General features: G+C 31.5%; 3 protein-coding genes across 3 annotated transcripts; 1 reads left to right on the top strand and 2 right to left on the bottom strand.

The window, feature by feature from the left end:
• Window positions 1-43,193: 43,193 nt before the first annotated feature.
• LOC147807212 (uncharacterized) lies at window positions 43,194-43,925 on the bottom strand. The gene has a single exon (XM_087168829.1). It carries the CDS (start codon window positions 43,923-43,925, stop codon window positions 43,194-43,196), a length of 732 nt encoding a protein of 243 aa, XP_087024955.1.
• Window positions 43,926-47,563: 3,638 nt separating this feature from the next.
• On the bottom strand, window positions 47,564-48,295 carry LOC147807211 (uncharacterized). Its single transcript, XM_087168828.1, has one exon. The coding sequence runs from the start codon at window positions 48,293-48,295 to the stop codon at window positions 47,564-47,566; it is 732 nt and encodes a 243-aa protein (XP_087024954.1).
• Window positions 48,296-60,303: 12,008 nt separating this feature from the next.
• Window positions 60,304-71,418, top strand: LOC107445426 (uncharacterized). Its single transcript, XM_016059812.4, has 4 exons — window positions 60,304-60,331; window positions 63,147-63,237; window positions 68,523-68,653; window positions 71,027-71,418. Exons 1-4 carry the CDS (start codon window positions 60,304-60,306, stop codon window positions 71,278-71,280), a joined length of 504 nt encoding a protein of 167 aa, XP_015915298.1. The 3' UTR covers window positions 71,281-71,418.
• The last annotated feature ends 671 nt before the right edge of the window (window positions 71,419-72,089 follow it).

The following is a 72,089-nucleotide window of genomic DNA, read 5'->3' as shown; positions in this document are numbered from 1 at the left end:
TAAAAAATACAAGGGTAGAGGGGATTTTTTTTCAGCAAATGGGCCCGAGCTCAACCTGAACTCCTTTAGTCTCTTATAGACAGATTATAAGTTTCACAAGTAAACTCCACTCCGGTTGTGAGTTACAATAATTACGAGAGCTTTAGTTTCTTTTATTTCAATTCTCTCCAGAGGCTAGTTTGTCTTATAATATGAATCTCATTTTTTTTCTTTGTTTTGTATCTTACTATTTGTTTTGTAATTCTAATTAGCTTCGTATCTTAAATAATGAGGATATTTAACAGAATGTTTCAGATTCTAAATCTAGTTAACGCATTAACTGAAAAAAAATCTTCAGAAAGCATTTGTTATATTAAGTTCTTACTAAATCACGAGCTATGCATTAAATAGCTTTTACATATTTATCAAACAGCAAAAAAATAATAAGTGATTTTTCCCCGATTTTTCAATCAAACTTTTAATTACTTATGGTATCATTAAAATTAATTTTTTTGCATTATTTATAAAGAAGTTTTTCATTCAAGAGAGTAAAAGTGGTTAAAATTTGCATAAATATGAGTAAGCATGCTTTATTAAATACTTAAATAGCAACTTAAAACAACACTTTTTCTTAAAATACACTATTAATTTTGAGCTTATAATTTCTCCCCTCGTTTAAAATTTTGATTATATATTTCAGAAAACTTGCTTTTCAGCACCCGAAAGCTTTGAAATAATTTGATATTTTATATTTGGTGTATTTTTTCTTTGAAAGAAAATTAAAAATGTGTGACCTTTTAGGGACAAATTTTATACAAATATAACAGAAGGAGGTACAAAAAAACTTTTATACATGTTTATTTTATCGCGTTGTAAATTTATTTTAGCATTTTTATAACATTTAACATTTTTCATAAAATTTTTAATCTTTCTTTTTATATTTAACATTTATATTATTAGACACTCTTATTTTTCTCAATAAAGATGTTCAACTTTGAGTTACGAGTTGTTTAGCGGCTCAAAAACTTTTGGATTTAAGAGGATTACAAAAATGTGTAAAAAAGTACACAAAAGTACAATGGAATAAGAGCATTTATTATTCGATAAAGAGATCGAAAATTATCAACTGTTAAACTTGAAGTAAAAAATATCACGCGAACTGCTCTACTGTGCGTAGAAATGCAACTACAGAATTGAAATTTAAAATGCTGAAAGGACTATTTTCATTTTTGAATTCAGCATGTTTCTTTTTTCAAGATTTTAGTTTGTACGCTACTGCAATTTTAAATGCTTTTTATCTCTTTTTTTTTCTTTAAATAATTAAATAACTTATATAATATGACTACTTATCAATTGCTGTAGAAAAATTTATCTCCCTCGAGATTTTCACTTTATAAGCTCGTGCCTAATTTGATGCCAAAAGAAACAAATATCGAATTAATGCAATAAAAAATAAGAGAGTAAGAGAATTGAGATTGCTATATATACATCTTAGCATTTTTTATAGAAAGTTTTTAAAGTAAAAAGACTTAAGAGAAATTGAAACTGTTTGTAATTTGAACTGTCTTATGATATAAGGTTATCGTTATACATTGATAGCAAGTTTATAACGGTTTCATACTGGAGTAAGATGCCAATAGGGGATATGACCATCATAGTTCTCAGACGTCGTGACATGCTTTGCACAATAATATCCAGCAGCTGTTTTGGCAATTTGTCCCATTCCTCTATGTGAGCACGGATTAGTGTGTCCTTGTTTATTTCAAAGCATTCTCAATCAACACTTCTCCCAAAAGCATCCCACACACATTGATTGAGATTAAGATCTGGTGAGCTTGCTGGCCATGCGAGGAGTTGAATATCCTCGCTTTGTACAAAATCCTCCACTGCGACTGTTCGATGACAAGTTGCGTTGTCGTCCATAAAAACAAATTTATAATCGACAGCCCCACGAAACAAGCGAACTTGAGGCAACACAATATCATTAGCATTGCAATCAGGCTAACTGTTCGAGGTTTTCCTCTCCATGTAACGCAAATGAGGGTTAGTTTCCTCAAAAAGTCCTCCACGACGGCAAATTTCTCCAAATACTTGATCTAGGAGTTCCCTTGTCTTCTAGATTGGGTTCAAAATAACAAGACTACTGAGTTGAACTTTAGTAGTCGGAAACGAATTTGCTCGAATTGGATTTGCACAAGGTAAAAATATAAATTCAGTTAACGAAGAAATTTTAAATTATAGCGCACAATTCAACGATTTTATATAAAATTTGTTTACATTAGTTGGATATCCATTGTTTTTATTAAATTTTAGAATCAAATGAATAGAATTAAAAGAATTTGGAGTAATGTTTATTTATCAAAATAACAAATAAACGATATCTTTCAAAATTTAATTAAAATTGTTTATAAGCATGAAATTCTTTTATACTCTTTTGCAAATTAAATAAAAATATCAATTGGCAAATTATTTTTATACACTTTAAAATTTTGTATATTTAATATAAAATTTCATACATTTTTCAATATACAATAAATTTTAAATTAAAAATTTAAATTTTGTTCCTACAATACTTAATTAAATTTAAAGTTACTTTAAATTTTCGATTTCCCCTAAATGTCTTTTAGAGCTGTTATATATTTTTTGTTTCATTCTGGAACGCGTTTTTTTTTTAAAACTCGCTGCCTATGAAAATCCGAACTTTAACTTTTTTATTCGTTAATTCTGCTTAAAGTACTTGTACGTTTACTATTAGCTTTTAAAAAGTAACATTCCCAGATGGAAAAAAATTACCTAACTTGATAAAATTACCATACAATAAATGATTGTTGTGATGATATTTTCGGCAAAAAAACTATAATTCTGGTTAATAAAACCAAAATATACGGTATTTTATCCATTCATTTGGTAATGTTCTTTTTAATAGGGTAACGATTGACTGGAAATTCTTTTCTTCAAAATTATAGACCTTATTTTTCCACATATTGTAAAAAATACAAATAAAGAAGTTAATTTAACCAAACAACTGGTTTTTATGCCATATTATTAAACTGCTGTTTGTAGAAAATGCAACACCATGAAAGAATCATCAGAATCAAATGAAATTTAATGCAGAAACGACTTGTACTGATACAAATAAATGATGAAATTTTCAAAACAAAAGAAGCAAATTAAGCGTCCGAAATCAGTATTTGGTGCAGCCACCACGCGCTGCAATAAGTGCTGCTATACGACGTGGCATGGAGTCAAACAGATGTTGAATATCTGCTTGAGGAAGAGAATTCCATATCGCTTGTATGCGCAACCAAAGTTCGTCTTTGGAAACTGCAGGACGCGGATCACGAGTGAGACGCCGACCAACCATATCCCACACGTGCTCAATGGGCGACATATCCGGCGAATAAGCAGGCCAAGGAAGAAGTTGCATGCGTTGTGCTGAACAGAAGTCTCTAACAGTCCGCGCAACATGTGGGCGTGCATTATCCTGCTGAAAGATAGCTCCAGGGATGCCTTGAAGGAAAGGAACGACTTCGGGCTGTAGCACTTCACGGACGTATCTGTTGCTATTGAGATTACCCTCAATTCGTATCAAATTGGATCGTCCATGATACGAAATCGCACCCCAGACCATAACTCCGGGTGTTCGACCACTATGTCGTTCAATAATACACTCAGGAAGGCAGCGTTGACCGGCATAACGTCTAACACGAACACGGCCATCATGGGTCCACAAATTGAAGCGTGATTCATCTGAAAAGACAACTTGGTGCCAATCAGCTCGCCAGTCTCTGTGCTCAAGAGCCCACTGCCGACGCAGCCGTCGATGATCCGCCGTGAGGGGAATCCTGTATAATGGCACCCTTGCACGCAATCCACGGCGCAGCAGACGACGACGAATTGACGAAGCCGACAATTGTACACCTGTAGCAGTAGACCAATGTGCTGCCAGCTGCCTGGAGGAAGCTGTGCGATCATTCACCGCCATGCGGAGCAGGTGTCGATCATCGCGCTCTGACGTCACCTTCTGTCGTCCAGTGCCTGTTTTTCGAGTTGTTCGGTGCTCGTCGGTCCACTGCTTCCAAACTCGCATCACTGTGGAACTGTTCCGCTGCATACGAGCTGCTATTGCGCGATAGGAAAATCCTCCTTCTCGAAGGCCGATTATCCTCCCTCGTTCAAACTCCGTAAGTTGCTTGAATTTCTTATTCTTCCGTCGTGGAGGCATACTCAGGTCTCACTAAACGTTTGCCACTAACAAATAATCATAGACTATTTTCAACGTCCCGCTACAGCACTTTATTTATACGCTTTCAGCATCAATTCAGAGGGCGCTGCGCGCGCCACGCACGCGCGATGGCTCTGAAACTTTATTAATTTGCATAATATCCTATAATTGACATTTGCTGCGAATTTCATTTGATTCTGATGATTCCTTCATGGTGTTGCATTTTCTACAAACAGCAGTTTAGATATCAAGACAAAATTACCAAATATTCCTACAATCACTGAACTTTATGACATATTGCAAAACCATATTTTATTGTTAATTTTACCAAATTCATTACCAAAGAGCTTCTGTAAAAATTACAATCTTTTTGGGGTTCCCAAAGAGGTAAAAACACGGTAAATTTTACCATATTCTGGTAGTTTCGACTACTAGTATTAGACTCTAGTATTTTTCTCAGTTCATGTATCGGAGTTTTCAGATATTCTTGTAAATGATCTAAAGAAGCTTTTTACCAAAAACTATTTTAGGTATTGATGTTTCAAAAGAAAGGCTCTTTTTTTGTTATAATTGCTGAACTAAAAATAACGCAAAATTTTAGTTTTCTGCCGTTACAAGTTATAATGAAACTACTGAGCAAGACTAGAGTGGGACTTCATAAAATCTAATAAAATCAAATATTCAAATCATTAATATGTAAAAGAAATGACGAAATAAGTTACAAAAGTTTTTTTTTTTAAATCATAATAAATTGACCAAGTATAATTTTTATTTAAGAAACATAAGTATTTAAATATTTCTAAACATATAATTCAATTTACTGAAGGCAAAAAAATCATCCCATTTAACTTTATTTAAGTACCAAAAATGACAAAAATATACAAGAAAAATTTCTATTTTTGCAAAATTGTGTGGGGTATACCTTATAAAAAGTTTTGATTTAAATTTGTGAAGTATTTTTGAAGATATTAGAATTTTTCTAAGAAAACGAAACTGTCAATAACCTCTAATTTATATTCTTCAATTTCTAAGGGGGTGTTATTGAAGTTTGTTTTAGTACGGGGTGAAATATTTCGTTTTGTCCTCGTTTACTCTCAGGCCCATCCTGAGAGCTGCTTTCTCTAAAGAAATAAAAGCCTGTCTTAGTGCTATAGGTTTTCTAGTAATAATGTGTATGTCATCATCAAAAGCCAACAATTGTACAGGTTTATTAAAAATATTTCCCCTGGTGTTAATGTTGGAATCTCTTATTATTTTTTCTAATGCTAAATTGAAGAGTAGGCATGCCAATGCATCCCCTGTCGCACACCATTATTTATTACCATTGGGCTTGACAGATTATTCCGTATTTTGACCCTAATTTTAGCTTCATTTAGTGTCAGGCGAATCAACCTAAATAACTTTTTAGGCAGTTTAAACTCGTTCGAGGCTGCAATGAGGACTTTTCGAATGATGCTATCGTTGGCAGCTATAAAATCAATGAAAAGATGGTGTGCATCTATTCCAAATTCTTTAGTTTTCTCCTTTCTTCTTTAGTTTTTAGTTAAATATTTGCTCAGTTTCGGATCTTGCATTCCTAAATTCACCTTGATAGTCTCCAACCAGTTTCTCCACAAATGGATAGAGTCTGTTGTATATAATACTCGTATAGTTTATAGCTGGTACAAAGCAAGCTAATATCTCTATAGTGAGAACATTCAAGTGGATCCCCTTTCTTGTGTATTACACAAGTTGCACTCATTTTCCATTCCTCAGGAATTATTTCCTGATCCTAAATTGAATTTATTAGGTTATGGATGTACTTAATAATTTCAATTCCACCATTTTTCAGCAATTTGGATGGAATATCATCAGGATCAGGTGCTTTACTGTCTTTAAGTTTGTCAATACCTTCAGCTACTTCTTCCAATGATGGTGTAATATACATAATAATTACTTCTAGCAATTTTCTACTTCTACATATACTAATTACTTCTTCTATATAAAATTATTACTTCTAGTAAGCATTACCGATATCATAAGGAATCTAAGCTTCCAATAAATCTTAGTTAGTTTAATAATAAAAAAATGCTAACCAACAGCTTTCATAAAAATCAATGTATTATTTCAGAGTTTATAGAACATACTATGAAATAAATTGTCATAGATTAATTATTTTCCAAGGTTAGAATTTTTCCTTTACTTCATGCAATTTTCTGTTTCTATATATAATAATGAAATGTTTACATCGATTTTAAGTCAACATTTGGTGTCTAGACAGCTTCTGTTACTAATCATAATATTTTTATTAAAATATTTCTGTAAACGAAGTTGTTTTTTTTCAGTTTTATAGGTTTGCATTTAATGTAATAAATCATGGTTATGAAATTATCTAACGTCCAAAAAATTAAACAGAAAGTACTAATAATTGTTGTTTTTATAATCTTTCCTTATTTTTTTTTGTTTCCTCCATGAAATCTTAATAATATGTACTCTAAGCTAATGAATCTTTTTTTCCCCTTTATTCTTTGAGTAAATAATAATTATGATAAAAAATGTACATACATTTAATCTTCTCTTTTTTAACCATTATGTTCAACAAACTTACTTTATTAAATAAAGACATTTATAAAGTATTTTGCAAAAGAAACGAAATGTTTAACGATGATTAACTTATTGATTGAATTGTGCTGCACAAATTAGGCAGTTCATTTTACAGCATATAATGACTGAAAAGGGTTTGAGTTAATAAAGAAGGGTTAATTAATGAGACTAAATAATGATGAAAAGGCAAGATTAACTATTTTAAAAATATAAATGGTTTTAGATTTTAATTAAGAGCAAAATTACAAAACATATAATTGGTATAAAATTTCTATAGTACCCTGTAAAAAAGATTGTCTCAAAATTGATTAAAAATGTGTGAAAATTGTTCCAAAACAAATAATAGTCTAATTAAAAAACTCTAAGTATTCAAAATTGAAACAGCATATACTCATTTTTGAGCAAAAGGCAGTCTCAAAGAAAAGGTGAAGGGAGAAATACGTGAGAGCGAAGTTCGTCGACAATCTACAGGTTTCGAACCTAAGACCTCTGGGTTAGTAGAAGGATCTTCAAACTATAAAAGTTGCACACCTGAGTCCTGGAAGTGTTAAGAAGTTTTATATAGTGCCCGCCACATTGGCACAGTAAGCCATACTAACTTCCGATTTTAGTGGCACATAGTGTTGCAATTTGCAAATAAATAAGATATTATTTTTAGACCTACTGGAACAAGAAAGCGGGGAAGGCCGTGGTTGATATGGGCTGACTTTCTTGCAATTAATGAAAAGAACTGGAGAGCAAGGATAAGTTGGAAGTCGCTATGGAGAAATTTTTAGAGGAAGTCATTGGCCCACATTGGGCTGCCTATCCAACTATGATGATGATGATGATGAGGGTTGCAATTTGGAAAATATGGTCCTAATAGCTTAGTCAGGAGGGACTCTATTTGATAAACAAAAGAGTTTCAGTGTTTTAGACTCATTCTTTATATCAATTTAAAGAAAAAAAGGAGAATAGGCATTTTAGGATTTAACATTATCCGAAATTTATTACATTAAGAAACAAAACACATGTTGCGTTGCATTTGAGATAAATAAATAGTTTTTTTCATCATTTTGATAGATAATTAACAGCCTTTAATTTTAAAATAATATAAATTTCTTAAAAAATTTGTTTTACGGCCATAGTTTAAGTTTTAACATAACATCAAGAATATACAAAAGAACAATATATAAACTAATATAACGAGCCGACCGGCCTGTGTAGGGGGCAGGGAACTGTCATTACACCAGAAAGGTTCTGGGTTCGAATCCCGGGCAAGGCATGGATGTTCCTTCCTTCTCTGTACTATCTGTCCTCACTGAGGGAGCTACGTTGGCCCACCTAATATGGTGCCCCTGAAAGACAGGCCAACAAAATCGCCCTGTATATGCCTGAATTGACGGATGTTAACACAGGTGGGCATTGGAAAAAAAATATTTAACATAATGAGTATCAATGAACTTCTGCGTTTGATTATATTCATAACTCCTTTCGCTTTCGTTGCATTCAATATCTACAGTGTGCTAAAAAAAGGGACCACCTTGAATAATTTTTGATCTAATGATTGGATCTTCACATTCTTGGAGTCAATCTTAATAGTTCGAGGGGGTGACTTCAAATATGAGAAATAATTGGCTGAACAGTTCCTGAAAAATCGACTTTTAGAAAAGTTGTATATTTAAAAAATGGTTTCTCAGGAGCTACTCAACCAATTTCGTTCAAGTTTTGTATTTTGCCATGTAAAATTACATACTTTAAAATGACGGTAAAAATGGTATACCTTACAATTTAGAATTTTTTCGACTATTATTAAATAAAATAATAAAATATAACAGATATATACACAAAAATGCATTTTTCGCATGGAATTATCTTTGAATAAACGAGTTTTATAATTGTATTCAAAAATTTTCGATTCGTTAAAAAAATTCTCGAGATCTAGCGAAATACGCACGAAGTAAAATTAACGTTAGGGTTTCAAAATTGGGATGCTCTTCTGACAGAACTATTGGAACCATATATTCCAGTTTACGTCCACCCTCCATATTTTAGGGGAATTGTATTTTTGTATTTCGTATTATTTTCGTATTTCGTATTTTGTATTTCGTACATATTTTGTATTTCGTCGAAATACAGTCATGTTTATTCAGAGAAAGTAAGTTTTTGTGTCTGATTTCGTGACTTAAAATATCGTTTGCATTAATAATTTAACATATTTGAGATCACTCTTTCGAAGTCTTAGAATGTGAAGGCCATAGAAAAGGCACACAGGTTCATTTTTTTTGACACACTGTACAGCAGTATACACTCTCCCAGTCTTTCTGACAATCAATTAAAATCAATCATTATATTGGAATTAGTACAATGGATTGATTTAACAGGTATGTTACTAAGTTTATTTGAATTAGTATTCCAAAAAATAATCTTTGTTAATTAATTATTGTCTAATAGCATAGTTTATTTCGTGATGAAACATGTTATGTTAGGTGGAGATTTAATTATTTAACTATATGATGGACAATTTATACAATCTATACTATTTAATTATATAATGGACTATCTATATTTTATGACTTTGAAATGGAAGCTGTTAGCAATATATCGCAACCCGAATACTAGAAATGGCAACCCTTTTTCGATAGGTTTGCCAGTTAACTAATGGTTTATTCTTTTTAGGGTTCCAATGCTCCACTCGTTTTATTGCCATTTCAAAATAATCTTCGATTTGCTGCCTTGATCACAAACTATAGAATTACATTGTGTAATTATATTTGCTGTTTAATTTTTTAACTTGTTTCAAATGGAAATCAAATAAACAGAATTTTAAAATATTTCAGTTTAATATTAAGTAAAGCACCCTAAACTGAGGTATAGTAAAATTTATTAATGTATAGTTAGCCTTTAAGGTGTAGTAAGGCTCTCTAAACTCAATTTCTTGTTTGTAATTAAAAACTAACACAATAAACTTGCTTTTTTTATCATTTATAGTTAGTCCAAAAGAATTAAAAATACATTAATAATTGCCTTTATTTTTTTGGCAATAAATATAATCGTCTTTGAAATTAGTAAATGGGGCTTTTAACTTCCCAAATTACAAACATTTAATACTAAATGCATAAAATGTATTAAAAAAATTATATAGTGCACTAAAAAAAACGAACCACCCTGGATAGATTTTGATTAAATGATCGGATCTTCGTGTTCTAGGACTCAATCTAGGACTGATTCCTTTGGAACTATTGAATATACTTGAACTACTGGACATACTATAAAATGATGTAAAATTTGTATACCTTACAATTAAAATTTTTTCTATTATTATCAAATAAAGTAATAAAAAATAATAAATATTTACTAAAATTAATTTCTTGCATGGAATTATCTTTGGATAAACGAATTTCATAATTGTATGCAAAAAAAATTTTCTCGCGATATGGCAAGATACGCAAAAAATAAAATTAATATTCCAAACTTTGGATTGCTTTCCTGACCAAACTATGGGGGAGATGCTTCCAAAATAGTGACTATTCCCTATGTTTTAAGGATCAGAAATCGGAATCCGTTGAAAAAAAGATATGTTTGTTCAAAGAAAATACGTTTTTGTGCCTGAATTCGTAATTTAAAATATCGTCTGCGGTAATTGATATTTTTATTTTTAAGACCAATTCCTTTTTTGAAATTAACAAACGAACTCATTTGTAACAATTAAACAAGCATCAACCTGTGGGACGGATCTGAAATCGCGCAAATTCATTTCTCGAGACAAGTAGATGATCTCAGTTAATCGATGGAATAATTTAATAATCTTATTTACATTCATAAAACGCAAATTTTTGTAAATGCTTTGCAGTAGTTTTAGTAATATTATAAGTTATTGTAATATTGTTGTTATTCCTTAAATTTGTCATTAGTTTGCCACGTGTGAAAGTTGGGGAAAGAAAAATCAAGTAATTTTTAAATTTTTTATAAATTGCAAGATTTATTTTAAAAGTAAAAAAAATTTTTCCAGAATAATTACAAATATATGTTTTCCTAAAATCTGTATTTACCGAGATTATTGACAAATGTGAGCGCAAAAATTTTCTTCGCAATTTGATGTGAGTCATGTGTGGTACAGACGTAAGGAATTCGCCATTCATAAATTCCAGTTGTACACCGTAAAAATTCCGGATCAAATTGCAGTATAAATTACCAGCATTTTAAATGCATAATCCATAAAATCCTTTTTACTGTGAAATCTATTTTTACCGTAAAATATCACAACGTAATTGTTACATTAATATTTATTCCGAATAAATTACGGTATTTCAGATTTCTTGTTCCGTAACATGCTCTTGTAAAAACGGTAAAAAGTACTGGCACTCAGTGTGCATGCATTTTTTACTGTAATTTGATCCGGAATTTTTTGCAGTTTACCATCTGTTTTATGGGCATTTAAGTCATATCTGGACATATGACTGCATTATTTAATATTTTCCTGGACTCATTATTTATTTATTTTTTTGTTGGTATTTGTAGAAATTAAACTTAACAATTACTATCTCCATAGACTGTTAGAAAATTCCCGGGAAAAATGGCTAAATAACGATTAATTTAATTGTAATTTTACCATATTCAAACAAAGCAGGCAAATAACCATTAATAAGAAGATAATCGAATTGTTAACTGCGAGAAAATCTGTTAATGCTTATGCTGCTTTTCCCTGAAACGGTTAAACAGTCAGAATTTTATAACTCCAACCAAAGCCTTCTCTTTTTGGTCACGAACTTTCATGCTTTCCTGACACATGCTTTCATGACGCCACAACTTTTACTCGCCCACCTCATTTACTCTCCAGTCCTTAAGAGGGATCCCGCACCCCTACTTGAAATAATCATATCTCGTTACCATAGTCACCGCTACAGCTCCAGACGAATGTCTGGCAGAGAACCTATCTTAGACAAACAGAAGGAGGCTTTGCTCCAATCCAACTAAGCTCACCTAATGTTGTTGACGTATGCCTGTTTAGGCAGAGGGGATGCGATTGTTCTTGTTTTCCAGTGGCTCCATCTATGGCCAGGAATTCAACTTCTGTAACAACATACCGCTCGCCTAATGAAGCCACTTAGTTCCTTGCAACTGCGTACTTATTATGGCCGAAAGGGTTAATCTGTCAGTCTCATGACCGGCAGAACTGGGATTCAATTTGCCAGAGTTTGCACTACAATATTTTCCAAGAGTTTCCAGCCGCCTGCACTCTCCAATTCCCATAACCTAACGAAAAGCGTAGTTCCTATGTCCTGTTAAGTTTCTGTTTAAAGGTTCTGAAACCATGCTAGTTGTAAATAGCTAAAAAATGGTATAGTTTTGTATTTATGCTCTTATAACCTCACTAGTTGTAAACGGTTTCAAAACCCCAAATTTAAAAAAATATTCTTGACAGTAAATTTACGGTTAATCAAATGAACAGACTGCTGCCGGTTATTTTTACCGTAATTTCAGAATAACAATTCTAGCAGTGCAATGTTTCAAAGGTTTAGGTTAACTATTTTTATCATTGTTAAATAATTGTTATTGAATTTATTGCGAATTTTCTTCCTCTCACAATTAGTGTATAATGTTTTATTCTGGAAAAATGTAACACTGTTTCGTTACACTGAATATTTTAATTTCATTTTGAATTTGCTCATCAGCTAAAAAAATGTTTCGGTATTTTTCACAACAGTATATAGTATTGTCGGAAATCTTTTTTTCTGACTGAATGTCGAGTACATTTTGTGTCACACTTTTTAGTCGAAAGATATGTCCCCCTACTTCACCTTTTTCACATGAAAAAAAAATTTCTGGTAAAATTACTGTTTTGTATGGTAATGATATTTCTGGTAAAAAAAACCGAGTTCTGTTTAATAGAAACAAAATATATAGTAATTAAATTATTCATTTGGTAATTTGTCCGTTTATGTGGTAACGGTTTACCGGAAATTACGGTTCTCAAAATTATAGTTTTTATTACTACACATTTAGTATAAAATATATAACTGAAAAGTAAATTTAACTGAACAAATGCTTTTTTTTGTCATGATCTAAAGCATCATGATAAAATTACCAAATTTCTTCACATATTCTAAAACTATATTTTATTGTTAATTTTACCAAAATCATTCCCAAAGCGTTTCGGTAAAAACTAACGAGATTTTTGGTTTTCCCATAGAGCCAGAAACACGACTAATTTTTCCATATTCTGGTAGTTTTGACCATATATTCTTCCCATTTAGTTTTTACTCAGAGAAACCATACAGTTGTATTTAGCCTTCAAAGAAGTTAAATTACTCATTAATTACTTTTTCCTAGTCATATTTACTAAGTAACTATTCTTAAAAACTTTATCGTATAGTAATTTATTGTTAGAAAATATGCCTTTATATTTTGGACTAAGAAGAAGAATTTGTTCATAGTTGGTTTTACTTTAACCTTAATGCTATCTTTATTTTCTACTGCTTGGCGACACAGTAGCGGCAGTGAAATTAATTTTTGTGCATGAATTGTGAACCTTAAATACTGTTAAAATTAGATTTCTCATTTGGTCATTTTCAAAATGCCGTGCAAATAACGTATGCTTTACACAACATTTTTAATTTTCAGTATAATTAACATTACTATGATTTACCATGATCTTACCCAAATTTTATAATTTGGGATAAAAAATATTTTTAATTTTCATAAACATTATTATTTTTCTTTTTTTTCCATTAACTATTTTAAAACTGAAACAGATTTTTACTTAGTTTTTATTATTTTAAAACTCATGTATTATAACTCAAAAAATATTTTTAAATTTCACAAAGAAAAATGCAAGTAGTATGCCAGAACTATATTATATTTCAAATCTTATAAAGTTATAGTTTGCTGTATTTGGTACATAAAAAAACGAAAAAAAAAAGCATGAAAAAATGTACATAGAAAGAAAAGACATTTAGTGTACATAGGAAAAAAACGTATCACTCTAATTTTAAAAACGGGGAAAAACCGAATTTAAGTATCTTTTGACATTCTAATTAAAATAAAAATTTAATCGCAAAAATTCTTTCGCTTACTTATTTTCTTTAAAAATGTAATAATTAAAAATAATTAATAGGTATATAATTATTTTAAATACTAGTTAAGTTGTGGGTTGCATATTCAATAGTATTAATTCCTTGCAATACTTTTGAGTTTACTCACTTCTCAAATTTTAACGAGTATAATTATTTTTATTTATAATACAGAAAAAACAAGTATTTATGCTAAAAAGAAAGTAAATAGTGAAAAGTAAATGATCTGAGCATTATTAAACATCAATATTTTCCAACCTCATTAGTTCTCTTCTGAAATATTCATTAATATTGTTTACAATCTTGCTGTGAGAGGAACTGACAAACAAATGCAGATACTATTGATAAGAATAGAGGCGACTATGAATAATTTAATCAGATAGCATGTGAAAAACCTTTAAATTTATATTATGGAACAACTTTAAAAATGCATGCCAGTGAAAATAAAAAGAAAAATTAGTTTGGCACACTTAATGCCATGCTTTATTTCCGGATGTTTTTGTTGAAAGCCTTAAATGTAATTTATCTTTTCATTTGTCCAATTCACAATTCTATCGTTTTATTCATTAAAAATTTAGCAACACTTCTTTATAAATTTGGAAACTAAGGATATTTTATTTACCGGTTATTCTTACCTAAAATGTAAAAATTATATTTAATATATTAATATATAAATATTTTCGTTTTTTTCTGCCACAAATTTCACTCGGAGCAGACGATGAAATAATTACGATGAGTATGAATTCTGAATAATTATGATTTCCATGGTATCCTCTACACATACTGCACAAATATCACGTGCAGTTTTGGCGACCTTAGAACTTTGATTAAAAGTAAAAAGATGAAGGTGTTGAAAACGCACATATATCTCGATTTTAGATTCCATTTTAATGATGTAAAAATTGTCATTAACTAACTCGAACAACAAAACAAATCGTGAATCCCAGTGGAGCAAAACATTCTTTTTCAAATGATCCAAAATATCATGCAAATTTTTTTTTAAAAAACTAGCGGATAGTTCGACTTAGTTCCTGAAAGAACTTAGTTTCCAATTCAATATATTTTTATTCTACTTTATAACCGTCGTTGAACACCCGATCAAATTTTAGGTTTACCACTATTAATGTTCAGCTATGTAGCCTTGTAATTTCGAACGCATTCCAGAACACAAGAAAACTTTTGGATCAAGTATTGGGAGAAAGTTGCCTTTGTGGAAGACTTTTTAATGGAACTAACCAGCATTTACGTTACAGGGAGAGGAAGCCACGAGAAACTCCCGCGGTTAGCCTGACAGCAAAGGGACTCTAACCCATGATCCGTCTAGCACTGAGGATATTTCAAGTTAGTACTGCGGTCGGTGCAATTCGTATTGACTAGTCATCACCGGGATTCGAACCCGATTTACCTCATTGGAAGACGAACGCTCTATCCCGATATATTAAAATTACTTAGAAATTTGCTTTAAGTTTTTCTTTTATTTCTATTTATTATAACAGAAGATATGAAATAATATTCGTAAGTATTTGCTATTCACTTCCATTCCAAAACCAAAAAAGAGAGTTTTTTTTTCCCAAATAAGTAGTAGACAGAAAAAATATCGCAACAAAAGAATGCATTTTTTATCATATTTCTCCGATTGACTTCACCTCATGCAACCTTATCACAATGGCAGAACTTTTTCGCAATAAAAAAAACGTTATGGTGCCAGCGTCGAGAAAAACTTTTTGTGTTAGGATCGATTTGTCTCTAACCCTAAAATAGACCTTTTTTTACCTGAGCAGGAGAGAAATTGTTTATATTGATGTCAAAATCAATGTTAATGGTAGAGAAAAAAGTTTCTTTTAGAAAAGTTGAAACAAATTGTCGTGCTAAACATGAAAAAAAAGGAGTTAATTGTTTTCCGTGTCTGCCTTTTAAGTAAGTATTTACATACAATTATTTTACAAAAGATATGTTACTCTTTTAAATATTTAACAAAACATATTTTATTCTATAAGTGTATAGGATGAAATGCGTTCTATTTTGATAATGTATTCAACAAGATCCTTTTTATTTTATTTTTGTATTTGTTGAAACAGAATTTAATTTTAAAATATTAAGTTTATTAGCTTAATGCATATTTAAAAGAAAAAAAAAATCAGGTGAAATTACCGTACTGAATGGTAATGGCAGTTTTGGTAAAATAAACCATAATTCTGGTTAATAGCCAATATATGCAGTCAAAGTATGTGGCATTTCATCTTTCATTTAGTAACTTTTCCGTTTATATGGTAACGGTTTACGGAAAATTCAGATATACTAAATTATAATTCCTATTACCACACATTTAGTAAAATAAATGCAAAATTGAAAGTAAATTTAACCGGATAAATGATTTCCTTAAGGTATCATGATAAAATTACCATATTTAACCAAATTTTATCACACATTATAAAACTTTATTTTATTGTTAATTTTAATAATTGTTAGTAATTGTTAATTCATTACTAAAGAGTTTCTAAAATAATCACTGAGCTTTTTGGTGTTCCCATAGAACCAGAAATATGGTACATTTTACCATCTCCTGATATTTTTCATCATACTTTATTTTCCTCGTGTATGTTTTACCATTTGGTGATGTTTGTAGAACAGTTAATAAAATTTCCGGTACTTACTTTACTCATCATAAGACTTCCATGATTGTTCTATAATTGTTTTTAAGTTTTATTGAAGGAAAGTATGATTTTTGTTTCACTAAGCGGAGGTGCTTATTTTAATAAACTAAATATTTCGAAACTAACTTTTATACGCCATAACTGAATAAATTATCATTGCTTTCTTAATGTTTTATGTTTTTGTTTTTTTCATACTTCACGGAAAGTGGCAGAAGATAGTCATAAAATAATTGCATTTGTGAAATATAGCTTTCATGAAATATTACGTCTAAGCATTAGTGACGTCTAAGCTAAATACATTGAATAAAATCTTACAAAAAATATTCTTGTACTAAGATTTATTTTCAGAATTTTATCATGTGTTATTATTTTAAAAAATCCAAGAGCTATACTTTATCTATTTAGCTAAAAATTCGATACTTTACAAATGATTTTAATTTCTGAATAAAGTAGTTTTTTTAAATTAACGTCTGAGAGGTAATTATTTAAATACTATTTCTATTTAATGTTTATGAATAGTTCCTTTAATTACGTTATGGGGCAGACTAAGTTACTATTTAATTACACAAAAAGAAAAAAAGAAATTCGAGTTCGTTATAGAGAAAAATTAAGACTTAACAAAAATTAAACTTATTTTAATTTAATATTTTTTTAAAAAACTTTCTTAATCATATATAAATGTGTATAAAACATTAAAAGCATTTGTGTAAATAAAAAAAGCCGCTGCAATTAATAAAACTACAAAAGGGCATAAAATAAATCGCGGAATGCCATATCTATCATTAATATTTTAATGTATACCACTGCACCACTGATGTTTAACTTTCCCTTTTCATTAAAAATGTCTTAACATAGTCTTTTCAAACTTGATAACTTTTGTTCATTTTTTATACAAAAGTTGTGATTTTTCTAAGAGGATAAATATAGTGATTTCATTAAGAGATTTTCAATGCTAAAGTTTAATTTGACAGCAAAAATTGCTCTCATTGGAACTCATCTTTTTATAGGGTATATGTCACAGTTGACTAAGTATTGGTAAGACAAAAAACGACCAGTTTAAATTACTTGGCCAGTTTTAATTAAAAAAAGCAGACTTTTATTTAAAAAAAGGGGGTTTCTGCCAATTTGCATTATTTCTTATTTTTCATGTATTTCTTATAAAAGCTTTCGATAAAATACATCGGTGTGCAAAACTTAAGCAAAAAGTGCGTTTTTTGTCATAACTCTACAAGAAATCATCCGATTGACATGAAATTTGAATATGATGTACATTATTTTGTACTTAAACGATGGTAAAAGAATAATGCCGCAGAAATGAATATAAAGTTTAAAGTAGGGTATGGAACAAAAAAAGGCTTTATTTGACATATAGTGGCGTTACACATGATTGCCTGAAGAAGCGTAAGTACAACTGGCAGATGTTCCCTAGTATGGGATATGCCCACCCTTTACTGTAATTGTTGCTTGGCATCGTCTCTCCATGCTAAGCACCAGATCATCCTGGAACTCTTGGGGTAAACGTCTCCATTCCTCCTTTAACGCATCATTCAACTGATGGGTGTTACCAGGAGGATACTGTCGTGTCGCAAGACGTCTCCCTCATGCATCCCACACATGCTCTATGGGATTTGATTTAGATCCGGAGAGTAAGCTGGCCAATCCATTCGTGTAATATCTTCACTTTCCAGTAGCTCTTGAACATTAGCAGTACAGTGTGGCCGGGCATAGTCATCCATAAAAATGAAGTCTGGTCCAATGGCCCCTCGGAACAGACGCACATGGGGTAGGATTACCTCATTGCAGTAGCGGTCTCCAGTTACAGAACCTCGATCGAAGATCTGAAGCTCAGTTCACCCGTTCAACATAATGCCACCTCAGACGACAACTGCAGGACCACTGTAACAATCTCTTTCCGCGATGTTATTGGGATGAAATCCAGCTCCAACCTCTCTCCAGATCAACTGACGTTGAGAATCGCTTGTAGCACTAAAACGACTCTCATCTGTGAAGAGGACGCGACTCCATTGATGAGGTGTCCAGGTTTTGTCTTCTCTGCACCACTCTAAACGGTGCCGCCGATGGCTAACTTTTAAAGGTATGCAGTGTTCAAGACGTCTAGCAAATAAGCCACCTTTGTGGAGGCGTCTGGCCACTGTAAATCTTGATACTTGTCGTCCTGTGACTGTGCACAATTGCTGAGATATGGCGCTCGCTGACTGAAAACGGTTTCTTTTCGCCTGGAGGACAATAAAGGTCATCTCTTGGTGTTGTTTTCCTTGGACGGCCACCACCAACCTTCCGAACAGCTGTACCAGTAGTTTTAAAGGCATTCCAAGCACGAGAAACAACACTTTTGTTGATCCCGAACTCTTCGGCGACACTGGTCACACTACGCCCCTCCTCAAGCTTCCCAATCCTTCTTCCTCGAGTAAAGTCGTCTAAATGATTTCTTGAAGACATGTTTCACAAAACAAATCATTTGCACTTGCAGCGAATGTCTTTAACTACGGTGCTCTTCATTCTTTTATCACAGCTTTGACCTGCGCGCGCCGACCCACAAGGCTTACGTACATTTACATCACCTACGACGTTTTATTTCTAAAATTTGCATACAAATAATCTTTCGACTGAATTACGTGCATATTATACTGCAATTTCATGGCTATCTTATAGTTTGTTGGGGAGCAGTGGCTGAAAAACCACTTGTTGCTTAAGTTTTGCGCACCAGTGTAATTACATAATATAATCAACTATATAAACTTCGATAAAATATTAATGGGTGAGTAAAAGAATCTCATTTAATATTCAAAATTTTACAAACCACATGAAATTAATTAAAAGCAACTTTATGTAATGATTTTGTTCGCATTAAGTACTGGTAAACGCAATTTAAATATTTACTTTGATTACGTAACTTTTCAGCTACATCAAAAATTTTAAGTACTTTAAGCATTCCCGGAATTAAACATTTTTAACATAACTATTCTCATTGCCTTAGTACAATTAGCACTTTTACAATCTGCACAATTAGTACTTTTACAATTAGTGCAATTAGTACTCAAAATTTGGTATCTAGAACCAAGCAGAAATTTTTGTTTTACTTCGAATAAAAAAGTAATAAACAATTGAATTAAAAAAGGAAAGAATTGAAAGGGAAAAAAGGGTTTAAAATCTTTTTATTTACTTTTTTTATTTATTCAAATTTTTTTTCCTACAGTAAACTAAACATTTTGGTGAGTGGCGTTCCCCCTAACTACAGTCCTTCTCCCATTACATTACATTTATTGAAAATACATAAAATGCAATTAATGTTTCTTTTAAAAATATTATTCTGAAAACTATCCGAATTTTTTTGCTACAGCAAAGCTGAGAACTATGGAGAACAGGTTTCTGAAATCTTTTATAATTTGAAAATTCTGGACTTTTTCTATATTCGGATTTGGATTTTTTCCTAAAAATCTTGGTGCTGTGAGTAATGAATACATGGAAAAATTTTCTCCAAAACATTTTAATTTTAGAAAATCGTTATAAAAAATTGAAGACTACTACTAAAATTAAAAGAAGGATGTTTCTCAAGCAAAATACTGTAGAAAATTATTACATATAATTCAATTTGATTTGATTTAATATATGGACTTAAATAAAGTTAATATTTTAATAATTAAGTGGTATGAAATTTGCAATTTAGTATTAAAACAATTTTTCCTAATTTCTTTATACATTTAAAATTAGAGAAAAATGTTACAGAATAAGAAGCTATACAAAATCCAGTTAACATATAAAAAGTGAAAATTTGTCGAGCAGTATTGAAAAATTCGATTTTTAAAAAAACTTAATTCTTTTGTCACAGACAAACTCGTATAATTCTTTTTTGTAAATGGGATATAAAACAAAAGATCAATGGAAATTTTTGCTTTTATACCACAAGAAGAAGGAATTATTTAAGATTACCTATAAAATGAAAAAAAAAAATATATTCAAACAACATCTTAATAATATAAAATTTCTAGTAAAAAGTTGTAAAAAATAGATTTTTTTAAAATACCAATTATTTAACTTAATTTGAATGTAAATTGCTGCCGTGTAATTTTTAAAATTGTCTGAGTTTGACTAAAGTTATTACAATTTCGTTTTTGTCAGCAAATACTTAAATAAGCATTAATTTCTGAATATTGTATTTAAAAGTTAACCTAAAATCCCATAGATGGCGACACATATTATTGAATCTTCATTTGGTTTTTCAGTGAGTACTTTTTGACGTTTAGTTTCACTTTTTAGCTTTCACTGCATAGCTTCAGAAGAAAGCAAAATGTTTTCTCTCCGCGGTATCGGAAGAACATGCATGAAACTAAATTCCCATTTCATTCTATAAAATTCCTTAAAAATGCAATTGAGAAATGATGCGGATTTGGGTTTATATCATCTAGTGAAGTATTTAAAGGTATGATAATTACATTAAAATCCTATTTATATAGTTTTGTATGAAGATTAATATCCTTCATAAGAATAAATATATTTTAAGAAAAAAAATGGATTATCGTGCATATTAAATAAAATAATTGATTTATAGATTAAAATGTATCTAAGATCAATGGATACTTAATATCCAATAAAAAAGCAAATAAAGATTAGGTTCCTTGAAATAATTATAATAGCTGGTTATCATCATTCAAAATAACCACTTAAGTTATTATTTATAATAATTATTTATCTGTTATTAGATATTTTATATATAAGTATTTTTGAATAAATAGTTCTGATTTCCTGTTTCATTTTAAACATTTTAAATAATTTATGAGTTTACTTTCTACGGAGAATATTTTTTTAATCCTAAGTATAGTTTCTAAACTCTAACCGTAGGTGGATTGGATTCTTAAAAATATAAAATGGTTATGAACGTTATTTATTTCTGTTGTATATTACATAATTATTTTTTTTAAAAAGAATATGAAAATAAAATAAAAAAATATTAATTTGATTTTAATTATGAAATAATAAATTAATGATGAATAAATAATAAATATATGGTTTTTAGAATTATTTGATTCGTATTTTGTGAAGAAAGATGGAAACTTTTTTCATACATATGCACTTCAACTTCTAAATATCATTTGCAATATTGTATTAGATTTAATAGTAGTAAAGGACATAAAATTTATAACTTTCAAACATGTTTGAAAATAAGTTTAGAGTTTTGGGCCAAAATCCTTCATAAAATAATTAATCAAAAGAAAACTGTCATTAAGAGAGTGTCGAGAATTGCATGGGAATTTCTATTAATTATTTGCAAATAATTTTAAATATGTAGGTGATTAAATAAAAAACTAATTCATGACTTATTATGGTTTTATGAGATGAAATGATATTAAGTATTAATAAATATTTCATCTAAGCATGTAAGAGATCTATATATTTGTTACCAAGTTTTAATCTTGTTCTTTTGTATCTAACCACTCGAAACATAAAGTAAATACTTCCAAGGACTTTGGTCCTGCTAGCACTGAAATTATTCTTTAAACTTATTCGAGTTTATTTTTTTAAATTTTTTTTTGCAAACTTTATCCACAAATACCCATTTAATATGTTGAAGTGGAGAGTAAGTCTGCGGTGATAGTTGCTTGATACAAGAAAAGAAATGTTTTGGAAAATCTATAATTTGAAATGATAAAAAAAACTTTCTATTTGAGCGTTTAGTCAAGATTTTGCCTTGAGAAGAAATATGGATTATTTTATAATCTGAAGGTTACTTAACAATGATAAATGAATTATTTAAAAATATTTTTTTCAAATTGCTTGTAATTCGAATCAGCATGAGTTCAACTTTCTACAATTTTAAGCATATATAAGACCATTTTTGTGAAAAACACTCATCTCTTTAAATAATTTAGCTTTTGGTGTTTTATTTTGAATAAAGCAATGGTAAGTTGAATACTATACAAGCGGTTTTTTTCTTGTTTAGTATGAAAAAAAGAATAAAAAAAGCTTAATTTTCAGAACAGTGACTGAGTTTGTTTCTAATCTGGATCAAAGCCTGTCTAATTAAATAATATGAAACTTTTTTTAAAGAAAAAACATTTCAATCCTTATTTTAAATTAGAACATTCTTCGTAAAATGTATTATTAATCAAAACAATAAGTGCTTATAGTTGTTTAAAAAAAGAAGTATTATTTTAATTTAACATGTGAATTATATCACTGATTGCGCTATTAATTATAAAAATAATATTTAAATTGTCTAAACATTAATTTCTATATGGGTGATTCTCACGAAATATGACAATTCACTGTCCCTTGCTCCAAAATCTAATACTGTAATACTAAAAGAACTTTTTTTTAAGAAATTTAATAAGTAGAATTGCTGTTAGCATTTTAAAATGATTTCGCACTAGCATTGACTGTTTTGTATAGCTAAAAAATTGTATTGAACTTCAAAATTTCATGTTTCTGGCATGTCCCAAACAATGTTTCCAATAATAACTAGCTTCAAAACTTCCCATAAATTTTTCAATATCTAATTTTTCTTATCTCAACCGGCGTAAGCGTTTCTAGAATATACGAAGAGGGTATTATTTGTAAAAACTTCGCTTAAATTAATTTTTTCTGTCAATATATTGTTTGTCCCAAGAAAATCTGTCATTTTCCTGGCTACTTTTAATTAGTGGTTTATAACCAAAATAGATTGAGCCAGCAATCAATATCTTACGTTAACAGATTAATTAGATACCCTTCTACATGAACATTTTTTATTACATGAATAAAGAACCAATTTTCTGGTTTAAAATCTATTTCAAAAAATTTTTCAAGGTGAGTAGGTTTCTGTGTTGTTATTTTCTTGGCTTCTTGAAATCCTTAATAACATTAAGTACGCAGATTTATCTGAGTTATTTTAAGAAATTCTGTTGTTTTTTGCAGAATATAAACGTCTTCGGCCAAAATATTAAATTAAAGTAAAGTTATATGATATAAAATGGCGAATTTTCCCTATCCTGGCTGTCATTTTCCTGGCTTATGAATGCCAGGACATTGCAGTGTTACCAGGAATTCTTTTAACTGCTAATACTGTGAGGAGGGAGAGCAAATATTAACTTAATACCAAGTTTAAATATGATTGTAATATGCTGGACGTAATCAAAGTTATTTATTTATTTAATGATTGATTATTATACACTATTTTATTCTGTACATATCAGCAACAAAACTTTTTTTGATTCTTCTTTCTACAGTGGATAAAAGGAATTAATTCAAGCAATTTATGGTTCATCTAACATAAAGGCTTAAGTTGGGTTACTTACTATTAACTTAAAATGAATGTTTTTTAAACTTCTAAGTCAATATGTCATTTTCCTGGCATTCAAGATTTGGTGAATTTCTATTTTATTTTTTTTGTAGAGCAAATGTCAATAAACTACGCTGCTGTCTGTAAGATATTAATAAGTGTAACTAAAGAAGTACACAAAAAATTGAATTGTTTGAATTGTTGAATTATTTTGAAAACTTTAAATATGAAGAAATTTTTTTGTCCGAATTGTCAAAAAAAGAATCACCCATTAGAAAAGAATTAAAAGGAATCACCCATATATATCAAGAAAATGTATGTTTAAAAAATTTAGAAAAAAATAATTAAGTTTATGGTGTTTAGTTACTAAATGATTTCAAGACAAGGGTAGTTTTTTTTTTCATTTACTTCATTTTACCCACTTATGAGCATTATGGAAAAGCTTGACATTTTTGCATGTAAATGAGTACACGTTTGACAATTTAAAATGGTTTAAATTTTTAATCACTCTTATTAAAAAATTATTTTCTACTGTAATAAAAGTATTGTCCTGTTTTTTTAATTTGAAAAATTTTTCCTTTCATTTTTGCAATTTAAAAAATACTAATATTGTTTAATGGTTAACGCTGAAATAGTTTAATATATGCATCGCATGGATTCATTGATTTTATCGTACATACTGATTTTTTTTAAATGCTAATTTTTTATTGAATAATAATGAAAACATAAATAATGTGCGTATTATTGTATTGTTGGAAATTTTTTTTCAGGTAAGCATTAATGTATTTCAAAAAAACAATTGAAAAAATCCTAATCACTTTAACATTATCTTTCCTTTAGTACAGTGATTCTCAACCTGTGGGGCGCGCCCCCCTAGGGGGCGCGAGCACACTAGAGGGGTGGCGCGAGAATGTTCAAGAGAAAATATTATTTGAAAAAAATTTATTAAGTGGATGAAATTAAAGCGCTTATACTCATAGAAAACAAAATACATTTCGACATATTTAACAACTTTTTAAAGTAAAAAAAAAACATATTAAATCAAAACTTAGGTGGGGAATCAAAGGTGGCTTTGCTTTGAGGATTTTTCCTAATTTTCTGGTTAAGTCTGTGTGGCTGAAATTTTCGTTGTAGCATCTTACCCTTATCTCTAGCACATATCACGTATACTTTTAATTGTAAAATAAAATTCCATTTATTTTATAGTATAACTTCGAAATTGTAGCTTCTGCGCCTATGGTTTCCCACAGGTTCCAAAGGTAGGCCATAAATTGAAATCACTTTTTCACTTACTAAAATTGTCTTTAGAAAGGACACTTGGACTGGCAAACGTCTTTTAAAAAGGCACCTTAAGTGCCTCTCTAGTAGGGCCAAATTTTTCGACTTTAAAAAAGGTATTTGTTTTTAGAGTGCATAATTTATTTATCTATCATTTACATTGATAGTTCCTGTGTGACGTCACTAGCGATTCTTTTGAGTTAACCCATTCGAATAAAACAAGATATACTGAGTTAGTTAGTTCGAAAGGGTTAACTAACCATAACTAATAAGTAAGATTTAAATAAACATACTAGAGTTAACTAACCCATAACTAGTGCAAAAAATACCCAAATTCGCAAGAAAATACCAGAATTTGCCACAAAAACGCTTATAACTACCATGAAAATACTGAAAAATACCTGAAAAATTACTTTAAGGTAAACAAAATAAAAAAACTTGAAACAAAATATCGCAAACTCTACTAAAGTGCAGAGAACGACAAAAATACCTAATACTAAAATACCTAATACCTACCAGGTGTATTTAAAAAAATACCTAAGTTCCACATTTGCTTAAAATGAAATAAGTCAATTCGTACTCAATTAAATCATTCCTTTTTGAGAAATAATATTCTTCGCTCTGATTTATAATTAATTCTTTTATAGATTTTACGTTTGCTTCCGAAGGTGGCCCACGTGTCTCCAAAGTGGCACAGGTATCGGGCCACCTTGGAAACATGCATATGGTCACCATTTGCACGACTTAAGACTATTAATCTGATATATTAGTTCAAATTAAAGTAATGTGGTTAAAGAAAAAGAAATAAACTTTCAGAAAACATATCATAACTCAAAGTTCTAAGAACTGAAACGCATATAAATTACAATATCTTCTTACCCGGAAATTAGAATGACAACTGCAAAAAATTAAATCGTTTCATACAATGGAGGCTATTGAAGGAAATCTCTTCCAATTCAGTCACGTGCACATCAGATACAAGATTTACAATGCAGCAGGGCCATCTTGTGATTCAAAATAAAAATAATTCTATTTTTGGGGGTAGGGCTTCGTTAGGCGCACTGGCCACCTTAGGCTCACCCACCTTACTTTATCAAAACATACTAAATTAAAAACAAATTTAATAATTATTAGTGACTTCCTTAAGCGAGTCTTGCAGAGCAAAACTTTTCGAGGTAAGGCTTAATATTAGAAATAGCCACTCTCAGTTCTGTTTCTATATTTAGCCAAGATCTATATTTTGTCTTCAAAGAATATACAGCAGAAAATCTATGATGTTGAAAATGGTAATAGAATACGAGATGCCCTTGTTTTTAGTGCAGAAAAATCATCCTTAATTTCTGCCCAAAATTCAAACAGTGATATATTACTAAATTGTCTTATGGTTTCGCCAGTTGTCGTGAAATCTATAAACCCACTCGTAACTTGCTATCAGCTGGTCGTCAGCAAAAAATACTTTTTAAAATTCTTTGCCAGCATGGCTAAATGATTTTCAATGGTTACAAAAACAGCTTTTATATGTTCTTCTTTAGCCTTATAAGTTTTCGTACAATGATCCACATTTGCAAACATTGTTAGGTTTTTTTTTGCTTTAAATTTCTGCCCCATAATTCCAATTTTATGCAAAAAGCTTTAACTTTATCACTCGTATACAACATATGTGTATTTGTTCCTTGGAGTTGAAGATTCAAGTTATTTAGTTTCTCGAATATGACGACCAAGTAGCTCTATTTCATCACAAATAAACAATAGCGAAAAATCTCGGCTTCCGGTCGGTTGTCTTCTAGGAAAATGGCCATTTCTTCTCCTAATTCATTACACGTTGCAGAAATTTCTAACGTGATAATCATCTTGCCTCGCAATTAAATAGTAAAACTGAATGTACTGAACCCATGTCTTTACAAAATGCTGAAAAGGTCCTCGGTCTCAGGGGTCTCACTCTTAAATAATTTACTACGGTTACAACCGCAGTTAACACAATATTTAAATCAGGACTCATTTATTTCGAAGCCAAAGCATCTCTGTGGATCATGCAATGTGTCCAGACACATTGAGGCCATTTTTGTTTTACAAGTGCTAGTATACTTTGGAATCTTCAGGACAGTGAACAAGCACCACTGGTTCATATCCCGACGCAATTTTTGCATTCTATGTTTGCCTCATTCATGAAATCATTTAAAATAGAAAATAATGCGAGCGCTGTTGTTTTGAGTTGTTCTACTACTGACATATTATCTCAAAATAGAACTTAAGCAATTAAATGAGCAACATTACTAATATACTGGGAGGCTCCGCCCCCTGATCGCTAAAGCTCGCCAACCCCCGAGAATTGCTACGCAATCCTATGTGGTTCACGCCGTGAACCATGGCTAGCTGCGCTCGCTCGCCAATGAACACAATGTTCTAGCACAAAGACATAATATATTATCATCAAAGACATAGTATTTTATCCTCAAAGACATAGTATTGTACTTATGTAGAAGAATTCTATCAATGATCTTATTGGCTTTTAAAAAAAGCATATTAGCTATTTAGATTGAACATGGTGAAAAAATCAAAACATTAGCTAAATAAGAAACATATTAGCAAAATAAATTATCAAATATTGCTTCACTGATATTCTGCATTTTAAAGCATGAAAATTCAATGCGTAAATAAACGTGAAATATAAAAAAAAATCCAATGCATTCAATACAAACACTTAAACGTTTTTTTGACGTTTAGGTAGCTCCCAGTAGAAAAATATCAATTCAACAGCGGCCTTTTAAAGCATTCTCACTTCAATTAATTAATTAATTCCTAATTTGGCATAATATAAAAAAAAACACAACTACTTCCACTTAGTAGGAATAACATTTACCATGACGCAATGCTAAATTCTATGCCACTATCCACATAAATCAATTATTAATCAAAAATCGAATATCAATTACTTTTCTTTATAATGCAATAAAATCTGGCGAGCAACTATTTAAACGATCAAACACTTCGTTTGTTTATTTGTGGCTTGAAGTTAGGCTCGCAGAAAATGCCGTTCATGGGTTAAATTTAGTAGGAATAACACAACCTGTGACGTAGGCTATAGTACACCCAATTGAGTTTAAATTAAATATTGTCATGTTTTTAGTGCATGAATCTGAATTGAACAACCTGATAATCTCACTCTGGTTATTGTTATCTGGTTGCTCACTACGTGCTCTTGCGCGCCGAATCCAATCAATTAAAAATGAAAATTGTTGCCAGCGCGAGAAAAGAAATATCATCGGTTTTATTGATACATACATACGTACGTATTAGCGTTTTATATAATACTAGGAGGCTCCTCCCCCTGCTCGCTAACGCTCGCCAACCCCCGAGAATTGCTACGCAATCCTATGTGGTTCACGCCGTGAACCATGGCTCGCTGCTCTCGCTCGCCAATGAACACAATGTTCTAGCACAAAGACATAATATATTATCATCAAAGACATAGTATTGTACTTATGTAGAAGAATTCTACCAATGTTCTTACTGGCTTTTAAAAAAGTATATTGGCTATTTAGATTGTAGATGGTGAAAAAATCAAAACATTAGCTAAATAAGAAACATATTAGCAAAATAAATTATCAAATATTGCTTCACTAATATTCTGCATTTTAAAGCGGGAAAATTCAATGCATAAATAAACGCGAAATATAAAAAAATTCAATGCATTCAATACAAACATTTAAACGTTTTTTAGACGTTTAGGTAGCTCCCAGCAGAAAAATATCAATTGAACAGCGGCCTTTTAAAGCATTCTCACTTCAATTAATTAATTAATTCCTAATTGAGTTTAAATTAAATATTGTCATGTTTTTAGTGCATGAATCTGAATTGAACAACCTGATAATGCTCACTCTGGTTATTGTTATCTGGCTGCTCACTACGTGCTCTTCCGCGCCGAATCCAATCAATTAAAAATTAAAACTGTTGCCAGCGCGAGTAAAGAAATATAATCGGTTTTATTGATACATACATACATACGTACGTATTAGCGTTTTATATAATATAGATAGATGCTGCTGTATCTGCTGCCTGTTATCAAGCTGTATTGAAAACAATTTGTCACGCAACTTCGAGAAATGCTGACACTGTACAATTTCAGCTATATCACCAATTCTCATAGCAACAGTATCATTTGAAAGAAGTATGGACTGCAATTGTTTCGAAAAATTATCTCCAAAATTAGTTTTTACAATCTCAATTGTGTGGGGCGTGAGGAAAATTATGATTGAAAACTGGGCCGCGAATACTGAAAGGTTGAGAAACACTGCTTTAGTATATAATGAAATATCTTAATGAGAAAGTAATACTATTAATTCATAATTTAAGGTATAAGAATATTTTAAATTTAGAGAGAAAAAATCAATTTGGGCTTCCTGAAAAATATAAGTTCCCTTTAAAAAACATAAAAGAACTGGCCATGATTGCATTTGAGTAAGAATGTATTGTAAAATATACTACGTTAAATTTTGGTATAAAGTACCGGCACTTTGCGTGCATCATTCGTAAAATCCAGTTTTACCGTAAAATATTTTACCACAATTTTACAGTAATATTTTCATGATTATAGTGATTCAACCCTTAGGAAAATTTGCCATAAAAAATGCCATAGGATATTCCTATGGGGTTTTGCCTATGGCAAAATTTTGCCATACACTTTTGCCATACATGTATGGCAAAATTTTGCCATACGTATATGGCAAAAGTGTATGGCAAAATTTTACCATAGGCAAAACCCCATAAGAATATCCTATGGCAAATTTTTGCCATACATGTATGGCAAAATTTTGCCATAGGCAAAACCCCATAGGAATATCCTATGGCATTTTTTTATATGGCAAAATTTCGCCATACGTATATGGCAAAAGTGTATGGCAAAATTTTGCCATAGGCAAAACCCCATAGGAATATCCTATGGCATTTTTTTATATGGCAAAATTTTGCCATAAAACTAAGATGTGCTACAGCTTATGATGAAATATTTTTCCATAAGCTATGGTACACCTTTGCCATACAGCTATGGCAAAATTTCTCGTTGATATTTTATCATACATCAAAAAATAGTTACTTACAAGAATCTTTCGCAATGCATATTAAAAATGCAAAACTTAATAATTGTAGAATAAATATATATCCAGAAAGCTTTCTTTTTTTTAAAAAATTTCTTTGATAAACTTCTCCTGTTTCACTTGCAGAATCCTTTCTGAATGCTGTTCTTATTCAAATAAATTTTAAATGGTTAGTACTAACCGTTAGAAAATGGGTCCGGCCGTCGGAGCGAGTGGGGAAAGTATTGGCTATGTTGATTAGGAACAAAATATATTGAGTACAGGCAACCAATATTTGTTAAAACTGTAAAAAACAAGAAAATAGAAAGTGAGTCTGGAGGTCGGAGCGAGTATAAAAAACGTTAATTTGATTGATTGGTATCATAATTAGTTAGATAAGCGTCAGATATTAGAGGAACCTAAAAGAAAGCAAATTTAAATAATGGTCCGATGGTCGGAGCGAGTATGAAATTTTTTTAAATTTTGATATGTGATACTAAGCTAAAAATTAAACAGACCACTAAAACACTAAAATACTATGAAAACTCAAAAGATAAAGAGTGGGGCCGGTGGTCGAAGCGAAATTAGTTTAAAATAGACCAAACGGGACAAAAGCCGAATATGTAACCGTGCTACCAGTGGTGGCATGTGAACAAAATTTTATCCATGAAAAAGTTGTTATTAGACTATGAAAAGCTAAGAATGGAAAACAGGCTAAATTAGTTGATCCCCTACTAGTGAGGGATATAAAACTCAGAATATTTATGTTGAGTTGTGTTAAGCACAGTTAGAAAAGAGAACCCAATATAGAAACATTGGTAAATATAAAACATGTTTAAGACATGATTAAAATTGGTAAAATTAATAATTGCTATTGACAATTAATAATTGCTTAATCATAAGCACTTAACCGCGTTTTTCATCATGAAGATAGTTTACAAATTGCTATGGGAATAGAACACCATTAATAATGGAAAAGTGATGTGACTTTTAAAATTTATATAAAATCAGAGGGAGGGGTTAAAATAAAAAAAAAGATGTCGTTTAATCAGAAACAGTTGGGGGAAAGAAATATAAAAAATCTAGATAAAAATATAAACAGCAAGATATTAATTAAAGTGTACAAAGTCAACAAATGGCAAAATTTAACATAGCGAAAACCTATACCCAATCGCGACATATTTTAAAAAAATACAGATAATAAAAGTACCAGACTGCCGGAAATTAAAAACCTAATAAATTCAGAAAAATAATCGCATAGGCGTTTGCAATAAAATGTTTTTGACCAAGAATGAGATTGAAAAAATATTAAAATAAGTCGCCAAAGTTAGCGAAAGATTCCACTTGAAGTGGATGACGCGTTAACATGGCGGTCTGATACTCTAAGCCTAAAAGAATGGAACATCGGATTTCAAACACTCAAAAATAGGAAAATTGGCCACCCGGAAGCCTGAAAAGACTCACCAGGAATGCGTTGCGGGATTACATGTTGAATTTAATTAACTTCGGGGTGAAATAATGGATATTTACTTCTTTTAGAAGATGTTTTTGAGGACTCCATAGAAGTTGTTGTTTCGTTGGTGGAGATCTAGATCAGCTTTTCTCTATGGTATACTGCCATACAAATCTTTAAGGTTACCATTGGTCTATGGTATACTGCCATACGAATTTCTGTGGTTGCCATAGGCCAATGGTGACGTGCCATACAAATCCTTATGGTTACCATTGGTCTATGGTATACTGCCATACAAATCTTTATGGTAGCCATAGGCTTTTGGGGCTTTGCCATACAAATCTCTATGGTAACTATAGGCGTATGGTATCTTGCTATATAAATTTCTATGGTAGCCATAGGCTTATGGGGTTGTGCCATACAAATCTCTATGGTAACCATAGGCGTATGGCATCTTGCCATACAAATTTCTATGGTAGCCATAGGTTGCCATAGATTACCATAAGCTTCTCTATGGCAAATTTTCCTAAGGGAATTATTTTACAGTAAATAATAATGTGAAAATAATGGTATATTATATTTTTTCTGCAACAAATTCCTGTAAAAATGGTAAAAAGTACCAGTACCCTAAGTGACGATACTTTTAACCGTAATTTGATCCTTAATTTTTTACAATGTAGTTAGTGATATGGTATGACACTCTGATTGCTTCGAAACTTCAACAGCCCTTTTAAAATGTGTATTTGTTTTGAAATAGGAAGAAAAAAAATTCATATGTAAAAATAAATATCAATTAAATGAATATGAAGAAAAGTAATAAAAATATTGTACATTTTATGGGGATTATGGGGAAAAAAACTTTGCAGTGTTTAAAAAGTGCATGCTTTAAAATTTTTTTCTCATGGAGTTCATTGATTTAAAATAAATGCGAAAAAGGTTCTCATTTCTTCTATGAGGCATTTGAAAATTAATAGAATACTGGTGTTTTTAAATTTAGAGATTAGTACAATATTCATACATAAAATGCTTTCAAATTAACACTTTGTAACGTATTTTAGATAAAAAATATTCATGCCGCAATTTCTTTTCATTCTTATTTTTAATAATTTTTTAAATCTATTTAAGAAAATTTCTGAAATTAATATGGCATATGTTTCCATTTAGAATTATTTTCCCTTTGAAGAGAAATTTAAGTAAAGTTTTGTGTTGCTATTTTATAGCTTTTAAATTATGGTGTTTGAAAATACAAAGCAAAAGAACGAGCCTTTTAAAGTTCCAGCATAAAATAAAATTCAATATAGAGAATGAGAAAATATATTTTCTCTCATTTCAGACACAGTTTGAAAAAATAATTATATTAAATGATAAAATCGAATTTATAAGATACAATTTTTAAATAATATAGAATTCAGTTCAATTCAGAAAAAAGGGAAACTAATGAGACGGCACGAACATGATTTAGTCAGTTAATTTTTAGCTGACGCCTTTATGCAAGTCATTACATTAATGTTTATTCTTAAAAGTTCATTCCTAACCTCATCAATTAGCACCCTTTCCTTTGAGTAACGACATTTTCAAGTTTTATTTTTAAGATTCTTCTTTCACCCTGACCAAATTTAGCTCTCAGAATTGCATGGCTAAAAGAGAAAAAGTCAAAAATGATTTTTATTTATCATAATTTAACTTTTGCAAGTAGGGTGAAGAGAGAAGAAGTTTAATAATATTTTTATTTATCATAATTTAACTTTTACAAGTATGGCGAAGAGAGAAGAAGTTTGATAATATTTTTATTTATCATAATTTAACTATTACAAGTAGGGTGAAAGGAGAAGAAGTTTGATAATATTTTTATTTATCATAATTTAACTATTACAAGTATGGCGAAGAGAGAAGAAGTTTGATAATATTTTTATTTATCATAATTTAACTTTTACAAGTAGGGCGAAGAGAGAAAAAGTTTAATAATATTTTTATTTATCATAATTTAACATTTAGAAGTAGGGTGAAGAGAGAAGAAGTTTAATAATACTTTTATTTATCATAATTACAAGTAGGGCGAAGAAAAAGAAAAAGTCAAATATGAATTTTATTTACTTTAATTTAACAGTTACAAGTAGAGTGAAGAGAGAAAAAGTTAAATATAAATTTTGCTTATCAAATTTTAACTTTTACAAGTGTTCATTATAGTATTCACTAAATGTTCACTGTACATATCGTACTATTAGTAACTTTTACTATATCTTACTATTTTTTGAAATACATAAAATACAAGTTTTCAGTTGATTAGAATAAGTGGTATGTTATTCTTAAATTCCTACGGAGTTTCAGCGACAAAAATTATACCAAAGTAATTCTGAAGTTATTATTTTTAGAAAAACAATTTACTATAGTGCATTTGTTTGTTTTGTTTTTTAAATTTTGAATGTCTTTGTTTTTGTACCGTTTACGTTAAACGAATTTTTCACATCATCCACAAATGTTTCCGTAAGTTTAAAAAATAATAGAAGTGAATTTTTTAAAGACAAACAAATATACGGTGTAAAATTATAAATAAAGCATTCCTCCCGCAACAGCCGTTGGTCAGAAGAGTCCTAAATGTTAATGTTAAGACTCCACAATTTCGGAACCAACGACATGATAAGGACCATGGTATCAGCATCGCTCCCTAACTGCTTCCATTACAGTGAAAAATTCTGGAATAAAATTACCGAAAAATTTACCGGCACTTTAGGTGGCGGTATTTTTTTCTCGTAAAATCCATTTTTACCGTAAGATTTTATGGAACAAAGAATCTGATATACCATAATTTTCTTAGTGTTTTCCATAAAAATCATTGAACCACTGTAATCAAATACATATTACTAAAGAAATTGGGTTATAAAATTTTGAGCTATAAAAGTATTTTACCGTAAAATTGATTTTGCAGATGATGCACCTGGGGTGTCAGTACCTTTTTATCGTAAATTGACCCGGAATTTTTTTACCGGACATTGGACCCGTTGACATTAGATGGGAAAATTCTTCATTTTTCTAATTTTTCTCATTTTTTTATTATATCTATAGTTGTAAATAATTTGTTCATATCTTATAAAAAGTGAAATATTCATGCAACATTCAAGTATGGCTCAGGGGAGGTCCTATGAAGCTTAAAGTTCATTAATTTAGTGACCAACAGCATGATTGTGATAATGTGGTCAGCAATGCTCACACGCCACTTTTACTTCCGGCACAAGCTACTTATCGATCTAAAGCTGGCTCAAGCTGCCACTGGGGATTGAACCTCAGTTCTTTACAACAACAGTTCAGTGGCTGAAGCACTGAGACATCAATAAGGCACGTGTATCCGCTTTTTTAAAGCAAATAAAAAAAAAGTAAATACAGAAAATGAATTTATAATAATAAGTAAAAAAAATATCGTTTAATAAATTTACGAGAATCATGAAATCCCCTTGTTCAACAAACGTTCTCCTATTTCCAATTTATGTATTTTGTTATGTTATGTAATTTGATCATTTTTTCTGCCTTTTGCTATCATTTATTCTAAATACTAAATCGACCTTTGTTATAAACAGATATTACCTCAAATGAGTTCAATATATTTTTCCTTTTAGTAATAAATCAATTCTTTGAGTAAATACGATTTTTATTTGATTTGACTCGATTATGGAGGATAATTCGCTCTTCGCCTGACTACAAAAATGGTATTAAATAAGCATTTCATATAAAAAATTCGTTTACGTGAAGATCAAGATGTTCGTGTTAGTTTTTCGAAACTTTTTTATGGCTATTACTTACTTCTCCTAAACGCTCAGAAAGAACCATTTGTGTAGTTAATGGTTTCCATAGTAACTTGACAAACCGTAGAGGTGGCAAATTTCCCGGGATTTCTTTTTTTTTCTTGAAATAATATCTATTTATTCCTATTTTATCGGAAGTACTGTAATTTAATACTTTTATGATGAAATTTTGATGACGTTTATTATTTTCTTTGTAAATTTCAAGTTTGATAATATAAGTTTTTCTTTTGAAAATATCGTTTTAAATCACATATTAGATATTTTTGTTTACAAAAATCTAATAGACAAATAAAGTGTCTTTAAAAATGTATATTTAATTGGTATGCTGTTTAAATATCCTACACTATAAAAAAGAACTGAATAAAATTAAGGTATGAAGGACCGGCACATCTTCCGTAAAATCCATTTTTACCGTAAAATATTAAACGGTAATTTTGAACAATTTTAATTTATTTAGAAGTAATCATTCAGTGATTTTAAGGTAATTAAGACTGTGAAAATTATGGTATATCAGATTTTTAGTTCTATTACATATTCCGGAAAAAATGGATTTTACAGTAAAAAGCATCGACTCCCTCAGTAACGTAACTTTTTACCGTAATTTGTTCTGGAATTTTTTACACTGTATAACAAAACTATAATTTTTCTATCATTAAAAAAATAATTTGGATACTTCCATAAAGAAACTATTTCCTGTTGTAAATAATACTGAATTAATACAGAGTTATATGTTTTAATGTAGATTGTAAATACATTTTCTCATATTTGTAATTTATATTAACAAAAACATAACTCCAAGAAAATTATTTTTGAACTTTCTGACATCATTCTGCGGATAATTCCTGAATTCGAATATGATCCCTGTTTTTCGTCATTACTTACGATTTTTTGAGGACGCCCTCCCCTCCCAAGTTAATCACTTTCCAATAATTTTATAGCTATGTAGTTAATTTGGGGGGAGTAAGTATCGTAAAAGGATTATTTCAATCATCAAATTTTAAAATAAAATGTAGCAATATATCAACTATAACCAATTTTTTTCCACAACCAAAGTATATCTCAGAAACCTTTAATTTTCTGAAGAATTATTACTCTGAATAAAGATATAGTTTGTGAGTCACTAAAATTGTTTTATTTTGTACTTTAAAATTTTTATTCAGTCATTCAAGGCTTCAATATATTTTGAGTTTTTCCTTAGTTTAATTGTTTAATTATTATTAAGAATATATATATATATAAATATATATATATATTTATGCAAAAGGGGGGGTGATAATAATGAAAAAAATAACATACAACTGATTAAATAAAAAAGTGAGTGCTCCTCTCACTATTGTATTAATATATTTAGCTTTGGCTACATTGATACAATATCAGAAATCACTCTTTTTTGCGGATATAATCGTGTGGGCTGATAAAAAGATTATATATTTTATTTTCCGTTTTTTTTAGAAAATGTCATCCTTTTTTTTATTTATTTTTAATCAGTTGTTTGTTATTTTTTTCATTATTATTACCCCTCCCCCCTTTTACACATGTCTATAATTTTCCTTTGTTTTATCTTCATTTTGAACTTATCTAATGAGTTCTGTTTACTTGCAGCTTATGCGCAATAAATAAACTTATTGTTTTTCTTAACTTTCTTCGAGTTTTCCTGTATTTACTTATTTTGTTGTATAAATATATATATATATATATATATATATATATATATATATATATATATATATATGCGTTTCACACTGTTTTTGAGAACGTTTTCAAATGGACCGCAGTGCAGCTGTCATGCCGTTGGTCACGATCTTGTGAGACCTTGACCTCCAGGCCCACAAAGGATTAAAGAGAAGAAAAGTTTACCGATTTGTGATCGATATAACTTAGCTAAGCATTTTTTCCAATTAAGTTTTATTAATTGCAGTATGTAAGTTGTTTCAATAATTCGGTGCCATTTGATTTCAGTCTCGAAAAATCTTTTCTTAAAATTGTTAAAGACGTTACATGGCTTTTTTGAATTTTTTTTTTTATAAAATGGTTATAGATGCTTCCAAATGTAAAAATAAATAAAATTAATGAAAGAGAACTGAATATAAAACTGTCCGTAACATTAAACTTAAGATGTTTTTCTCAGAACTGTTGAAAACGAAATTAAAAATTATATGAAATTACATTTTATACAAGATTGAAATCGTCTGATTAATATTTTAAATTAAGTTCAAAAAAGGTTATAAAAACATAAAAGCAATCAATAAAAGATATAATATTTTCTATAACTACACTCGGCTGCCCGCAATCTGATATCATGTTTGTTACGAAACAGCCATTCACATTCTTGAAACTACGCAATTGGAATTTATTCAATGTGGCATTTATTATTGAAGACAATTCGGAAAAGAAATGTAAACAGCTGTGTGAAATGATTCTATTGATTTTATATGGATATTGATATTTTAATTTTATTACATATTTTTATTTTTATTTTTATTTTTTTTACTCTATTCATATTTGAATTTTTTTAATTATGTGCCTTATAACTTTTTAAGAGAAGTACTACTATAAGTTATACGGAAGCAAAAACATTTCCCTTGAATTAAAAAAATATATCCAGCCACATAGCGGTTATTGCTATTAAAGGCAGTCAATGCTCTTTGAGAAGGAAAAGTAAAAGGCGGAAGTGGAATTAATGAATATCTTCTGAATTGCGCTTCACTGCATAACATCGTACATTAGCTGTGTAGAATAAAAGGGTATAACAAAACATGAAAGATATTAAGAGATATTACAATGTCATCAATAATTATTATCACATTTTTTTCGTACTTAATGAAAATAAAACAAAGCAGTCCATTATTAAGTGATTTTTGCAAAACTGATCTTTTAAAAAAAATATATTTTCCTAAATTTTGTTTGATTTTTGTTACTTTTAACGTTTACTCGGACCATAAATTTAAGTCTAAAAATTTAAATGAATTTATACATAAGCAGTTTTTTAAAGGTGATATAAAACGTCTTTAAAATAAATTTTAAAAATACTTATGTTTTATACAAATTTTATGAACTATCATTATTAGTAATTTAGCTGTCTAACGCTCATTATTTTTAACACACCACATTTCTCCTTATCAGAAAAAGCTTGTACGATGCTGAGTGTCAATGTAATTGTAACATATATGTTTTCTGTAAACTTATTCTATTCATTTCTGTAAACATTGCTCGTAAAAAAAAATCAAATTATCTTTATAGCACGTTGTCAAAAAACGAAAAGTTTGGAGTAAAGTTGATCACAGTATCTTAATATGCAAAATACCCATTATGTTACGTAAATCAGTTAAACAAATGCATAAGTTTTTGCAAATATATCTGAGTTTTAACCATTTTATATATATATATATATTAATTCCAGATATTTTTATTTATTAGACAAAATTAGGGTATGGAAGAAAAATGGATACATTTATGAGAAACTCTCTCAAATTAACCCATTTGCAAAACCGTCTGAAAGTTATTATGATATTAATGAATACTTTTCTAATAGATTTTAAAATAAAAATCTGATAAAAAATTAAATTTTGCAGGTGAAATTTCTCAAAACATTTCAGCTCTTCATTCAACACAAGCAAGTTATTTCTCAGTTTTAAAAATAACACTCTAAAACTCATAAAAAAATTAAAAATTACGAAAGAAATTGTTTTGTATAATTTTTATTCTTTTAATTTATATATTTATTTGTCTTTTTTCTAATACAAATCACGCAGATTCTTCTTTTTTATGATTATTAAATTTTTATTTATGATTATTAAATTTTTATTTATGATTATTAAAGGATAAAAAACAGTATTTTTTTTCAAAATGATTAATTGCATTGCACAAAATGATTAATTGCTCTCATAAATATTTCAACAATAGGAAATATTTTTCAAAAAGTGCTTAAAGAGTTTAAGACAATCTATTAATATAAGAATTGAATCAGTTAACTATCGTTTAATGATAACAAAATTGTGCGCTTAATTTTCTTCTGATTCCTTTCTTAAAATTACGTAACACGCAATTTTTTAGTTTTCTTTAAAGATAATAATATGAAAATATTTATCATTAACTGAAAAAAACTGCTTTATACACTCTGAACTTTCGCAGATTACAGTGGGGAACATTTTTAGTTTTCTGTTGCATAAGATTTTTTTTAACAGATCTTAGATAATTTTACTTTGTTGATTTAAAATCTTCAATCGATATCCCTCTCCGAGGCATATTTATATTCTTTAAATCAAATGTTTAGTCTATTTTTTGACGAAATGTGCAACTTTAATAACGTTGCAAATAAGAGGGGGTCGCATAAATATTGCGACTTTAGTGTTTGGAAGGATGTGGAAGATACCAGACATTTTATAACTATAACTTAGTTTATTTCCTTCATAAACAACTAAAATACTAAAAAGAGTTGTACAAAATAAAGTCTATCATCAGAGTAAGTAGGAAGACATCAGTAATTCGGGACAAGGTGGCTTAGGTACTGCACACATCTCCGGGAGAGAGCTGAAGTCGAAGTGGCATACTGATCGTCGGTGAGCTGGTTTTTATCCTTCTTGAGTGCAGGCGCGCGCAGTCCGGGAAAGCTGATTTGCATCTTGAGAAATCGGTTTCTTCCAACCTCGTTGCATTTTAATGAAGTTGACGTTCTGTGTGACGTTCGATGTGATGAGTCTTTGATGACGCCACAGGACTCCCCCACCAGTCCAGAACGCTGAGGTACGGGAATCCGGAAACGGACGTGTCGACCGGACCGAGTTGTTGTGGACGTCTTAAGAGCAGACTTCACGGGATGTATCGGCGGCGGGATGACTGGAGCCTCTTGAATCTGTGAAAAAGAATGGGCAGGCTTAAGTCTATCAGTGGAGATCCATCTCTTCTTAGTTCCGATCTGGACTTGAAAAAACTTCGGCTTGCGTTCGATCACAGGATAAGGACCAAGGTAAGGAGACTGGAATGGACGACGTACAGCATCGTCACGGATGAAAACATGCGAAGTTTCTTTCAGGGAAGCATGGACAAACATCTCCGTTGATCCATGACGTGAGGTAGGTGTTGGTCGAATCTGCCGGAAGTGCTCCTTCAAGGATAGTAGCAGTTGCTGTGGAGATTTCGTACCTGAAATAGAAGAAAAAAATTCGCCAGGCAGGCGAAGATTACAGCCGTATACCAGTTCTGCTGTCGAGGTGTTAAGATCTTCCTTTAAGGCAGTTCGTATTCCCAGGAGGACGATCGGCAATTTTTCCATCCATCTTTCAGTGCCGGCGAGACTACACCTGAGGGCTCCCTTTAACTGCCTGTGAAAGCGTTCGATCAAGCCATTTGCAGAAGGGTGGTAAGCTGTGGTTCTATTACGTTTGGTACCCAGAGACTTCGAAAGAGCTAAAAATAAATTACTTTCAAAGTTACGACCCTGGTCAGTCGTAATAATCTCTGGCACACCGAACCGAGCAACCCATCCTGAAAAGAAAGCGTTAGCAACACTTTCAGCAGACTGATCTTTCAGGGGAATAGCTTCAGGCCATCGAGTGAAGCGATCGATACACGTGAGGATGTAAGTGTATCCTTGCGATGGAGGAAGTGGTCCCACTATGTCCAAGTGGACGTGTCGAAATCTGTCGACCGCAGTTGGAAATTGCCCAAGAGGAGTTTTGGTGTGTCGTGAAATTTTTGATCACTGACAATCTAAACATTTCTTGCACCATTCCGCACAGTCTTTCTTCAGAGATCGCCAAATGTATCGCTGTTTAACAGCGTGAGTCGTCGGTCTGGGGCCTGAATGAGACAAGTTGTGTATTGACTGGAACACAATGTTTCTGAAGCTCTCTGGAACATACGGGCGTATGTTACCCGTAGAGGTATCGCAAAATAGTGGTAGATCACTTGAGCTAAAAACGATCGGCTTGATCGTCAAGGAAGGGTTAGATTGTAATTCCTTCAGCTCAGCGTCTTTTGATTGCTCCTCCGCCATTGCTGCGTAATCTATCGTACTAGGTAAATCTATCACCTCTATACGAGAGAATGCATCTGCGACAACGTTATCGCTGCCTGAAATAAATCTAATGTCAGTAGTATATTGACTAATAAAATCTAAGTGTCTGAGTTGACGAGGAGAGATTTTTTCGTGTTTCTGGCTAAAAGCAAAAATTAACGGCTTATGGTCTGTAAAAACTGTGAAGGATCTACCTTCCAGTGTATAATGGAAATTTTTAATAGCACTATAAATCGCAAGCAATTCTCGGTCGTAAGTACTGTATTTACTTTCAGCAGGTGTTAAACGACGAGAAAAAAACGCAAGTGGTTCGGTCCCATCAGCTATATGCTGTTGTAATACAGCTCCTATGCCAAGGTCTGAAGCATCAACTGAAAGAGAGATTTTAGCATTAGGGTATGGATGTGCTAAAAGTGCAGCGTTTGCGATTGATTCCTTGGAAATATTGAAAGCCTTATTAGATTCATCAGTCCATTGTAAAGGGGTGGAGTCATTCTTCTTCCTTCCTTTAGTTAGATCGTAAAGTGCCATTTGTTGAATTGCAGCTTTGGGAATAAATCTGCGATAGAAATTGACCATTGCTAGAAACCGTCGTAAGGCACGAACTTTGTTTGGTTTTGGATAGTTGCTAAGTACCGCAACTTTGTCGGGATCTGGTTTGATTCCCTCTTTCGAAACTAGACATCCCAAAAAAGTAAGTTCTTTTACACCAAATATACATTTATCCAAATTTAAAACCAGTCCTTTAGCATTTAAACGCGTGAAAATAGCCTCCAAGTCCGATAAATGTGTTTCAAAATCCGTTGACGCGATAAGTAAGTCGTCAAGGTATGCGAAAAATTTTAAACCTCTTAATGTTTCGTCAATAAACCGTTGAAAGGTTTGGGCTGCATTCCTTAATCCGAAAGTCATGTACTTAAATTCAAACAACCCTATTGGGGTGATTAAAGCGGTTTTTGGAATGTCACTAGGTTCAACAGGTATCTGGTGATACGCGCGTTTTAGATCCAGTTTTGTAAAAATTGTTTTTCCATGTAATTCAGAGGAAAAATCCTGAATGTGTGGTATTGGATATCTGTCCGGCTCCGTGGCGCTGTTGAGCCGGCGGTAATCCCCACAAATACGCCAATTATTCTTCCCCTTTGGCACGAGATGTATGGGGCTGCTCCAAGGACTGCTGGAAGTACGGCAAATTCCCTGGTCGACCATCTCCTGAAATTGCTCTTTAACGGCAGCCAATTTATGAGGCGGCAACCTACGAGCTCGAGAACAGAGAGGAGGACATCTCGTTATAATACAGTGCGTAGTTCCGTGATCCTTGACTACGACATTAACTGAAGGATTTGTCAAATTCGGAAATTTAAATAAAAGTTCATGATATACCGAATTTTTGCCTATTGCGGTAATGCTATTACTCGGCTGAGAGGCGTAAAAACCACGAATGTACTTTGCAGATGTGTTATCGATTAGTTGACGATTTTTAATATCCAGAATGAGTTCGAATCGTTCAAGGAAATCTGCACCTAAAATCGGCCGTGACACATCAGCCAGAATGAAGGTCCACCGAAAAGTTCGCGGAAATTCTAAATCTAACATAAGCACCTTTTCCCCATAAGTGGAAATTTTCGAGCCGTTAGCAGCAAGTAATTGGATATTTTTATCAAGATGTTTTGCTGGACGCTGAACGGGATAAACCGAAACTGTTGATCCGCTATCTACCAGAAATTTCGTACCGGAATTTTGGTCTTTAATAAATAAGCGACTATGATCATAACTCGCAGAAGCCGTCGCCGAAACTTGCGAGCAAGCTAGTTTTCCTGAAAACTGCATGGTTGCTTGCATTTCAGCGCTTTATTTCCGAATTTAAAATGGTACCAGCACGTAGAATACTGTTTTCTTGCTGGAGACTTGCTTCGCAATCTATTTCTGGGAGATTTTGACCTAAATGATGAAAGTCTCTTTATGGTTTTATTCAGTTCGGCAACAGTTGCTTCTAGTCTACTAATTCTATCAGAGTCATCTTGTATTGCAGAAACGTTAGGGGTTATATTAGTAATTTCAGAGATTTTGTCGGCTATTGTAGCCAAACTTTCTAACTTATCCGAACTGACTGATAAAATTTGTTGAATGTTTAATGGTAAACGTTGAAGCCAGAGCATTTTAAGTACCTCATCTGAAACTTTAGTAGCGGACAATTGAGTCATTTTGTGTAAAAGTTGAGACGGTCTCAGATCACCCAACGACATATCAGATAATAAAGTCCTAATACGAGCACTTTCAGAATCGGAAAACTGATCGATTAGACGTTTTTTGAGCGCTACGTAGGAATCTTCTGCCGGAGGATTTTTTATTATGTCAGAGACAAAAGACGAAAGTTCACTGTCCAATGCAGAAACAACGTAGTGAAATTTGGTACCGTCCGCAGTAATGTTCGCAATTTCGAATTGGGACTCAATGTTACTAAACCACAACTCAATATTATCCCTCCAAACGGGAGGTGTTTTAACAGCCACACGCATGACTTCACTATCTGTAGGCATTGTAGAAAATAATGCAAAAAAGGCACAGAATATTCCTTGTACGGCAGAGGGCAATCAAAAAGATCTTTTATGAGCAAAAATAAGGAACTTACGTGCGGAAATTTCTTGAATCTTGCAAGACTCCATTCAAATGAGTTCTAGTCCTGGGGTCACCATCTTTAGTGTTTGGAAGGATGTGGAAGATACCAGACATTTTATAACTATAACTTAGTTTATTTCCTTCATAAACAACTAAAATACTAAAAAGAGTTGTACAAAATAAAGTCTATCATCAGAGTAAGTAGGAAGACATCAGTAATTCGGGACAAGGTGGCTTAGGTACTGCACACATCTCCGGGAGAGAGCTGAAGTCGAAGTGGCATACTGATCGTCGGTGAGCTGGTTTTTATCCTTCTTGAGTGCAGGCGCGCGCAGTCCGGGAAAGCTGATTTGCATCTTGAGAAATCGGTTTCTTCCAACCTCGTTGCATTTTAATGAAGTTGACGTTCTGTGTGACGTTCGATGTGATGAGTCTTTGATGACGCCACAGGACTCCCCCACCAGTCCAGAACGCTGAGGTACGGGAATCCGGAAACGGACGTGTCGACCGGACCGAGTTGTTGTGGACGTCTTAAGAGCAGACTTCACGGGATGTATCGGCGGCGGGATGACTGGAGCCTCTTGAATCTGTGAAAAAGAATGGGCAGGCTTAAGTCTATCAGTGGAGATCCATCTCTTCTTAGTTCCGATCTGGACTTGAAAAAACTTCGGCTTGCGTTCGATCACAGGATAAGGACCAAGGTAAGGAGACTGGAATGGACGACGTACAGCATCGTCACGGATGAAAACATGCGAAGTTTCTTTCAGGGAAGCATGGACAAACATCTCCGTTGATCCATGACGTGAGGTAGGTGTTGGTCGAATCTGCCGGAAGTGCTCCTTCAAGGATAGTAGCAGTTGCTGTGGAGATTTCGTACCTGAAATAGAAGAAAAAAATTCGCCAGGCAGGCGAAGATTACAGCCGTATACCAGTTCTGCTGTCGAGGTGTTAAGATCTTCCTTTAAGGCAGTTCGTATTCCCAGGAGGACGATCGGCAATTTTTCCATCCATCTTTCAGTGCCGGCGAGACTACACCTGAGGGCTCCCTTTAACTGCCTGTGAAAGCGTTCGATCAAGCCATTTGCAGAAGGGTGGTAAGCTGTGGTTCTATTACGTTTGGTACCCAGAGACTTCGAAAGAGCTAAAAATAAATTACTTTCAAAGTTACGACCCTGGTCAGTCGTAATAATCTCTGGCACACCGAACCGAGCAACCCATCCTGAAAAGAAAGCGTTAGCAACACTTTCAGCAGACTGATCTTTCAGGGGAATAGCTTCAGGCCATCGAGTGAAGCGATCGATACACGTGAGGATGTAAGTGTATCCTTGCGATGGAGGAAGTGGTCCCACTATGTCCAAGTGGACGTGTCGAAATCTGTCGACCGCAGTTGGAAATTGCCCAAGAGGAGTTTTGGTGTGTCGTGAAATTTTTGATCACTGACAATCTAAACATTTCTTGCACCATTCCGCACAGTCTTTCTTCAGAGATCGCCAAATGTATCGCTGTTTAACAGCGTGAGTCGTCGGTCTGGGGCCTGAATGAGACAAGTTGTGTATTGACTGGAACACAATGTTTCTGAAGCTCTCTGGAACATACGGGCGTATGTTACCCGTAGAGGTATCGCAAAATAGTGGTAGATCACTTGAGCTAAAAACGATCGGCTTGATCGTCAAGGAAGGGTTAGATTGTAATTCCTTCAGCTCAGCGTCTTTTGATTGCTCCTCCGCCATTGCTGCGTAATCTATCGTACTAGGTAAATCTATCACCTCTATACGAGAGAATGCATCTGCGACAACGTTATCGCTGCCTGAAATAAATCTAATGTCAGTAGTATATTGACTAATAAAATCTAAGTGTCTGAGTTGACGAGGAGAGATTTTTTCGTGTTTCTGGCTAAAAGCAAAAATTAACGGCTTATGGTCTGTAAAAACTGTGAAGGATCTACCTTCCAGTGTATAATGGAAATTTTTAATAGCACTATAAATCGCAAGCAATTCTCGGTCGTAAGTACTGTATTTACTTTCAGCAGGTGTTAAACGACGAGAAAAAAACGCAAGTGGTTCGGTCCCATCAGCTATATGCTGTTGTAATACAGCTCCTATGCCAAGGTCTGAAGCATCAACTGAAAGAGAGATTTTAGCATTAGGGTATGGATGTGCTAAAAGTGCAGCGTTTGCGATTGATTCCTTGGAAATATTGAAAGCCTTATTAGATTCATCAGTCCATTGTAAAGGGGTGGAGTCATTCTTCTTCCTTCCTTTAGTTAGATCGTAAAGTGCCATTTGTTGAATTGCAGCTTTGGGAATAAATCTGCGATAGAAATTGACCATTGCTAGAAACCGTCGTAAGGCACGAACTTTGTTTGGTTTTGGATAGTTGCTAAGTACCGCAACTTTGTCGGGATCTGGTTTGATTCCCTCTTTCGAAACTAGACATCCCAAAAAAGTAAGTTCTTTTACACCAAATATACATTTATCCAAATTTAAAACCAGTCCTTTAGCATTTAAACGCGTGAAAATAGCCTCCAAGTCCGATAAATGTGTTTCAAAATCCGTTGACGCGATAAGTAAGTCGTCAAGGTATGCGAAAAATTTTAAACCTCTTAATGTTTCGTCAATAAACCGTTGAAAGGTTTGGGCTGCATTCCTTAATCCGAAAGTCATGTACTTAAATTCAAACAACCCTATTGGGGTGATTAAAGCGGTTTTTGGAATGTCACTAGGTTCAACAGGTATCTGGTGATACGCGCGTTTTAGATCCAGTTTTGTAAAAATTGTTTTTCCATGTAATTCAGAGGAAAAATCCTGAATGTGTGGTATTGGATATCTGTCCGGCTCCGTGGCGCTGTTGAGCCGGCGGTAATCCCCACAAATACGCCAATTATTCTTCCCCTTTGGCACGAGATGTATGGGGCTGCTCCAAGGACTGCTGGAAGTACGGCAAATTCCCTGGTCGACCATCTCCTGAAATTGCTCTTTAACGGCAGCCAATTTATGAGGCGGCAACCTACGAGCTCGAGAACAGAGAGGAGGACATCTCGTTATAATACAGTGCGTAGTTCCGTGATCCTTGACTACGACATTAACTGAAGGATTTGTCAAATTCGGAAATTTAAATAAAAGTTCATGATATACCGAATTTTTGCCTATTGCGGTAATGCTATTACTCGGCTGAGAGGCGTAAAAACCACGAATGTACTTTGCAGATGTGTTATCGATTAGTTGACGATTTTTAATATCCAGAATGAGTTCGAATCGTTCAAGGAAATCTGCACCTAAAATCGGCCGTGACACATCAGCCAGAATGAAGGTCCACCGAAAAGTTCGCGGAAATTCTAAATCTAACATAAGCACCTTTTCCCCATAAGTGGAAATTTTCGAGCCGTTAGCAGCAAGTAATTGGATATTTTTATCAAGATGTTTTGCTGGACGCTGAACGGGATAAACCGAAACTGTTGATCCGCTATCTACCAGAAATTTCGTACCGGAATTTTGGTCTTTAATAAATAAGCGACTATGATCATAACTCGCAGAAGCCGTCGCCGAAACTTGCGAGCAAGCTAGTTTTCCTGAAAACTGCATGGTTGCTTGCATTTCAGCGCTTTATTTCCGAATTTAAAATGGTACCAGCACGTAGAATACTGTTTTCTTGCTGGAGACTTGCTTCGCAATCTATTTCTGGGAGATTTTGACCTAAATGATGAAAGTCTCTTTATGGTTTTATTCAGTTCGGCAACAGTTGCTTCTAGTCTACTAATTCTATCAGAGTCATCTTGTATTGCAGAAACGTTAGGGGTTATATTAGTAATTTCAGAGATTTTGTCGGCTATTGTAGCCAAACTTTCTAACTTATCCGAACTGACTGATAAAATTTGTTGAATGTTTAATGGTAAACGTTGAAGCCAGAGCATTTTAAGTACCTCATCTGAAACTTTAGTAGCGGACAATTGAGTCATTTTGTGTAAAAGTTGAGACGGTCTCAGATCACCCAACGACATATCAGATAATAAAGTCCTAATACGAGCACTTTCAGAATCGGAAAACTGATCGATTAGACGTTTTTTGAGCGCTACGTAGGAATCTTCTGCCGGAGGATTTTTTATTATGTCAGAGACAAAAGACGAAAGTTCACTGTCCAATGCAGAAACAACGTAGTGAAATTTGGTACCGTCCGCAGTAATGTTCGCAATTTCGAATTGGGACTCAATGTTACTAAACCACAACTCAATATTATCCCTCCAAACGGGAGGTGTTTTAACAGCCACACGCATGACTTCACTATCTGTAGGCATTGTAGAAAATAATGCAAAAAAGGCACAGAATATTCCTTGTACGGCAGAGGGCAATCAAAAAGATCTTTTATGAGCAAAAATAAGGAACTTACGTGCGGAAATTTCTTGAATCTTGCAAGACTCCATTCAAATGAGTTCTAGTCCTGGGGTCACCATCTTTAGTGTTTGGAAGGATGTGGAAGATACCAGACATTTTATAACTATAACTTAGTTTATTTCCTTCATAAACAACTAAAATACTAAAAAGAGTTGTACAAAATAAAGTCTATCATCAGAGTAAGTAGGAAGACATCAGTAATTCGGGACAAGGTGGCTTAGGTACTGCACACATCTCCGGGAGAGAGCTGAAGTCGAAGTGGCATACTGATCGTCGGTGAGCTGGTTTTTATCCTTCTTGAGTGCAGGCGCGCGCAGTCCGGGAAAGCTGATTTGCATCTTGAGAAATCGGTTTCTTCCAACCTCGTTGCATTTTAATGAAGTTGACGTTCTGTGTGACGTTCGATGTGATGAGTCTTTGATGACGCCACACGACAAACGTCTAAGAGAGTTAGGGCACATGTACGTCTGAGCAGTAGAAGTGCTCTTAGCAGCGTATGACGACATTTTCTGGTAGCTAATTTACATACCAGTGGCCATTAACAACTCACTTTCTTTAAAAAAATTCTCCGCTTTTCCGTAATTGGTTCCAATTATAATGCAAGCATTTAGTTCTTTTAAATTTGTTATTCAGACTAAAAGCAAAGTTAAGTAAAAAAATTTTGTTTTTGTTTTCAATTTTTTTTATTTAAAACATTGAGAGCATTCTTCACTCCTAGCTTTGATTTATTTTTTTAATCATTCTTAATTGTTTCGAAATTAAATTAAACCAATTATTTAATTTCTATTATTTTTTATAAAAAGCGAATATAAAATATTTCATTCTTTTCGCAACAATCAATGTAACGGCTAACTTTTTATTTCAATACTATTATAAGACTCATTAATTCACTGTCGCGATTAAATCGAAAACATAATTCTATTTATAACTCTTTATTCATTATTTCTTACCGCAAAAATGTTTCAGTTACATGGTTATACTATTTAGTTAGAGATATGCTTTCGGCAATTTTTTTAAAATTTTATATTGATTACGGAGGGGAGAGGGTTGACTTTATTTTCTTGGCTATGTAATCTCTCGACAAATCGCCAACCATGGATCTCTTCCCATGCTCCTAACTGTCTGTTAGAACGCTTCAATCAATTTTTAGTTTGACTTTTGATTAGGCTGGTCGTGGGTGATTTATCTCCTATGGCCTGTCCTTGCTAATATTATTATACAAAATTTATTATCTCACTTAAAAAGTCTTTTGTATAAAATATTCTTTAATTTTTTTATCTCGACCTGTACAACTATTACTGAATAAAATTTTTATTATTATTGCAATTCTGATTTCATCATAATTTTCAATTATACCATACAACTACAATCTCACCGAATTTCATCATTATCTAAAACGCTTCCGGACAAGGGTTCTTAAGCAATTCTAATTCTGATGATGCTCCCTAACTCTCCTAGAAACTTGCCGCACTATTCAGCTACCCTCTGTTATTTATAACATGTTTAAACTTATATATTTCAATGAAAACTATACTAAAACTGACATTTAAAGCATTTGTACATTTTGGGGCATAAATTATTTCAGATTTGAAGTCCCCACACCCGAATTAGGCAAGATCAAGTATTTGTATAAGTGCAACAAAAAATCGTTTCCCAGTGTTATTAATAGTTAATTATTTTTCATGCAGCCGTCATATATATATATTTTATGCATTATTTTTCACAAAAGCAGTCATAGATAACATTTCATAGCTCAAAACACTTTCACAGATCATTTCATTTATGATCTATTAATAGAAATCCAGGTGCTTTTGTTCGAAGTAATGATATTCCTATCGATATTGTGCCCCCGTTTGGCCCCACCCTTTAGGGAACTTGCTCCGAATTCTAAGTACCTCATTTTAGAACTTCTTACACTCACTTTTAATGTTCGTTGCATATCCTTAAGACTTTTAATGACATTGGAGACTTATAGGATTTGGTATGACTTGGATGACCAAAAACTTAATGGATGGTTAGCCTACCCTGAAACCTTGACATTTAATTATGTTTTTGTAGAGAACTCAATAATAAGGGTGCTTTAAGCAACTGTCTGTAAATGCTACGCCAAATGGAGCTATTTTTTTTTAGTCGGACCCGGTTGAATGGTCATTCTTTTATTTTTATGATAATTCACAATTTTTGGATATAAACACATTTCTTAGTACAGATTATGGTAAGATTATGGGTCAGATTATGGTAAAAAGTACTACTGTCAGTAAATGCTACATTTGAACTACTGTCTGTACGTTTGTCTACGTCACATCGAGCTATTTTTTTATTCGGATCCAGTTGAATGGTCGTTATTTTATTCTCAATATGATTCCCAACTATTTTTGGATACAAGCACATTTTTTGGTACAGATTATGGTAAGATTATGGTACAAAAATATTACTGTCTGTAAATGCTAAGCTTTAACTACTGTATGTAAATGCTGCGCCACATCTTTTTTTTGTATTCGAATTCGGTTAAATGATCGATCATTTATTTTCATGATGATTCACATCAAATTTTGGTTACAAACACATTTTTTAGTACTGATTATGGTAAGATTGTGGATCAGATTATGGTAAAATTCTCAAACGTTTTTTTGATTTGGGGCGATTGAATTTTTTACAGTGTTTAGCGTATAAGCGAAAAATGCATTTTTACTTAAAAACAGCCATTTAAAAAAAAAAAATTTTGTTGCTAGTTTTATCAGTTTTTACACATAAAAAAACATATAAATTAGTTTTTTTTAAAAATTTTACATTAATATTTAAAGAAAAGTTGCTGAAACTAGTTGGATACCTTCAATAAATGCAACTGCTAAAAATACGGTATAATATTTTACTGTAAAATGGATTTTATTTATGATGCACCTGTGGCGACCGCCACCTATCGTTAAATACTTACACTGCGCTGAAACCGTTTACCAGTTGTCGCGTGCAATCATTATCTAGCCACGCGCTTGCTTTTTATAAAGAAAAACAATTATCGTTCTTTTTCTTGCCATATTTTTACACATCTGTTATATTTAATAATAAAATTTGTTAAGTTTGTTTATTATGTGAATTCGTGTTTATTGATAAGTTAATTCACCTTCTGATCCATACTTACTACTTACTACACGAATTTACACTGGTGACCCGGACGTGAATTTACACTGGTGACCCGGACAGAGAATTTATATTGGTGACACGAACTGTGAATTATGCCGAACACGAATGAAAGTGAAACTGGCACTACTGAATTGGCTCGAGTTGCAGTAAAATGTCCACAATTTTGGAAAGATAATCCTATCATCTGGTTTTCGCAAGTCGAATCGCAATTCATTACGAGTGGAATAACCCAAGACAATACAAAGTACCATATTGTCGTTGCATCAATCGAAACTGAAATCTTGGCGCAAGTAAGTGATATAATAGTTGTTGGAGTAGTCCTCTACATTTAGTTAAAAAATCAGATGGATCTTGGAGACCTTGTGGGGATTTTCGGGCATTAAATGCAAAGACAGTACCGGATAATTATCCCATACGTCACTTACATGACTTTTCCTCGAATTTGTATGGAAAAACCGTCTTTTCCACTTTGGATTTAAAAAAAGCATTCCATCAAGTGCCAATGCATAAAGACGATATAAAGAAAACCGCTATTATAACTCCCTTCGGTTTATTTGAATTTAACTACATGACCTTTGGGTTAAGAAATGCCGCCCAGACCATGCAGAGACTCCTTGATCACATCCTTCAGGGTTTGAACTTCTGTTTCGTATACATTGATGACATACTCATCGCTTCTTCCACTATTGAAGAGCATTTGTTACATCTAGATGAAGTACTCCGTAGGTTGAAGGCACATAATTTAAAGGTAAATTTATCTAAGTGCGTGTTTGCTACTGACAAAGTTAAATTTTTGGGTCACTTCATTGACCAAAAAGGTATAACTCCACTTCCTGAAAAAATTCAAATAATTGAGAATTTTCCCAAACCTTCAACTGTTAATGAACTTCGTAGATTCCTTGGCATTATTAACTTTTACAGACGATTTCTTCCTCGAGCTGCTGAAAAACAATTTGTTTTAAATGGTATGTTGGGTGTCACAAAGAAAAATGACAAGACTCCTTTAGTATGGTCAGAAGAGTCAGAAAATGCTTTTACTCAGTGTAAAGAAGAGCTAAAAAATGTAACTTTTCTTGCCCATCCTGATTCTAAAGCAACACTTGCATTAATGTGTGATGCGTCTGATAAGGCCATTGGAGCATCGATTCAACAAGTAACCAGTGACAATAGTTGGGAGCCTCTTGGTTTTTTCTCTCGTAAACTTAGCATGACAGAGCAAAAGTACAGCACGTATGACCGAGAGCTTTTAGCCATTTTTGCAGCTATTAAATATTTCCGATACATATTAGAAGGAGTAAACTTCATCGTTTTCACTGATCATAAAGCTTTAACTCATGCCTTGAATCAAAAATATGACAAACTCTCACCTCGGCAAATTAACCATCTAAATTTCATTGCTCAATTTACAAGTGACATTCGACATATTGACGGATCACAAAATCCTGTTGCAGATGCCTTTTCAAGAATCAACAGCATTAAGTTCCCTCAATCATTGAACTTCGATGAAATCGCTCATTCTCAAAAAAATGATCCCGAATTGCAACAAATTTTATCTGATACAAATTCTAGCCTTAAACTTCAACAACTTCCAATACCCAACAGTGAAAATTTCATATTCTGTGATACGTCCACTAAATTCATTCGTCCATTTATTCCTGAAAAATTTCGTACCCAAGTATTTGATGCCCTGCATAACCTTGCTCATCCTGGTGTTAAAACTACTGTGAAGCTAATTACTGATCGTTTTATTTGGCCAAACATGAAAAGAGAAATCGCAAAACTAGCCAAATCATGCATAGCATGTCAAAAAGCAAAGATTTCTCGCCATGTTCACTCGCCGCTGCAAGAATTTATTGTTCCAAGCAAAAGATTTAGCCATATAAACATTGATTTAGTTGGACCTATGCCTTCTTCACAAGGGTTTTCATATTGTCTCACATGTATCGATAGGTACACGAGATGGACTGAGGCAGTACCGTTGACAAATATACAAGCCGAGACAGTTGCTCAAGCTCTTTACACTCATTGGTTTGCTAGATATGGGATTCCTGAAGGTATAACAACTGATCGAGGATCTCAGTTCAGAAGTGAACTATTTCGTACGTTAGCAAAAAACTTTGGTATACGTCTTTCGTATACAACGTCATATCATCCTCAAGCGAACGGAATGATAGAAAGGTGGCATAGGGTTCTCAAGCAGTCCATTATGTGTCATACCTCAATCCACTGGACTTTTGCTTTACCTGCTGTGTTACTTGGATTGCGCTCTGTGTATAGAGAGGATTTGGGATGTTCTCCAGCTGAGTTGGTTTATGGAGAGAATCTGCGCCTTCCGGGACAATTTTTTACCTCTTCGGAAATAGAGAAGGTCGATAATATGTTTTTGCAAAAATTGAATCGTCACCTACACGATCTTAAGCCAGTTCCGACCTCTTCTCACGACAAAAGACATGTTTTTGTTTTCAAAGACTTGGTTGCTTGCACACATGTTTTCTTACGAGTTGATGCAGTAAAACCAACTCTTCATACACCCTACACTGGACCCTATGAAGTTTACAGTCGTAACGACAAAACTTTCACTATCAGAATAAAAGGTAAAAACTGTGTAGTGTCAATTGATAGAGTAAAACCAGCTCATTTACTCTCAGATAGTTCTGATTTAGCAGAACCGCCAGATATTTCTTCCAAATTGGTACAAAATGCTCCTGTTTTACGACCAACTGAAAATGATCGAATTCCTGCTGCCATAAAAAAGACTCGTTTTGGACGAGTAGTACACTTCCCAAAAAAGCTAACTGAGGAATTAGAACTTTAATTATTTTTTTCCAGAAGGGGAGATGGTGTGGCGACCGCCACCTATCGTTAAATACTTACACTGCGCTGAAACCGTTTACCAGTTGTCGCGTGCAATCATTATCTAGCCACGCGCTTGCTTTTTATAAAGAAAAACAATTATCGTTCTTTTTCTTGCCATATTTTTACACATCTGTTATATTTAATAATAAAATTTGTTAAGTTTGTTTATTATGTGAATTCGTGTTTATTGATAAGTTAATTCACCTTCTGATCCATACTTACTACTTACTACACGAATTTACACACCTAAAGCGCAGATACTTTATACCGTAATTTGATCCGGAATTTTTCACAGTGTATAATCAAGCATTTGTATCACTGTTTGAAAGTGCTAAGCAGTTGTTTGATTATTTGTACTTACATTTTATTTTTAAAGAAGTTCTAACTAGTTATATAATTAACACTGTTATTTCTCTTTTACTCAAAACTTACTGATAAGGCCAAACTTCTTTTCATTTATGCCACATCAGCTCATCTTGATGCTCTTCATATGAATGCCAATTCTCTTGCTTACAACATGATTTCCTTGCCACCACTTCATAGCTGGTAGAAATGCATTTTACCCTGTTTAGCCTTTGCTAACCTCCGTGGTTTTTATAGTTTTGTTTCTCCACCATTAGTTACTTTTAATTTTCACTTTCACTCCCGGTAATCACGTTTTTTTTCTTCCCCACAGTTATTTTTCATTATTTTAGATTTCAAATCACTTTTGTTTTTCCCATTTACGTCTGGCGAGTCTTGAGATTGTGCATATATTTTTGAGCACTCGGAACATGCCGATTTTTATTACCATCCTGAAAATTTGTAGTAATATGTTGTATTCGCTTTTTGAAGATTTTACTGCATATTGCTTTTTAGTCGAATTAACATTTATAACTAAAACCCCAACCACAAGTTTTCCATGAGATTTAAATCCAGTTCTTAGGCAGGAAACTTCAATTTCTTTACATTGTTTTCTGATAAACATTTTGTTGTTGTCTGAGATTTATGGATTAGATCATTATCTTTCAAAAACATCAAGGTTTGTCTAATCATTTTGTCTCTTAATCTGATAAAGTTGTCTGCAAGTGTATCTTGGTAACTAGTCTTAGCTCTTCCATGGAAAACTGCCCATATCATAACCTAGCCATATCCATGAATTCACTGTAATAGAGGCAAAGTTTCTAATCCCATGTCGTGCCATTAAAATCTCAACCCATCTGGCTCGTCTGAATTATTTTTTAATGTCAGTAAATACAAATTTATGTCATACATTTTGCTGAAGAGCATTACAAGAAGATACTCTGCTCAGTTAAATTGTTTTTTGTTTCAACAGTAAGAATAAGCCTATGCTATAACGCTTAAGAGCAATACACGAAGCCATCTGGTTCAGTTAGAATATTTGTGGTTATATCAGTAAGTACAAGTTCATGCCATAACGCTTAAAAGCATTATAAGAAGGAAACTTTAAACACTCTTGAATCTGTCCTTTCAGAATCTTTGGTATTTCTTTTAATTTAGAAAATTTTAAATGTTCAAATTCTTTTTGGAAATATTTTCTGTTGCTCTAGATGTAACAGGATGTAACTCTATACATGAACAGCAAGATGTACTTTTAGATGTAATTTTATATTTATTGAAAAATTTAAAAGATGTGATAAAATAAAATGTAAAATTTTTCGAATGATTCCATCTTAAAATCTTAATTGAAATACATAACCTCTGGCTTTAAAAGGTTGGTTATACTCAATTATTCGTAAATTTTATCCCTTATGAAGCTTTTGGTATAATTTCTCATATCAGAATTCACTATATGATTAATATAATTAATAGGTTTGTTAAAAAGTCATCTATTTTTAAAATATTTGCAAAAATACTTTCAATATTAAGTTGTTAAAATAGTTCTGCAACACCCTTGCAGCATTCTCCGCTGAAAGATCTCATTTATAGCTATAACGAATAAAAAGCAGAAGTTCAGTTTTATCTAAAGTCATTTAGAAGGCAACCAAAAAACCAAAAAAACAAACCAAACTTAACAACGCAAAATGAAAATTCATAAAAGTGGAAATTTTCACAAGTGTTGCGGAACTGTTTATGAAAGATTAAACTAAGAACACCAAAAAACAACAACACAAAATGAAAATTCTTAAAAGTGGAAATATTCACAAGTGTTGCAGAAATTTTTTTAACAGCCTAATATTAAAATCTAAGTTTCGTAGTTTATAATATTATTCAAAAAATATAGTTAAGTGAAAGTATTAAACATCACATTCACATTTATTTCAAACATTATGAAAAGTGATTTGATTGATTAAGCTTACGGAAATTGCTTATGGATGCAAAATATATTTAACTGATGACGTAAAAGAAATATCTGAATACATGTATCATACTTCCTTTCGTTTACTTAAAAATATTTTGATCTTATCCAAAAAAGAGGAAATGTACTGTCCGGTTGCTACGCAACTGTTAAGATCAAAATATTTCGAAGAAAAAAAGAAAGGTACATGACCCGTAAACCCACAAGAATAGAAGGAGGGTAATTCACTGCTATCAATGAAAAAATATTAATTTCCACAATCCATTTGACTAAGAAAGGCGGTTTCATGTCCTAGTATTTTAATAAATTGAGTTGAAATATATTTGTACTTTAGAGACCTAGATTTCTTGGCCTATCTTTTACTAGGCGTTTACTCCTGTTACATTTAGTAGAAGAATGCAAATAGAATATATTGATCAATGAAATACTAATGTGCGACGTGACATTTAGATTCCAAGATATCGAATTTTCATCTTGGTAAATTCGATATCTTGAAACATATATATATATATATATATATATATATATATATATATATATATATATATATATATATATATATATATATATATATATATATATATATATATATATATATATATATATATATATATATATATATATATATATATATATATATATATATATATATATATATATATATATATATATATATATATATATATATATATATATACATACATTAAAGATTTATGAAGTGAGAAAAAGAAAAAGGAATTTAAGAATTTTGTTAAAAAAAATAATTAGAAATTAAAAAGTCGGAAAACAAAATAAGAAAACGATATAATCTCCTCATCAGCTCACACGAATATATCCATAAAAAGGAGTGCTATCAAATATTGTATTAAATATAACCAAAGCAAAATATATCAATACAATAGTGTTAGGAGAACCCCCCCCAAAGAAAAAGTGGAAACGAAAATATAACAGTTTATGTAAAAAATACAAAATAAAACATATTAAGCAAAATATATAGAAAACAATAAAAAAAAAAGTAAAAAACAAAAAAAATACAGAATAAAATACAAAATTTTAATATATAAAGCGAATAGCGAATTCAAGGAAACTTACACATACCGGTATCTCTCAATATATATATATATATATATATATATATATATATATATATATATATATATATATATATATATATATATTTTACCGAAATTTTGGACCGAATATATATATAATATATATATTTTTCCGAAATTTTGGTTCACTATAACCGGGAGTTCACTATATCCGCTACGCAGGCAATTTAACTGATGGTTCCCAAACTGCTCCCTTTTATTACGCATTATTCAAATAAATGACTGAAAAATATTATGTAGTAGTGTTATTTTTCATTACTCAGCCTCTTACGTACAAAAAAGAAATTAGTAATCTTTAGCTCAACATCAGATATGGAAACACTTCCCGACTCTCACATAATTTTTTCTGAATTTCTGTTATTCCGCTTTTTAAACCTGTCTAACCTGCCATTAAAGTAGTATCACAAAATCGCTTAGCAAATTCATCGACATTTGTCCAGATACTAGAAGATTGCGGCTTCTTCGATTGGTGAACTTTTTCAGTAATGCTTCTTCAATATCCCCGTGATCTGCTTTTCTCAATTTTTTTTCTGCCATCTGAATTTTTTTTCATGAGCAGAAGTTATTAATTGCGTATTTTTCCGTATGTTACAAACTGCCGATTTGGATAGTTTATATTCCCTGGAAACATCAGCTTCATTGCATCCATTTTCAATTTTTCTGTTTATGTCCATTTTATCATCAATGGAGAACGTCTTAAGTTTACTGCTCGCCATAGTTAAATTTGAGACACTTCTTTGCAGGATTTATTTTAACTGAACTGAGAGCAAAAAGGAGTTGAAATGATGGCCTTATCAACACATATTAGTGTCCAACCCTTAGACCAATTATGAATAATTACTCACTCCCTCTGACAGAAAATTAATATTGATCCCACTGACACCTTACAGGTGAATCATCTGCACAGGTGCATTAGGGATAAGAAAGTGAGATAAAAGAAGCAAACAAGAAAAAATGCTTATCGCTACATTCCCCTCTGTAGATGGTTTTAAAAATCGGCATGTGTATTTATTTTGAAGTAGAAATTTCAAAATCATTACAAAAAAAAAAAAGAAAAAAAATCAGCTGAAGACAGAAAAAAGTTCATTATATCCAACTTCCTCACTTTTTTGGTTCACTATATCCACAAAAAATAACATTATCCATGTATAGCAAGGCACGGGACCGAACATTTCGTTCATTATATCCGGGAGTTCACTATAAACCATGTTCACTATAGCGGGGTTTGACTGTATATATATATTGCTTTGGCTTTATTCATACAATATCAGAAACCACTCTGTTTTGCGGATATAATCGTGTGGGCTGATGAAAGATTATATATATTTTTTCCGGTTTTTTTAGATAAAATTTAATCCTTGTTTCTTTCTTTTCAAAAAACTGTTGTTTGTTATTTTTTTAATTATTATTTCCCCCTCCCTCTTTTCATATGTCTATAATGAAACTTATTGTTTTTCTCAACTTTCTTCGATGCAAACCATGAAAATCTTCGATTAATCAGACGGTAATAAGATTCTAACATACACATATTTGTCAATACTGTAAAAAATTGCGGATCAAATTTAGTAAAAAGTATCGGCACTCAAGGTGCAAATTTAGTAAAAAGTATCGGCACTCAAGGTGCAAATTCAGTTTTACCGTATAATCCATTTTTTCCGGAACAAAAAATCTGTTGTACCGTAATTTTTACAGTAACAATTACCGTAAAATCACTGAATCACCCTAATTAAATAAATATAACTATGAAAATTACGGTATATCATTTTACGGTAAAAATGAATTTTACTTTGCCGGTACTTCACATCGTGATTTAATCTGGATTATTTTACTGTGTTGGTATTTTTTCGTCAGTATCATAACTGGTGCAAACCGAGAATCAATCGTCATTCATCGGTATCTCAAAGTTTCTTTTATTCAAATTTATTTTGAATGTCAGTAATGTTAGTAAGTTGAAATCCGATAAACGCTTGTAAATTAATGTTTGTTTTGTTTCACAGAATTTGTGACATGTCTCGCATTCTAACAAGGTGTTTTAAAGTGACTTTGTTTGTAGTCCATTATGGGAAACATCTAAGATGAATCCATGACTAAAAAGGCAGCTTCTTCAAAAACACAGGGCAGATGTTAAGACATAGACATTTCCACACTGGATACATTGAATGGTAAGGAAGATCATTTTCTTATAATTTTCTGCACTGTAAAGAAAAATAGTGTATTTCCGAAACTTAACTGGTGGCAACTAATTTACACTAAAAGTGGTAAGCAATAAGGATAGTTCTCAGTTTAAGCAAATACCAAGAATACTAGGTGTAGGGAAACACCAAGAAAAGTAGATGTTGGGAAACACCAAGAAAAGTAGATGTTGATAAACACCAAGAATAGTAGGTGTAGGGAAACACCAGAGAATAATAGGTGGAGGGAAACACCAGGAATCTTTCATAACCCTTTTTTGGTTTAAAGCTGTTGTTACAACTTTTGATGTACAGTAACATCAAAATTTATAATGACTAAGAGATGTAATACAAATAAGAGTAAGTAAATATATTTCCATGAAACAATTTACAAGAAGAAAATTTAATTTAGAATACAAACATTCAACTATTCATGAAATAAAATTAATTATAAATCTACCATGCAGTTAGCACAAAGAGAACATTAATACAAAATTATAATTAGGCTTAATGAAGCAAACGCGGATAGAAACTAATTATTATTATCAGTATAATGAATATAGTTGTCAGATGCATAAACTAAATTATTTTAAATACACAACTAAAGAGCCGTGATGGCTCAGGGGATTGAACGTTTGCCACGATACGAATCTGCACCTGTCTCGCAGTGACCACAGTGCTGACGTAGAGTTTCTTTAGAGGTTGACGGATCATGGATTAGAGTCCCCTTGCCGTCAGACTAACTATGGAAGGTTTTCCTCTCCATGTTACGCAAATGCGGGTTAATTCCATCAAAAAAGTCCTCTCCGAAGGCAAAATATTTACTCTCAATATTTGATCCAGGAGTTCCCTTGTCTTCTCGATTGAGTTCAAAATTACAAGGCTACGGAGTTGAACATTGGCAGCCGTAAACTCAAAATTGGGTCGGCTGTTCAACGACGGCTATAAAATAAAAGACGCAACTAAAAACGAGCATACCTTTTGTAGCAAAGAACTAATATTAATTAAGATGTTAAGCAGAATGTGAACGTCAACTAATTTACATCTTCTCGTACTCGATAGTAAACAATTTACCGTTTCAATTTGATGGTTTCTAAAATATGCCAAAATTAGTACTTCAGAGACAAAAATAATTCCCAAATAATATATGCTTGATATAAGCATTCTCCATTTTCGATGTTTAAATTTAAATGCCTCTTTTAATAAAATATTCGTTCATATAATTTTTCTATACCGAATTCGTAGATGTACGGAACACTGTTTTTGTTAAATAACTTATATTTAACCTAACGAATAACGTAACGCTGAAACCAAAATTTATTCCAAAAAGATAATGAATGTTATTTCTTGATAATTTTTTATTATACTTAATCTTAATCAATTACGTTACATAAAATTTTAAATGATAATGAAAGTTATTTCTTAATTAGCATACTTAATGTATAATTAGTTCTTATGTTTTGAAGGTCAAAGAAGCATAAATTTCATTCACAAAAAGAGAAATTAAAGTAAAATTAACGTGTTTTTTTATTCTTAAATGTTTTATTATATCCTTCTGATGAATTCGTAGATCATTTTTTAAATTATTATTAATTATACTATTTAATATAATTGTTAATAATCTCGTAATTGTTAAGTCACTACCATCGTTTGGTGTGTTTAGTTGGTGCGACATAATTCTGGTTGTTTAACTGTTTTTGGTGAAAGTAGTTAAAAAAACTGTTTTTCTCACAGCTAACAGTTTGAATACCACCTTATTTATGGTTATTTGATTGTTTTATTTGAATATGGTAAAATAACAATAAAATAAATTGTCATTTAATCATCTTTTTCGAGAAATTTTAACAGTGCACGTTGGAAATCATCCAGATAGTTTTCAAAATACTACCCGATTTCCCAACTGTCCCAAAACAGAATTGATAAATTCCATGAATTTCTGTGTATATATCATGCAATGGACAAATAATTTTCATTATTATTAATAAAAGAAATTAAATATTTAAAAAATAAATAATACATATAATCAAAAATGTATAATAAAAATAAATAGATATAAACATTTAAAATGCTTTGTGAAAAATCTAGCAAGAATAGAAGCATAATTGTAAAATAATATGAAAAAAATCTTGCAAAAAAAATTAAGATGAACATCAGATTAGAAAGCCGATCGCTTAAACAAAAGACGCTCGTGTTTTTTCTCCCCGTTGCGACGCTGGGATATTGCAGCGACTGCAATATTGATCTTACAATAAAATAAAGTTTTATTTGATAGTAAAATTTTATGTTACCCTTCGTAATTTCAAAGATAGTATTTTCAAAATTTTCTTTTTCTTCTTCTTCTTCTTAGATACTACAGCCGGTTACCGGTAAGAGCCGTCTGAGTCAGTGTATCCCCTCTATATTTATTTGATGCTATATTTCTCCATCTATTGACTCCCAAGTCCTTTAACCACTTCTCTACTCTATCTAACCTTCTTGATCTAGGTCTTCCTCTTTTTCTTTTTATCTCTGGTGTTTGGAAGGTTATTTTTTTAACAAGATTTTCATCGCTATATCGAAATACATGTCCTAGCCACCAAATTTGAGAAATCTTGATCATTTTTACTATGTTAGGTCCTTTGTATTTTGATTGTAACTCATGGTTGTAACAAATTCTCCAGGTTTCGCTTTCTCTTACTGCACCAAAAAATTTTCTTATTTTTTTCTCTCAAAACTCATCAGTTTCTCTTCATCTATTTTGTTAATTGCTCAGTAATCGTTGCTTAAGCTGAACACCAGGTTAGAACTCAATTTATGCATTTTGATTTGAGCTGATTTCTTAATCCATGATAAAATCTGTTAGCCATGTTGATTGTATATTTACTTAAAATTTTTATGTCATTATTATTGTTTACTATTGTATCTAAATATTTAAATTGAACTACTTGTTTAAACTCCTATTCAGTAATTTGATGTGGTCATAGAGTTGTGATTCTGTTTGTTATTGCCATGAATTTAGTTTTTTCATCGTTGACTGACAATCCAATGCTTTTTGCTGCTGCATCGACTGCACAGAAAATTTCAAAAAACATATTTTCTTTTTATAGATTTTATCGATTACTGTAAAATTAGAATTTTTTTTTAATATTATTGTTCTCATACATTATTTTATTTAATTTTTTTCTATCTCTCACAGGAACAGAAACAGAGCCACCGGCTCTAGCACCAGAGAGCAGTTATCCAGAAATTTATTCATTCTCACCAATTTATAGCGAATGGTATTTTTGGTAAGAAATTGAAATATATCTATAAATCTGTGATATGGCACATAAAATTGTCTTCTTTTATTTCATGCAATTAATCAGACAAATATGTTTATCTAAAATAGTTTTATGTGATTTTTTGTACATTTCCTATATATTACATCTTGTATATTTAGCTTCATGTCTAATATCTTATATTTATTATTATTCTCTTAAATTTAGTCTAATTGAATAATATTTGTAATATGCATTTCCTATGTATTTTAATAATTATTATTTTCCAATTAGATCAGAATTGAGTATTTTCTCATTTAAATTATTTATTCTTTCTTATACGATAAACCAGTGTGCCAAACAGTAAACACTCTATCTAAATTTAAGTCTTATGATCGGATTATCCTATACTGTCTCGGTCTTAATGCTTCGCGTAAATCGTAATTTTAATGCTTTCTAACCTTAAATATACTAATTAAATAGAGCAGACGATATTTTAAGTACGAAATTAGACTCAAAAATGCACTTTTTCTGAATAAAAATACCTCTTTCGGTGAATTTGTATTCGTGATCTTAAAATTATGGGGAAAGGGCAGTAGCAATTTTAAATTACGTAACAGATTTTAGAGTTGTGTTCCAAAATTTATCAAATCGCTTGAAAAATTCTCGGAACACGGCGAAGTACGCAAAAAGAAAAATTAATCCCCTCCTGTTTAAATTATTAGGACTATATTTTCTAGACTGTGGCTATTTCCATATTTCTAGGATCGAGAATCCAAATCCATTAAAGAAAAAGTATCTATATTAAGAGAATGACCATATTCTTTCTATACATTATTATATACATACCATATATTATATTATTCTGATTCAGTAATTTAAAATATTGTCGCACTGAGTAATTAAAATATTTAAGGTTAATGTTTTCGAATCATTAAGATTGAGTCATAGTACTTGGAAATACGATCTAGAGATTTAAAGTTATTTAGAATGCTTACTTGCTTCGCACATTTTCCTTGTAATTCTATGTATAATTAACATGTTTCTGATTCTTGTAATTGTTAATCTATTTTTTTAAAGAATGGATTTTTTCATTAGAGACCACTTATTACTATCCATTTTTCTTAAATGTAAATATTTAGAGGACACTTTTTTGTTACCTTTCAAAATTTATTTGATGTAAATTGAAGAGTGCATTGTAAATATTTATATGTTTCTTCGCCTTAAGAACCCACCACTGCAATGTCTATAAATCAATAAAATTAAAAAAAAAAAAAAAAAAAAAAAAAAAAAGAAAAAAAAAAAAAAAAACAGAAATTTTTTGTCCTAACCTGACAATAATAAATTTAAATTCATGAGGTAAAAACTTTTGATATCAGTATCGGTTTGGGCTCAACTTGAGTAACTTATTATTTTAGATGAACAATCACATGTTATCGCTTATATTTATGTATATTATTTAAATTTAATGAGTAAATTAAAGATGGTCAAAGGTACCCCCCCCCCTCTTATATAAGTATTCATTTGGACAAATATTATTTTTTATGTTTATGCGTTCAATTAAATTTTTCAGACAGTAGTTCCCTGTAAAATATAATTTTTTAAAATTGTGTGAAAATCTCTGTCAAAATAGCTCCGAAAAATAGTCGAAATTGAAACATTCATGTATTTAAACTTGAAACAGAATATGCTAATTTTTTAAGAAGATGCGTATTCTCAAATCTGATGTAGAAGGGAAAATGGGTGAGAAAGATGTTTGTTTACTGACACCAGAGTTCAAATAACGGACCACTGGGATCGTTTCAGGAGGCTCTGAACATCATAGGTGTACAGTGCGCAAAAAAGGAATTACCCAGATTAATTTTTGATTTAATAATCGGATCTTCACATTCTAGGACTCAATCTTAATGGCTCGAGGGTGTGATTTCATATATGTTAATTAATAAATGCAGATTAGAGTAACTTAAAATAAAGTTACTCTAATTAGTCCCAAAAGCGTACTTTCTCTGAATAAACATACCTTTTTTAAGACGGATCCGGATTTTTGACTCCCAAAATATAGGGCATAATCGCAATCTGGGAAATATGGTCCCAATAATTTGGTCAGGAGAGCTCTCCAAAGTTTGAACCCCTTAATGTTAATTTTAATTTTGAGTGTTTTGCCTAATCTTGAGAACTTTTTAAGCGAATTTCGCCCACAATTGCAAAATTCGTTTATCCAAAGACAATTCTATGCAAAAAATAAATATTAAAAAATATTCCTTTTTTATTATATTATCAAGTAATAGTAGAAAAAATTTTGAATTGTAAGATATACAATTTTTTACATAATTTTAAAATATGTAAGTTTAAATGAAAAAATACAAATTTTGAGCTAAATTGGTTGAATAGTTTCTGAGAAATCAAATTTTGAAAAAGTCGTGAATTTAAAATTCGTCTTTCAGGAACTATTCAACCGATTTTGCTCAAATTTTGTATTTTACCACGTGAATTTGCATACTTTAAAATGATATAAAAAACTGTATACCTTTCAATTCAAAGATTATTCAACTATTATTTAATAAAATAATAAAAAATAATAAATATTTACTAAAATGTATTTTTTGCATGGAATTATCTTTGGATAAACAAATATTATAACTGTCTGTAAAGCTTTTTGAATTCGCTAAAAAAATTCAAGAGATATGACGAAATGCACAAAAAGCAAAATTAATATTAAGAGATCTAAACCTTGAATTGCTCTCTCGACCAAACTATGGGGACCATATTTCCCAGATTGCTACTACTCTTTAAATTTTGGGGATCAAAAGTCCAAATCCGTTGAAAAAAGGTATGTTAATTCAGAGGAAGTACGTTTCTGTGTCTGATTTTGTAACTTTTTTAATTAGCGTATCTGAGGTCACTGCCTCGAGCCATTAAGATCTAGTCCTAAAACGTGAAGATCATTAGATCAAAAGTTATTAAAGGAGGTCCGATTTTTACTTTGCATATAGTACACCCCAGCCAAGTAAGGTATAGAAAGCTTTGTATTGTGACGATGCTTAATGTTTCTCCGTTGTTAAGCGACCAAGTTGAGACAATAAAAAAGCAGAATAAAATAAGAACAGAAGCTTTTTCATTCAACGTTCTGTGTTAGTTCGGAAAGGTCTATTTATTTATGGTTGATTTCATAGTTAATAGTTAATAGAAAAATATCTCAAAGTTTCTAGGAAACAGATAATTTTTGAGCTGATTTCTGATCATAAAGGAAAGATTGTTTCCTCTTTAATCTCATTCGAAACAAAAATTTGAATTCATTAAACTATTTATGATTTTTAAAGATTTTAGAATTTGAATACAAGAACTTTTTGTATGACAGTAATGGTGGCTATGTTGTTTTAACTTCATTTTTGTTATGATTACAGTCTAAAACCAAATTTGGATAAATTATTATAATTATATACAGAGTTGCAGAGCAAAAAGGTTTAAAGAGTCAAAAAAAAGAAAAGAAAAAAAAGCTAGAGATTGTAGTAAAAATGTAGAGGGTTTGGAAGAGATTATAATTGTAATGTCCATTTACAGGATTTTATATAATTTAAGATCTTTTTTCTGTAATTGTAGAAATTAGTGAATGCTATGTGGTATTTTAAAAATATTGAAATATCTATGATTAAGAACATTGCATGATTTATTGTTAAACATTGTTTCATTCCGCCAAATATTTAAGTTTAGTTTCCTTTGCGAATAAATCCTGTTGCATTCATACATTCTGAAACTGATTTTCGCTAATTCACCATGAAATGCCACTCAACCTCTTTACTTATGATCAGCTACATTTATCACCAAATATCGCTATAATAATTTCTTTGTTTGTTTCTTTCATTTAAAAGCTAGTTTTATAACTCAGGACGTAGTATCCTTTTGAACACAAAGTCTTTAAGAAACTGAAATAGTGGTACCAAAACTAGGAAGATAAAATGTATCTTATTACATTTATATTCACCACTATATTCCCTTTCAATAAATCCAAGTATCTGGTTACAAAATATTAAGTTTCGAAATTACATTTTTAAAATTAAAGAAAACTTCATAATTAAAATGTTAAAACACAGTTTTCCTACTTTTTAAGAACCGCATTGTCCCTTTTAAAATTTGTTCTACAAGAATAAGATTATGATCAAAATAATAATCAAGGCCCAAATGTAACTCTGTATACTTTATGATAAATACTTCATTGGCTTAAGAAATATGAAGATAGTAATAAATGTTGACATGTTTCGAGATTTCAAAAATAGGTGCACGTTCTTAAGATTTACTAGGCATGAATGAGAAAACGAAATGCAAAGTTGCCAACGGAAGTTGAAAAAGTTGAAAAACAAAACTAGGAAAACCCCGGTAGCCAAGAGTGAAATAGAAAATGAAAAATAAATAAGATGGGGAAAAAAACTAGAAAAACCGCAGTGGCCTTGGAAGAAAATCAGGACAAAATGCATTTATTTTCCTTCTTTCTTTGGCAACAATACATTCTCTGTTTCAAATCACTTTTGTTTTCCTAATTCACGCCTGGTGAAGCTTAAAATGTACTTCGGTTATTACTAAATTGTTTTTCTCTCGTAAATTGACGCCTATTTTGGCTTCAAAACTATGAAATAAAATTGTTCGAATTTGTTCATAAAAAAATAAGTAAATTGTTTTAGTTTGTTGAGTTTCACTAATGGGTATTTGCTTTCCATAATTCAAGCAAATACGAAACAGTAAATAAATTAATAAATTATAATTTCATGCAAATATATTTATCAAAGTTTATTTATCATTTTTTTATCATTTTATTTAATAGCAGATAAAAAAAAGTTTTGAATTGTAAGGTACACATGGTTTTTACATAATATTAAACAGTGCAACTTTAACTGCCAAAATCTTATATTTGAACGGAATTGGTTCAAATGTTGTTGAGAAATAAGAATTTAAAATTATAATTTTTTCAAAATTTCAGCACTTAAAAGTTATTCTGCTGAATTGATTAAAAAATCTGCATTTTTCATTTAACATTACGAATGTAAACTTAGACCATTATTAAATGAAATAGTAAAGGAAAAAAAATAGAAAAATTATGTTTCGCATGAAACCATCTTTAGACAAAAGGATTTGGATTACAATTATGTTCAGATTTTTTTTTAGATTTTCTAAACAACATGAGGAGAAACAAGGGAAGCTTAATAAAGTACTCTTTTTATATTTATTTTGAATATTTGGTTCATGGTCTTAATAGACCATTACTCTGTTCTGTATTATGAGTAACAGCATTCACTTATATTGATGTTGATTTTTAATTTCAGGATTATTACAATCTCAGTCATATGCACCATAGTTGCTCTAATATTTTTATGTTTGTTGTGTTGGAGGAAACCTTACAAGACAGCTGTAGTTCGTCTTCCAGAAAATTTAACATCGCACTATCCAGGAACAAGTAAATTTATAATTATATTACACTACATTTCCCCCACTCCTTTTTTTTTAAAAAAAAAAGAAAAAAAGAAAACAACCCATCATGGAAACCCACATTTTTTTCAATTTTCATTGCTAATCCAATAATCATTCTTTGACGTATTCATTGCTCATCCAATGATCATACTTTATTTTCACCTAATTAATATCCATTTCTCATAAAAGAATTAATTTTTTTCATACTCTTAATAGAAAAAAAGAAGACAAAAAAATCTAAATATGGCAACCAAATTTAGAGAACATAGGCATGCTATAAATTGGACTGTCTGAGATATTAGGTAAAAATTACTGCAATTGGGTTACCTCTTCCGTTGGCCCATCTCCATTATTTTGTCGCAAGTTTGACCAAATTTGATAGATAAATAACTTCATTTAATCATCAAATTTGAAGCCAAAATCCATTCCCAAAAATAAGTGGTTCAACGATAGTAACCTTTGCCTATACCTTCACAAGTTTATAGCTCATATTCAGAGTACCGTGAATGTAATGACGCACAGAATTTTCATTACAATCCTCTCAATTGTAAAGAAACTGTATTAGTTTGATGACCGGCATTGACTTTGAGGTAGTTTGCTTGATTTCTCAAAAATAAAGTTCTTTCAATTCTGTGTTTTATTTCGAAATTGCAGATATGTGGAATTAAGGATTGAGTGTCAAAAATCCGATATAGGATGCAATTTTTTCTAATTAATTTGTGTTAAAATAAAGGGAGAAAAAATACAATCTATTTATAAATAGCTTAGTATTCTATGCATGCCTTTATAAGTGTTATTGGTTGAGATTGTGTTTGTAGATTCTAATGACTTGAAACAATCCTTGACTCTGTATTAAATGCTATTCAACACTAGCAATTTTTGTCTTAAAAAATCCTATTATTTACCTATTTATTTTAATTATTATTTTTTGTAATTTCAAACACTAACGTTTTTATTCCCAAATTTGTAAATTACAGTGTTCCCATAACAGCCCGTCGTGGACCAGGGGATCATGAAGGTGTGGGGAATTAATTATCGACTATGTCAACCTTCATCTATTGAAAGGTATCTCAAGACAGGATCGAGTTAACATGTCTTGTATACTAGTGATTCGGTATTTAATATTTGTCGTGGTAGTTACGCCACATTACTCCTCTTCCAGAATTTTATCTGTGATAGAATTCGATGGAAGAATACCACTAGTTGATTCATGCAGTTTATTTATTTATATCAATTTTTGCTCATTGTATTTTCTTAATTTTTTTGTAGCATTTCGCTAATTTTTTTTTTCCTTTCATTTTTTGTTTATAGCATTTTGTTCATTTTTTTTCTATATCGTTTATTACCTGGAGACTTTATTTACTTCACCGGATCTTTTTTTTCTTATTTTTATTTTCTTTGAGCTGTTTATATTAAGCAAATCAACTGTTTAATGTGGACCTTCCATCATGTTAGCGAGTTCATATCACGTCCGCAGGTCACCAATGAGGAGAATTAATTATCGACTATGTCAACTTTCATCTATCAAAAGGTACCTCACGATATAATCGAGTTAACATGTCTTATATACTAGTGATTTAGTATTTAATATTTGTAATGGTAATTACGCCACAAAGGTTAAGACTGAATGATTGATTTGTAATGGCTGATTTGAAGCTGAGAGGACTTCAGGTCGCTCCTGGAGATCGAATCCCTGTCCTTTTCATCGACAAAACCCCTCAGCCACCGTGAATCTTACAGTTGTAAAAAATGCACAATTTTTTATGAAATATTTTAAAGGATAATAGTTTGCCCATGATACAATTTTTATTCAAATTATGAAATATGCAAAGGCAGTAGATGATTTCTCCAAAACATTCTGACTAAACTTTTTCAGAATGATTGCTCAAAGGTACTGGAGAACTTAATAGATGAATGATTGCCAGGAGAAATGCTTGTGTATATAAGCGATATTTATTTGAAAAATGTAATTGCTATTAATTAAAAAAATGACTGTTTATCTAAGTTTTACTGATTTGAGAGATGGTTGCGTATGAAAGTGCTATTGCCTAGAGCAGTGTTCTCCAACCTTTTTATCGCTGCGGACCGATCAACGTTTGATCATTGTTTTTGATTTAATTATTTTAATTCAAGAACAAGAGGTGTCAAAACAATATAGTGTTTATAACAACAATGATAACAACGATAGTGTTGGCAAGTGCTTGTGATTCGAAAAAGAAAAATATGTACATCGCTGTTGATATATCGATAGATTCATTGACGTTATTTGTTCTTATTTTTGTTTATTATTTTTCGTGCTTCTGTATTTTTGCAAATTTGCGTATTGATAAATAGTATGCTTATTTTTATTTTGTTCCAGTTCTATCTTCCGAGAACATCATTCAGCCAGATGTTGCATTTTACACGCAAGTTCATCCTTGTCCTGAAACGATTATAAATTCTCGATATTTTAGAAACGAACAAGAATTGGAGAGACTCCCTACCCCATGTAGACCGTTAGAGCCAGCCTATCAACCAACTCAACTTTTAACCATTACGACAGTGAGATTGCCATATTTGACTTCCGACTTGGCACTTCCGCCAGGATATGTATCATTACACGAGGGAAAATAGTTCTTCCTTTAAAGCTGCATCGTTCAACGTTCGATTATATACTGTTAAACATAATCGGTGATGCTTGTTTTCATTTGTTGGTGATAATCACTTAATTGACAGACTGTTGTAATGGTCAAAAATACTTTCTTTAGGGACTATAAAGGTCAAATAATAAGAACTTGTATATAAATAATCATCATGAAATTCTGTTTGTGAGTTAATGTTTCTTTAATTTTTATTTTACATTTATGTTAATGCATAGATAAGTGTTTACATTAATGACGCTTTATGTTGTTATTTTTATAAAATGCCATTGTTTAACCAATTTTTCAAAATTTGTGTTAAATTTTCCAAAAATTCTTTGTTAAAATGTTTTAACCTTATAACTTGTAATGTATGATGAAGGAAATGATACGAGAAGACCGTTAATTTGAATTGTACATATTTTTTATGATAAAGAATACGCATAATTATTGTAATTGAAGTTTTCAAATAAAATTTAGAACACTGAAAAGACTTCCACTATCACCCTTTTCTCTACCTCATAATTAAATTTTCTTCATCTATACGAGAGCGACACATAAATATGCTAAACATGGACAAAAAAAAGGATGCAACATTGTAGTTGTTACTTATATTACTTGCCAGTCAACAAGCTTGCTTGAAATCAAACAAATTCGTAAGGCAAAGGGTGCGTTTCTGGTTTTCTCAGTGGCCAGGAATACGACTTCAGCCACACTTACGTCACAGCCCATTTTACAGGGAGGATGCAATCGCAATCCACTCATTCATCCACTGATCGTAATTTTGATTGGAACTAGAGAACG

The sequence above is a fragment of the Parasteatoda tepidariorum genome, chromosome 7 (genome assembly GCF_982258835.1).
Source record: "Parasteatoda tepidariorum strain Cologne lab strain chromosome 7, Ptep-v5.0, whole genome shotgun sequence".
Lineage (NCBI taxonomy): Eukaryota > Metazoa > Arthropoda > Arachnida > Araneae > Theridiidae > Parasteatoda > Parasteatoda tepidariorum.
Note: the sequence above shows the minus strand (reverse complement) of the source record. Positions and strands in the feature narration are given on the sequence as shown.

Coding starts and splice junctions, on each gene's coding strand:
- LOC147807212 (XM_087168829.1), bottom strand. CDS start 43,925: ATGCCTACAGATAGTGAAGTCATGCGTGTGGCTGTTAAAACACCTCCC.
- LOC147807211 (XM_087168828.1), bottom strand. CDS start 48,295: ATGCCTACAGATAGTGAAGTCATGCGTGTGGCTGTTAAAACACCTCCC.
- LOC107445426 (XM_016059812.4), top strand. CDS start 60,304: ATGACTAAGAGATGTAATACAAATAAGA. Junction 60,332..63,146: donor GAGATGTAATACAAATAAGA/GTAAGTAAATAT, acceptor TATCTCTCACAG/GAACAGAAACAGAGCCACCG. Junction 68,654..71,026: donor ATCGCACTATCCAGGAACAA/GTAAATTTATAA, acceptor ATTTTGTTCCAG/TTCTATCTTCCGAGAACATC.